General features: G+C 45.4%; 3 protein-coding genes and 2 long non-coding RNA genes across 5 annotated transcripts in view; all 5 read right to left on the reverse strand.

The window, feature by feature from the left end:
* Positions 1-9,099: 9,099 nt before the first annotated feature.
* Positions 9,100-15,928, reverse strand: LOC149327800 (uncharacterized). The gene is made up of 5 exons (XM_089564977.1): positions 15,838-15,928; positions 14,503-14,611; positions 11,303-11,436; positions 10,288-10,408; positions 9,100-9,451 (listed from the first exon to the last, which is right to left on the reverse strand). The coding sequence occupies exons 1-5, from the start codon at positions 15,926-15,928 to the stop codon at positions 9,304-9,306; spliced, it is 603 nt and encodes a 200-aa protein (XP_089421103.1). The 3' UTR covers positions 9,100-9,303.
* A 3,332-nt stretch (positions 15,929-19,260) lies between these two features.
* On the reverse strand, positions 19,261-20,527 carry LOC149327801 (uncharacterized). Its single transcript, XR_016286221.1, has 2 exons — positions 20,348-20,527; positions 19,261-19,536 (listed from the first exon to the last, which is right to left on the reverse strand). It is a non-coding gene; the product is annotated as an uncharacterized LOC149327801 (long non-coding RNA).
* A 12,378-nt stretch (positions 20,528-32,905) lies between these two features.
* On the reverse strand, positions 32,906-36,324 carry LOC149327802 (uncharacterized). The gene is made up of 3 exons (XR_016285958.1): positions 36,003-36,324; positions 33,988-34,108; positions 32,906-33,173 (listed from the first exon to the last, which is right to left on the reverse strand). It is a non-coding gene; the product is annotated as an uncharacterized LOC149327802 (long non-coding RNA).
* Positions 36,325-46,326: 10,002 nt separating this feature from the next.
* LOC149327803 (uncharacterized) lies at positions 46,327-58,231 on the reverse strand. Its single transcript, XM_089564978.1, has 4 exons — positions 58,144-58,231; positions 50,568-50,701; positions 47,233-47,353; positions 46,327-46,429 (listed from the first exon to the last, which is right to left on the reverse strand). The coding sequence occupies exons 1-4, from the start codon at positions 58,182-58,184 to the stop codon at positions 46,327-46,329; spliced, it is 399 nt and encodes a 132-aa protein (XP_089421104.1). The 5' UTR covers positions 58,185-58,231.
* A 6,164-nt stretch (positions 58,232-64,395) lies between these two features.
* LOC149327804 (uncharacterized) overlaps positions 64,396-71,621 on the reverse strand; it is a 12,055-nt gene continuing 4,829 nt past the window's right edge. Inside the window, exons 2-5 of the mRNA XM_089562698.1 lie at positions 71,589-71,621; positions 67,493-67,626; positions 65,478-65,598; positions 64,396-64,663 (exon numbers count right to left, since the gene is read on the reverse strand). The exon at positions 71,589-71,621 is cut by the window's right edge and continues 76 nt beyond it. Coding sequence (XP_089418824.1) covers positions 64,516-64,663; positions 65,478-65,598; positions 67,493-67,626; positions 71,589-71,621 — 436 coding nt within the window. The 3' untranslated portion in view covers positions 64,396-64,515. The remainder of the gene's footprint in view (positions 64,664-65,477; positions 65,599-67,492; positions 67,627-71,588) is intronic.

Consider the following 71,621-nt stretch of genomic DNA (forward strand, 5'->3'; position numbering starts at 1 on the left):
GAGGTTCGTTACATCGAATTTTAACTAATTTATATCGGCTCCATATGCTCCAAACTTGAATCCATATCATACGACAGCCTATTGAGTAATGGGACACGTCATATAGATACTGCATATGCAAAGCTGAAAGTCTAGAAAGATCCATAGAAACATTTTAGCAAGTATACTGCTTCACTGTGAACTGTTTATGAATGGAAGAATTCACCAGGACGTATATCATTCGCGTTCTTGAATTTTTTCTACTATTCAGCAACGTTCCTCCTAAAGCCACCTAGTTTTCATCATCATCAGCATGACTACGCTCACTGCGGGGGATAGGCCTCTCCCATGTCTCTCGAATTAACCCTGTCCTTTGCCAGTTGCGGCAACCGTATCCCAGCAAAATTCTTAATCTCATCCGCCCACATAACTTTCTGCCGCACCCTGCTACGTTTGTCTTCTCTTGGAATCCACTCCATTGCCCTTAAGTACCAGCGGTTATCTTGCCTTCGCATTACATGCGCTGCCCAAGCCCGTTCATTCCTGTTGGTTTCGACTAGAATGTCATTAACCCGCGTTTTTCCTTTACCCACCTTGCTAGCTTCCTGTCTTTTAACGTTACGCCTACCATTTTTCACTCCATAGCTCGCTGCATTGTGCTTAAGATGAACCCACTTCGTTAGCCTCAACGTTTCTGCCGCATTGGTGAGTAGCGGTAAGATAGAGCTGTTGCATACTTTTCTCTTGAGGGATATTGGTAAACTGCAATTCATGACCTGAGAGAACCTGCCAGATGCGCTCCGCCCCATTGTTATTCTTCTAATTATTTCCCTCCCATGAACCGCATCAGCGGTCACTACCTGCCCTAAGTAGACATATTCCCTTACTACATACAGCAGCTCGCTACCATGTGTGAACTGCTGCTTCCTTCTTAGACTTGGTCCCCAAGCCGGTTGGCGCGTTCAGTTTTCTCTTTTCATGCTTTAGCTTTATTTTAAGTACGGCTGCGCTTGCAGATTAAATACATATATGTAATGGCATTTTTTGAAGCGCTTGAAATGTGCTATCCTGGAATGCCGGTAACCTTTGTTGCTCCAATCTACTGTTGCTTTCAGTGGGGTACAGTATAAAGGAGGTTGCAGTTTACAAAGCATAGAACACATTGTGCGTTCGAGGAAGCGATTCACAGCGTACATTATGCACTGCAATTCCAAATGTGCACAGCCGGCAAGATGCAGACCAGCTGTTTTATATTTATGGAATGAATGCTGTATCTGCGGAGAAAATTTGTCTACCTCTGTCTTCGCACCCAGCCTAGAACAGTGCATGCCGCTGAATGCTTTCAAGACGCTGTTCTAGTAACAAGGCTGCAGTGAAACGCTCGCAAGTTACGGTTTCTCCCGCAGTGGATGTAGTCAGGCTGCTACTGCTGATGACAAACACTGTGGTGTTGGCCCGGGCTGGGCCGAGTGAAAGGAGCCGTGACTAAGTGGCTTGAAAATGACAAAAAATGAGTTTACTCGACAAAGAACAGACATTTATAGACTGAATAACCCTTGTGTGTCTTACGAGTGCATGTGCTTGAGAGGTGATTGCAGCTGTGGACGCAGCTGTCCATCGAATTTTTGAGTCTATGTCGAGAGAACACATGGGGTAAGGTATCCCCTGTTTTGCTGCCGAAGGCAAAATCGCAAGCGAGTGGAGTTGCCCGCGCCCCGCCAAATGGAGCTGATATGGGTGCCTGCGCACTCCGGGAATCCCGGAAACGAGGCCGCCAACCTTTTAGCCCGAGGTTCTTTAACCCGGCCTCAGATGGCCTCAGATCGGGGATTCACGAAGGAGCGCATGCACTCATTCAGCGAGCTGACGCAGGCCTTTAAAGCCTCACGCTAGCTCTACCCCCCAACCCACTCCTCCCTAGATAACAAACAAGCAACACTCTGGCGCAGATTACAGACACACACTCTCCCCTCGCCCCTTACCCTAGCCCACTATCATCCATCCTTTCCCACTCCGGCATGCACTCTATGCCCAGAACCCTTCGCCTCTTCCCTCCACATCATTTCCCTCTGCCCGGCGGACCCTCCCCCGCGGGACCTAGAGAACCTCAAGACCTGGGAGGACTGGGAGACCCTGCTGCGCTCGGAGGACCCGGCCGTGCAGACCATCGCCACCGGCCGTGCTGCCAGTCTTATGGACCTTAGGAACATAAACACTTGAGTGCAGTGGGGTCGTGCGGGGACCCTGGGATGTGCCCCGAATTCCTCTTGAAATAAAGTTTTCCTCTCTCTCTCATTGTCGATATCTACTGCTCAAAGTAAAGGAAACTGGGGTATGAGAAATATAGCATTTCATATTATGCTTTGAGCAAATGCAGTGAGAATGAAAATGAAAATGACTAGAGACTTGTCTTATACTGTTTGCACTCCTTACGTTGCACCAGGGGCAAATAAATGTGTGTGCAGTTGCCCTACTGCTTACCACTGTCCTAGAAGAAATGAATCCAGGTCTCAAACAGTCTACAGAGAGAATACTGATGCTGCATGTGCATTTCTCTTTAGACTACCTCCTTTGTCCCTTCTATTATGGCGACGTTCGGGTGTCCACCGAGATAAGTGAGACAGCTACGGCCGCATTTCCTTTCCTCAAAAACAAATTTAATTTCATTTCATTTCTTTGAACTGTTCTGAAGTATGTATAAATTACAAATTTTTTTACTACCTGATTACATACTGTAATGTTTGCAAGGAATATGAGATTGATGGACTGAAAAAAAAGTCTGGAATGGTACCTTTGGTATTGGCACCTGGACAAACAGCTTACCCACTGGACGTCCCCCGGGGCTCTGCTGCCAGGCGCCCCTAGCAACAGTAGCCAATTGTCCTCATCCAAAGGAACCATGCGAATGACTACCGAAAATATAAGTTTAAGTACAGCAGATGCATGAACACAAAACAGCTTTTCAGCACTGTTGCAGTGGGATGAACGGTTCCAAATGTCTAGACTATATCTGGTAATATACAAATTATCAGAAGATGATCTCTTGCGCAGAATCATCTCAAAGCACATTCGACATGCAGTACCAACATGGATGTTTTGTGCTTAACTGAATCCAAAAGTTTACGCTTATCGACCAATGCTACTTCAAATACAGACAGAAAGCTGGTTGGTTTATGGGTTTTAACGTCCCAAAGCAACTGAGGCTATGAGAGACGCCGTAGTGAAGGGCTCCGGAAATTTCGACCAACTGGGTTTCTTTAACGTGCACTGACATCGCACAGCACACGGGCCTCTAGAATTTCCCCTCCATCGAAATTCGACCACCACGACCGGGATCGAACCCGCGTCTTTCGGGTCAGCAGCCGAGCACCATACCACTGAGCCACCGCGGCGGACCAGATAGAAAGCGTATGCACGTTGTACTGATCCCATCGTGAACATAACATTCGACGAGACACAGGGCTACAATACAAACAAAAAACCGCTTTCAAAATTTGGGAGCAAAATGCTCACCTTCTCATAAGTTCACCAAACCGGAGGCGCTGCCGTGTGGCTACCGCCAAAGCCACTCGCGATGCACAGAAACAATCGAAATGCAATGCCGCTGGCTTTCTTGAGCAATTTCAGTCCATTAAACTCCGAACTGCTCGCAACGACCCCCGTTCACCCCACCAAGCACGTGCGCAAGTTACCCGCGCTAAAGCATGTCGCGCAGACACGCGCTTTACAGAACTGCGCGGGAAATTCATAGCGCCATTCGCGTATTCGTGTATTCGTATCCATGCCCACGTCGCTGACATTGAAAAGGCGCACAACGGCAAAAACATATAAGATGTATTTAATTTTACAGTAGCTTTTCTAGCTGACAACCTGAATGGTTTGATATATTAAATTTTTTTTGTTGCATGAACGTTGTTACCACCAGCGGTGCAGTGCAGCTTGACCATGGCGAAGTCAAAGCGCTAGCCAAACCCGCAGTCGGAACCATGCGCGCCGTGTGTGTTGAGTTGAGTAAACAGGTGCCTTGGAACGGTTTGTGTTCTTCAGTGTTCTGTGCGTGCGTGCTGCGCGTTTTATCGTCGTTAGTGCGTATGTTTGCGGCCCGTACGACGCATTGAAACGATCATGCAGAATGTGCGTTACAATGCCAGTGGCCCTGCACGAAAGAGGAGACTTGAAGCCGACGGAAAAGCTGCTCACCCTCGTTGGACTGCAAGAATCTGGCGAGGAGCAGTAGACGCGCGTTTCGGTGGATGGTTCCGTTTATCAAGCCGAAAAATTCAGCACTGGCCACTAGCACTAATGAGGTGCTGCTGCATATGATAAACACCTGTCTAATGTTTTTTACAAGCTTGTTGGATGTGAACGTGGCCGTGAGTGGTATTCGTCGTCAGCGGCCGTTAGGAGGTGGAACCAGTCGATACCTGAAGACGATTACTATTTGCCCGCGCCCTGGCGCCTCGCATCCAACCGAATGTATGGGCGTTGATTATTTATATCTGAATTTCACACGTAGTTGAACTCTCTCAAATATTACAGCCGCATTGTTCTAACGTGCCGTCCGAAGAGCAGCGCCTTTTTCATATTTTTTTGAGGGAGGGGTTGAGGAATAATGAGCGGTTGCTCAAATGTCATTATTTATTATTTTGAGCTTATTTTATAAATATGTACCAAGGTGGCCCATTGTCGCCTCTTGGTTGCAATGTGAGCTATGCATTTATTGGGCAGACTTTTATTTGCTGTTACATTGGCACAGGGTTAATGATTGTCATTGTACTGTGGTGGCATGTTCAAACAAAACACATCATTGTTTACATGCACTCCTTGCAGAATGTCTAATGGGGTAATAAAATACTGAGCAGCGAGTATGCAGTGTGATAAATGCGAGGGACGTTACTGAATTACTTCACTTTTGGTATGTTCTGTTGTCGTTAATGGTTACGTATGCCTTGGTGCCTGCTGCTTTTTAATGTAGGGGCGAGAGGCATGTCAATCCACTTAGCAGATTTTTTCCCTCCACTCTCTACTGGTGAACATGGCAAAAAGAGCTGAACATAATGCTGTTGAGGATTTGCGGGGTCGCAGCGGAGCACCAGAGAGAGACGACCAGCGTGGCCGGCTTCTAGTTCCGGACTGCGTGTGCCGGGCGTGCGCTCCGATACGCGCTTTCGTTATTTATTTTCTTCTCTCGCGGGAACGCCGATCTCAGCGCCTGCGCTTTATAGCGTCGCCAGGCGCTACAGGGCCCCCCGCCTAGACGGAACGTCGGAATGTACGTGCCGACGGGGCAGAGATGGAGAAGCCACGGCAGGCAAGCAGGCATGCAGGTGGGCCGGCAACATCTGAGGGGAGCTCCTGGGGAGGTGTGTCGAGGTACGCTGGTTTGAGTCGGTCGAGGGAGACGACCTCTTGACATACACCACCGCGGCATATGCTGCGGTGGCGGCTTTAACCTCACAGCAAAGGCCTGCAGAGCTGTTGGCGGTAGTGACGAAGTAGAATGAGATGCCGGAAGCCTCGGCACGGCTGATGCTGCAGAGTCGTCCTTGGCTGCAGGAGGCTCTGGCGACAACGCCACTGAAGCGCAAGGAGGCAGAGCCAGAGACGCGTGTCGGATAGTAGTGGGAGCAGGACACGAGGCGAAGCTCGTGCAGATCCCACCTGGTGTGGCGTCGAGAGAGACAGCCGGGCTGGAGACGCTGGACTGAAGTGGCGGCGAGGCGGCGAGGGGCTGCTGAGGCGGGCCGGATTCTGATGAAGGCTGCGTGGGCGCGGGCGAGGCTGGTGCAGAGCCAGAGGCTGGCGGTGGCGAAAACGGGTCCGCTGCGTAGTAGAGCGGTGGCGGAACGTAGTAGGCGCCGAAGTCCGCCAAGACGGCCGCACGCAGCTCATCGTATTTCCGGCCGCCGAAGGCAGTGTAGGTGAGCCGACGCAGGAGGTCGGGCGGGAGGATGTCGCAAAGGACTGCGTGTTTGAACGGCTGGATGGTGATGCCGTTCAGGTACATCGCAGCCTCCAGTTGGGCGAACCACCCGCCGACGCCTGCAGGCCGGAACGCTGGGAGCGGCGGGTCGAAACTTGGGTGCTGCCAGTACGCCATGCTAGGACGCCGCTGGGTAGAAGGCACGGTTCGCCGGGTCACCACTGTTGAGGATTTGCGGGGTCGCAGCGGAGCACCAGAGAGAGACGACCAGCGTGGCAGGCTTCTAGTTCCGGACTGCGTGTGCCGGGCGTGCGCTCCGAGCACGCGCTTTCGTTCTTTATTTTCTTCTCTCGCGGGAACGCCGATCTCAGCGCCTGCGCTTTATAGCGTCGCCGGGCGCTACAATGCGTTCTTGCTGAGACTTAGCTTAGACTACAGTTCATTTATTTACTCTCAGCGCCGATCGGTGTCAAAGAGAGGAGTGGGTTACTAACAAAAATACATGTGTAACAGGCAGATTAGTTAAGACGATTATACACAGCAGGCCTGAAGGCGTCAGATACGGTGATGCACACGACGCAGGCAGAGAAGATGTGACGGTTGGAAACGTAGAAAAGCAGAGATCTGCATGAGTTTGCACACAAGTTAAGATGAACACTGGAAAAAATTAGGAAGGTGCAGAGGACTGAGGCCAGAGTAAAAACTGTAGTTTAACACAGAATAGCACCTCCCAGCAAGCCAAAAGGAGCACATGCAAGCAGTTACGTGAACACAGAACATGAAAAATAAAACTCCTTTTTGGACAGAAGAAAAGCCAAGGCACCTTGCTCATTGTGATGTTGCTTAAAAAGTTGGTGCCTAGTTGCTCCTCTTCATATCTGGTCCTTCCACACCTCGCAACTGAAATTCCATCAGAAAGGAACATCTTCAATCACTCTAATTACATGGGAGGTACATATCTCCAGATGTGAGAGGCTTGGTGTCTCATCTTACAGACTATATTGTTTCGTAGATATAAACATTACCGCATGTAAGAGCCATGTGATAGCCTTATAGGGGAGTATTTCGTAAGTCTTGCATCATATTGTACAGTGCTGGCATGTTTCATTATTTACGTCGCAGTAATATGTTCGCACAGGCTAGACGGCTAGACGGCTAGAAAAAAACAATATTCATATCATGTCTCAGCCACATTTTTAGTACCATAGAAAATATAGTGCAAATAAGGAATTGCTCATTATATTTTTGTCCGCTTTTTCTTTTTGAGCACTGGTCTTGCAAGTTGGTAGAGTTCAACAGTCTTCTGTGCCTGTCGACTGGCCCACATGTTTGTCAAAGCTGCCGAGTACATGATGGGTCGTGTCAGTGCAAGCTAAATAAAAGATGTAAAGGAAATTCATGCTTCCAGAGTACTTTGCAGAAAAAAAGCTGTTATTTCCTACTCAGGATGAGGGAACAGCACCGACGGTGCACATCCTCCTTGTCACTGCAGCAATTATGGCTGCTCGCTCATTTTTGCAGCGTTTCAATTATCTGCAGGATGAGCAGGCATGAAAAGCCGGCAGTAGGTATCTAATAAGTTAAAAAATTGCAATGAGCATTATTTTGTTGCGCATGTTCTTTTTGTTATTCATAAAGGAGTTAGCGTTTTTGATTGATGGTTGTGTAGCAAAGATGTGAGTGCTACATTGCACTGCGTTCGCAGATTTGTATGCCATGCTTTTGGTTTTCTCAATGGTTCGTTTCCTTACCAAACGGCAGATGGAAATTCGGCTTTCAACTTGTGCACTTTCATCATGTTTGCAGTGCATTTTCAGCTTGTATTCCATTTTAATTTGGAGAAGTTGTCTAACCATTGACTATGTCTAAATGTTTTTTTAGCTGTTGACCTCATTACGCCGCATTTCTCACAGAAAGCAAATGTTGCTGAAACATTTTTGTTGAATGCTGCCCTGTTCTGTGGCTAGCAACATGGTGAAAACGTTTTTTTTTTACGAAGTCAACGTTCTTCTTTTAAAGTTATAGCAAGGTAACGCCTTAGCTATTTAACGTTGATCACAATTTTTCGTAATCACTTAGCGTTGAAGCAACATTATGGGTCTAATTCGATTATCACCCCTCCTCGAACCTTCACCTTCGCATTTGGGTTTCATCTCATTAGACATGCTCATGCTCAATCGACATACTACTTTGCGGACATGTTGTATTTGTATGGTATTGTATTTGTTCGTATTTCGTATGTTGTATGGTGTTGGTATGTCTAATGGTGTTGGTATGTTGTATTTGCGGTACACAACGCCTTTGGGGTCAACCATCGTCTCGTGTTAAGTTGTGATGCATAAAATAGAATGTTTAGGTTTAGGTCAGGGCCGTGCTAGCCGCAACCTTCTAGCGCAGCATCACCTCAGGGGAACAGGGTTTGCTCTTTCTCATTCCACTTTATTTTTGCCGTTATTTTGATTTTAGCATGGAATGAGACTCCGACTGGGGCTGAATTACGGTCATTCTCTTCGTTTCGTCCAAAACAGCAATGGTTATATTTTTTTAAAATGCAGAAAGTCTACGTTATAGGTACTGATTTTTTTTTTTGCACTGCAGTGATGTTTCAATCAGCGCATTCTGCCGGGTTCATGGACATCTGACGGGTAGAATTCGACGAAAAGAGAATATTTACGCAGTTTCAGGGTATTGCAAAAACCGAAAGTATCATACATTTTCTGAATTTTGGCTGTTTTCAAGCAGATCCATAGAAAAAAAAACCTGAAATAGGAAGCATTGTGTGTGCCTCACTGAATTTTCGGTTATTTGGAATGAAGCATGACGATTAGATCTGGTGCCTCCTTCGTTACTGCTTCGTAATACAAATGTGAACTTTTTAAATGGGTGTGCCCAGCGCAGTTTTCATTCCCCCTCGCTATAGACTAAAATTGTTTGATTTCAGTTCGATGTGAAGGATCCGTGCAAGCGTAGCGTGTTGTCTCCGTGTCTTGTCCCTGCCAGAAACTGAGTCCTAAATTTTGTTGTCAATTAAAACAATGTCAACCGTATAAATTCTTCCTGCCAGGCAGTTTTATTATCCAGTGGAGTTTACCATGTGTACTTGTTTGAATGAAAACACAATCCTGCGCATCATTTTATGTTTGTAAACTTACAAATGTATTTTCAGAAACCCGCTACTTTCCTATTGATTCCCCGCTCTCTCTTGGTCTACGTACCCTGTGCACGTAAGAAAAAGAAGACTGCCACTAGTCCCACGATGACGCGGTGGGGAACTACAGTGGCTTGAGATGATCGTTGAGAACGACAGTGGCTTCAGATTATCGTTGAGGAACGACAGTGGCTTCAGATGATCGTTGAGAACGACAGTGGCTTCAGATTATCGTTGAGGAACGACAGGGGCTTCAGATGATCATTGAGGGACGTCTACAATCAAGCAGCATATTCAGTGAAGCGTATAGCTTCTTGAAGGATTCTCGGAAAGCCTCGTATCCCGCAGGGCAGCTCTTGTGGGACGTCTGGTTTACACAAGTGTAGTACAATGCATTTCCCCTGCGGCAAAAAAAAAATAAATATTTGGAATAGGCGTTAATCGAGGCTTCTGTGAAGCACAATTTTTACGACCACATTCTTGTTTACTTATGCGCGAAAGTTTTAAAGTTCATGCCCGTCGCCCTTAGGAGAATGGTCTATTGGCACTCTACATACTTCTTATAGACATATTATAGATTCTGTCGCCTTCCTATAGATATTTCTTTTTGTGTATTCTTTGCCTATAGACTGTCTATAGACAAAAGTCTACCAAAAGTGTATGGCCATGAATCTATACACTGTCTATAGCATTTTTATTGCCTATATACAATTCTGTAGAATTTTTCCATAGGGCATCTAATGACTTTATACACAGAAGTTTATAGACAGTCTATAGAGTGTCTAAGAAATTCGTAAGCGTGAGCAGAAGCAGCATGACAATGTCATTGTACGATTGGCAGCACAGCTATGCCTGGATTTTAGTAAATGTGGAATGAGATTTTGATAACATGCACTACGATCACAAGAAAAGAAATGTAAGCCTTACTGCTTTAATATCTCTACCAACCGGTTCTTAATGCAATCACAATTAGCCCACCACACGAGCGCTTCCGAGCTGGCTCAGTGATTATTGTGCTCGAGTGCTCACCCGAAAGACGCGGATCCGATCCTGGCTGCGGCGGTCACATCTCGATGCAGCGAAATGCTAGAAGCTAGTGCAGTGCGCGATGTCAGGGCAAGTTGGAGAAATTCAGGTGGACGGAACTATCCCGAGTTCTCCACTACGGCGTACCTCATATTCTTATTTGCTTTGGGACGCAAAACACCTTAAAAACCAAAAAGCAATACCGCCTCACCAGCACTCGTCGAATTCTCCACTGAATCGTGTGGGAAATCCAGGGAAAGCACTGGGAAAATATCTTCTGGCACACTCTTGAACCAAATAATCGTCAACGCAAGCCAACAAGTTGTGCACGCCTGCAAGAGCCAAATAAGAATCATTTAACGCAAGTATTTTGGACAACCTTTGTCGCGTGGAGGCGACCAGGGAAACATGCCGCCAAACTAAAAACCTGGTAGTAAATTGTCCATTAGGCAAACCCAATCGTGCTCACAAAGCAAACAATGTAAACGTGGGCAGCGCAAGCACACGTACTCAGCGGTCGTCGGGCTCATGACCGCTTCTTTTGGTCGCTTCGCTCGAAAATCATTGAGAAAATTCGAGATAATGTGCCTAAAACACAGTGATCAATGCCAAAAGACGCATATTCTATCGCGCATATTATGGCTATCATTGCCGAGAGATTCGATCGCGTCACGTGTAGCAGTCCACGGTGACTGCAACACGTGACGCACACTTGGCACAAATGGAGAGAACGCCGTAGATGTCACGCAAAATTTCTGAACAATACAAACTGAACGACAGCCAAAGCGATGGCCGCATACTCTCAACATTAAGCGCAGATAAGCATCTTTCTGTGCGTTTTTGAAAACACTTTTCTTTTCGCCCCCTAAAGCAGAAATAATAATTAGACAGTTTTCGTCCCCGCAAGAGCCTTCCTGGGTCACTCCGAAGCGCGGACAGAACATTTTCTTTGATTCCAAAAACTTCAAGGAGCGGACTCAATTTCTATCACTGAATACTTCAGCCGGGTATCCAAACGTTAAAGAAAGATGTTAGAGATAGACGCCGGAAAGAACAGGACGCGGAGAGAACCGAAGATGTTATGTGAAATACTGGTAGAGATCGACCTTAGCAGCTGAAAGCTGGCAGTGGAGACCACCAAGACAGAAAAAAAGCAGAGGACACTTATTGCGGAGTCGTAATTCAGATAATCTGAAAAAAAAATAGATAGCAAGGAGTACACTCACCTTCAACCTCATTTCTGTCGCAAAAGAATTCACGAAGGCGCCTGTAACCTTCCTCGGAAGAGTTGAAGTCCGCCTTCAATTCATCGGGACAAGTCCTCAGTTGAGTGTAGCATCGATTCTGCAACGGAAGTTCTCTGTGTGCGAAGTTCAGTGAAATGCAATTTTTCATCTCTACATAGAACGTTTGCAGAATGTTTGCATAAAAAAGACAACAAACAATAAAGCTCTTCGCCACGAACAAGACCCTTCCAAATCTTCAAATAAATATAGTCGATTTTTAAGTGTATTGGAAGCAACCAATCAGCAATGTCGGCTCCTGAATAGAAGAAAAAAATGCCGCGATTAACTCGACTATCATAATGTGCAGAAAGCAACACGCTTGTTTAACAAAAAAAAACGATTGAACTACTTTTTTTGTTGATAGCGACCGCCTCTTAATAGCCACACAGTTTTGATTTCTGATGTGTCAACGAAAGAACTGGAGGCGCTGAAAAAAAGATGGCTGCCGTTTACAGGTATTTGCCGTTTAAGCGACAGCGTGGTTAATTTATGTGTTTTGAGGCAACCTGAAATAAAATCAATTTCATGGACTGTGAATGCTGTTGTGCACCATGAAAATTAAAAGATAGAACGAATACCTTTGTGTGTGTTCTCGTATTGCTGCTTTCAGAAAGGTTTACGTTCACAGGCGTTCGAATATCAGTCTTCACAAGTGTTTCCTTTCAGCTGACCAATCCCGATTGATTTGCGAATGCGAACGTTTCTAACATAATTAGACAAATATTAACATTAACAAAAAAGGGGTAGGAAGGACAAGTACACTAATAAAACTCAAAATAACTTGAGCTTTGTGGCGCTGTTCTTTTAAAAAGGGTCTATATAGTGTCTTATAGACTTCTTATAGACTCTATTGCCTTCTTGTAGATATCTCTTTTTGTCTATTCATAGTGTATAAGCTGTCTATAGACAAAAGCCTTCTAAACGTGTGTGATCATTAATATATAGACAGTCTATACATTGTCTATAGCATTTGTAGTGACTATAGACTGCTCTCTTTGATTTGTCTATAGACACTCTATAAGCTTTAAAGTCTATAGACTTTTTAAAAAATTTGCAAGGGAGCTTTTTTGAGTAATGGGCGTTCGCGTGAAAAGTTAAGTCACTTTAATTTTTTGTACAAGTGTGACGACTGCACGCGATGCAGCGCTTGTTCTGTGCAATAGAACTGTTACATTTCTTCTATTGGTGTTTTAATCCTAGAATCGCCTCTCGAAGTGCTTGATGCCAATGACATCAGGTGAACGCTTTTGCCTGAAAAGACGGAGAAAAAGCGCAATGACACTATTCTACCATACCAGCCCTGAGTATCAACACGCCACCTCGCCATACGAATATGTGGTGCACCGGTCGTTAGTACTGTTGCCAACTAGACGATCATGGACTAAAACTTTAGTGATCTGTGTTTACGCTTGAAATAAGCTGCTTGTCAGTTATTGGGCCTAAGTTGCATATCGTACGCTCTAACTTTTTTGTCGTTTGTTTAAGCGTCTAGAGCGCAGGCGGACAGCAACAGATCCGTAAAAAATATTTGCTGCTGGGGAAGGGATGAAGCGTGGGGTATGTGAGAAAGGGAAAAAATGGGCGGGCAAAATTATGGCTCTGATGATTACGCAAGGCATGCTCAGAGCTTCCTGCATCATGGAGGTGCAGGCCGGTGAAAAGTTGTGCGTTTCACTGAAAAAATTAAACAGATAGCGCTTCCTGTATTCTATACAAAGCATATTCAGGTGCTGTGAAGCGCACGGGCAGCGTAGGTGCAATGCAAGTCGTATTGAGAGAGCGGCTATACATGCGTGTGAGGATGCCTTCCATAGGCCTTATCTACACTCTGTACGTACCATGAACGGCAGTGAGTTAGAGTGTATCGGCGACATGTGATTGTGATTGCGACCGCGTTTTCAAAACATGACCAAGGCGCACGGCAGAATTAAGCGATTGGGCATACGCACCATACAGGCACGTAATACGAGAGAAAAGAGGGCAGACTACCACTTCCAATAATATATACAGCAACTCGTGCTTTAAGTCTGCTATCGTACTTCGCGTGAACCCAACGACGCTTTCTAGAGCGTTAGCTCCAATACTCGCGTCACTCAAGGATGGGTTAGAATGGAACACAAGGCCATTTATGTGGGACCAGCGGGTGGTACTATTGGTACGGAGATTTTCCATCACCTAATTGGCGCAGAATACTCGGAGTGGTATGAAACGACTCAGAGCGTTACGAAGCATGAGATTACTCGAATCAAAGCGTGGCTCTTCATGGGGATTCGCACCGAGGACCTTTGGTTCCCCAAACCGTGACTCCTCGAGACTTGAACGTCCAATACGGCCAAATTAATTGAAGCAGGGTATTCAATGTGGCGTCAAACAATTTGTATTCTTGCGCTGTAAACGTCTGCATAAAAAAGTAGATATTCGGCTATAACGAAAATTATGTACCGGATATAGCGAAGATACTAATTACGCAAAATTCGTTCGATATTCCTAACGCTAGGTACTCACACACTGCCTCTGCGTTTTACTCTTTTTTTTTTCCCCATCCAGTTACACTAATCGGCAAGGGCATATTTTCTCTAAAACTCTCTTTTGCTTGCGCACCAAAAGGAAATAATGGAGTCAAGGGGGAGGATTTCTACAAGTGCCTAACCGACAAAAATAACTGTAGGAGCCTTCGCCGGTTCCTGCACGAAAACACCTTATATCATGTCCTTTTTGTATACAGCGAACCCAAATTACGCCTCTATGGCAGGTGTGCGAAATAAAAAAAAAACTCTTTCGAAAATTCGTTCTTCCCACGCACAATTGTGAACTGGAATCAGCTAAAAATCTGGTCATCTAGGCGCACACATTAACTTCTTTCTTTTCATGTCTACCATAACATTAGTTTGTATCTCGATCGCAGTGGCAATGTTTTAGTTGTTTAGCGTAACCTAATGTGTGATTTTTTGTTTTTTTTCTTTGTTAAGTCCAAATGCACGCTTTTCATAGATTAAAGTATCAGCTTTATTAAGCTCTCGATTCTTCTGTGCACATCGCTTTATGTATTACGCTTGTACCACCCTGCTAAAATCACCGAATGTAGATTGCAGTATCTTTAGAGTAACAATAAACAATTCCATTAAATGACGGTCTCTCACCTGCACAGCTTGGCGCTCTCCTCTTGAAAATTACCCTCCATCAGCGGGGGTTTAGTTTCAATACAAAGGCTGTCGTAGCAGCCACTCGCCTTGTGCCAGGAACAAAGATCTGCGAGGATTAACATTAAATTACAGCTAATGAAGGCAACATATTAAACGAAAAAATAGCTTCTACTCTTAAACGTGCAAAAGAGGATGTAAAAGTGCTGAAATGATATAATGAGTTCCAAGTTGTTAAGCACAATTCTATACATTGTGTTTCACCTAAGACTTTATACACTTTTAAAAACTGGAATGATTGGTTAGAAGAGCACTTTATCGGCATAGATTTGTCACCGTTGTAGTACATCAGAATACGGCTAAGGTGTCTAACCAGCTGGCTGATTGACCAATATTGAATAGTTAACTTATTGACTATTGCTGTGAGCACACGTAACAATTGAGAGGCGCGTATAATACTGTAAGCAATATCCATATCAGTTTTTCATTTTTCTGAAACACTGTTACCCTCGCCGCGTTGGCCAAACAAAATTTGGCTTTTTCGACAATTACCTATCACTGGAAAGGTTGCCTAAAACCTTCTCGCAAGTGCATGCATTTTGCCTTGATGCAGCAAGAATTTGTTAGCCTACAGCGATATAGGAACCGCGTGTTCCGAAGTCTAAAAACTTATATGGGTATTACTTACGGTGGGCTACTCTTCTCCTCACAGTTAAGGGTACTAACAGTAATAGCTAACAAGTGAACTATTCACCATTAGTTGTTCAGCCTGCTAGTTAACACGTCTTGGCAGCATTATGACGTACTACATCCCTGACACCGCTGTGACAGAAACAATGCTACTGTAACTGAAAAAGCGCAGTTTTAAAATTCGGTAAAGTTTTAGGTTCAACCCCCTTTATGTATATCTGTCTAGCCATTCTTATCCGGAACGTTGTAGAAAATGAGCCCTTTTTCGCTTACTTCATGTTTTCTTCAGAGAAAAGGCACCGTCAACGCGCACATCTTACCACGGGCTGCATACTTCCCATTTATTTTATGTGGCTGTGACGAAAGGCACGGACGCCGTAGAAAACATACAAGCAGGCTGGCGGTGAGCTCAGGATCTTTATAGGGCGAACTGGGGCCCAGTAGCTTTTATTGCAGTCAGTACTCGCGTACTTACTTCTTAACATTTCGAATTACAAGCAGTAGTTGCGTTATATCAAAGCTCCTTAAGCTCCTGAGTGGCCTAATGCAAAGGCAGTTGTGCACTACTCCACACCTGCCAGCCATTAGGAGGTTTAACTAGATTACGTGAAGAACTAGATTACTAGATTAGGATCATGCACTCACCTTCTGCTGAAGCCACAATTTGAAGAATACCAAGCAGTGAGGCCAAGGTGAAGATAGTGCCCGGAAATGTGCTGACAACGTGCGTTGCCATGGCAACTTTCGGACAAAAAAAGTGCGTGGTCCTACACTGCGCACCTCGAAGAGCTCTACTGGGATAGACGCAATAGGCTTCAGTGGCCTAGAGCAGAGCAGGCGTCCATTGCGGATGAAAGAGTCGTTTTCTTATTTGAGATACTTCGGGTGTTAGTGTGCAGAATGGATACGCCACATGACGAGAAAAGACGACTGCCCCTCACGGCCCCCTAGCTTCTGTAATCGGATTGCGCACGAAATATTTTTTGCTTAAAAATAACTTGTTGTACCGGAGACGAAATTTGGCTGATCCTGGCTGACTCTTACCAAACTCGACAACTTTCCTGTGGGCGAGTCGAGTGGAAGGCGAGAAGTCTTCCCTTACTGTAACTTTGTGTTCTTTGAAGTCGATGCAATTCCATAGGATTAGTTCTTTAATTTTGTAGCTGCTGATTTAGCTATTATGGACATCAGCAGTGTAAGGAACCGTATTGAAAGAAAATGGAGAATTTTAATAATTTACAACGCAGTTAAACAAAAATAGAGAAACAAAGCAGAGCATTGTGGCAACTGCCACCATCCCGTTTCAAAGGTGGCCCTCCTATCCGTCCGTCCTTCCCTCCTGCTGAAAATCCTAATTTTAGGGACCAATGAGCGCGTGAGAGAACTGGCTGCTCAAAATTCTGTACTCAGTTAACCTGGTACTCTTGCTTGAACAATCGTTTTCGTTTAGTATAGTTAACAGAACATGGGTCAGTACGCATGCATTCCTGCATTGGAATAATCTAGTCGTAGCACGGATTAGACCGCCCGCTATTTTTTTTTAGCATGCCAACTTTTCACTTCAATTTGTGGTACCGCTTAGACTATGCTAGGATTTTGGGCACATTAAATGGAATGCAGAAAATTATACCGCTTCACTACAAGGAATGCGGAAAAGAAGAAAAGATGACGCTGGCTTGAAGGCTTCGGGAAACCAGCATTGTCAGGAAGAGCAAAGCCACAATCGCTCGTGAATTGACACAGGCGCACCAAATTAGAAAGAATGGGAATGTTTGTGTTAGTATCCGTGTGATCATGATTCATGAGAAAGAATGCAAGTTTTTAGATATGTTTAAGTTTCCGATGATTCACCTCTGTCCCCCCTTTATTCAGCCTTCAAGATCGCGCGCATGAGCAGTCACTTGTTATTTCCACCCTCCCCCCGAGGCTATTTAAGTAGCTATTTATGCAATGCATAAAGTTTTGCTAATAGCGCATGTCCCGTCGTTCTCCTTTCTGAGTGCTGTCATTGTTGCGCTTGTATTCTGGAAGCTATGCACCAACTTGCCCCGCCAAGTGTGTTATTGAAGCCCATTGCAAACAAACGCGCTTAGCTACACATCAGGAACAATAAAAGCGTTTGCAACCGTACGAGAGGCTATCTTTGCAGCTGAGGATGTTCATAGGTACCACCGACTAGAGGAGGAAAGCGAAGTTTACATGCAGTACGAAGGTCTAGTAACAACGGGGAACCAGCGCCTCAGAATCTGCGTTCCTATTGTCTTCATGTGCTACTGAAAGCTGGAGTGAATGCTCTCATGCTCTTAGCACAAGAGGGCGGTGGATGTACCCCAAGGACATATAGAGCATGGCCGCTTGATGAACAATTTCCATGCGGTGCAGAACTGCGCGTGAATAAAACCCGCCACCGACACTGGCCTACACAAACAGCGATCAGCCGAATAGCACGCACGTACACCCCCCGTCAAAAGTATACCGCTCAAGGGGTTTGCTTCGAAGCTATTTAGCGTGGCTCCCTGGCGCACTAAGCTGTCCAAACCCTGGGAGGATTGAGTACGCAATGCGTTTCCTCTTTCGACTGATCACGATTGCTGAGGATGCATAAGGTGCCTTGCTGCAGGCCTCACAATCAAACCCCTTGGGCTGTATGCTTTTGACGGGGGGTGTACCATTGGTGAACGTTTCAGTTGACGCGGACCACAGGGTGACGCCCCTGCGGCGAGCCGCTGTATCTGGAGTAAGTGACGTTCAGCCATTAACGTAACCGTTCGTAAACTTCAAAATATGTTTCATCCAGTGTTATTTGACCGTGTTCTGTCATATATGAACATTTGCTTGTGTGATAGTTCTTGTTTTTTTAACCAGCTGTAGCGCTAGGTCCACAGGAAACCATTTTTTTATTGTGCGTTGCTGACGAAAGAAAATTACTTTTTGGTTTCACTTTGAAGATTTGCTAAAAGGTGTATGTGTTCACTGCCTGTTATTAGTCGCGCAGGTGTCTGCCGGGCAAGTACCTGAAAAGGCTTCGGTTCGTGCAGCTCATCGTCATCAACATAGAGGTACCTTGCTCCCTGTCCAGTCCAACTTACTTAACTAGTTTGTTTCTGTATGTCATTATCCCTGCAAATATTCTGGGTCGACGTCTCTAGAGCTCCATCAACGTGTGACCCCCGAGATAAAGGCCGCCCAAGCACTTCGGGTTCTAATGGGCATGTTCATCAATCTCATTAAAATCCGAGGTTGGGGAAGATGTCTGGGCCATGACGGCGCGTGTAATTGTGGTTTAAGAATCCTTCAAATGGGCAGGACTACGCCAGTGAACATAGCCATCTGCTTTTTATTTCTGTCACCTGCTCTTCGTTTGCTTGTCAAACTACACTTCCTGGTTGCGTTTGATCTGCATAAGTGTCCATAGTTCCTTACTAAATTGCTTAACTTGGGTACATTTCCTTTACTTTTCCCTCTTTTGCGAAAGTCACAAGAAAACAGAATGGGGGGTTTGGCCATGTTTGCCTTGCTTGTGCAGAACAACCAAAAACGTAAAATAAGGATAGCCCAGATCTCGAAGGATTATTAACACATGCAGTGGGCACTTTTGTGGCCTGATTGGGTTCAGTGATGTTTCATTCAGCGAATTTTCCCGTGTTCATGGGCACCTGAGCTGTAAGTTTGGCGAAAAGAGAATATTTGCGCAGTTTCAGAAAATTTTAGCAACCGAATGTGTCTCAAATTTTCTTAATTTTAGAGGTTTCAAGCAGATCCATTGAAAAAAAAAAGGCCTGAAATAGGAAAGACTGTGTTTGTTTGAGTGAATTTTCGGTTATTTAGCATGAAGCATGATGACTGGATGTGCTGCCTCCTTCGTGACTGCCTCATAATATACATGCGAACTTTGTAAATGAGTGTGCGCCGTGCAATTTTATTTCTGCGTCGGTATGCCACTAAATTTGTTTGGTTTCATTTCGATGTTGATCACCCGTGCAACCGTGGCCTGTTCTCTCCTTGTCTTGTCCTTGCCAGAAACAGAGTCCGAAATTTCGATCCCATTTAAAGGAATGTCAACCCTAGAGACTCTTCCTGCCAGGCAGTTTTATTCTCCGGTAGAGTTTACCATGAGCACTTCTTTGAATGAAAACACAATCCTGCGCATCCATATTATGCTTTGTAAACTTCATCATTGAGGAACGACAGTGACTTCAGATTATCGTTGAGGGACGTCTACAATCTAGCAGCATATTCAGTGAGGCGTACAGCTTCCTGAAGGGCACTCGGAAAGGTTCGTATCCCATAGGGCAGCTCTTGAGGGACGTCTGGTTTGCACAATAGTAGTACAGTGCATTTCCCCTGCAGCAAAAAAAAAAGATATTTGGAATCGGCGTTGATCAAGGCTTTTGCGGAGCACAATTTTCTACGAGCACATTCTTGTTCACTTACGCGCGAAAGATTTAAAGCTCATGCCCGTCTTCCCTCGAAGAATGATCTATATGCAGTCTATAGACTTTTTACAGACTCTATTGCCTTCATATAGATATTCTTGTTGTCTATTCTTTGTCTATAGACTATCTACAGACAAAAGACGACCAAAGGTTTATCGCCACAAATCTGTAGATTGTCTATTTCATTGTCTATGCCAATATACAGTTGTCTAGAATTTGTCCATAGAGAATTTATAGATTTTTTATACAGAAGTCTATTGACTCTAAAAAATTTCGTAAGCGTGAGCGCAAGCAGCATGACAATGTGATTGTGCGATTGGCAGCACATCTATGACTGGATGTTAATAAAGGTGGCATGAGATTTTGATAACACGCGCTATGATCGTAAGAAAAGAAATGTAAGCCTTACTGCTTTAATATCTCTACCAACCGGTTCTTAATGCAATCACAATTAGCCCACCTCACGTGCGCTTCCGCGCTGGCTCAGTGATTATTCCGCTCTTCTGCTCACTCGAAATACTCTGATTCGATCCTGGCTGCGGCGTTCGTATCTCGATGGAAGCGGAATGCTAGAAGCTCGTGCGGTGCGCGATGGCAGGGCACCTTAGAGAACTTCAGGTGGTCGGAACAATCCTGTTACTTCCACTGCGGCGTCCCTCATAGTCTTTTTGCTTTGGGACGCTAAACGCCATAAAAACCAAAAAGCAAAACCGCCTCACCTGCACTCGTCGAATTGTCCGCTGGATCGTATGGGAAATCCAGGGGAACCAGTGGGCAAATATTTTCTGACGCACTCTTCAACCAAATAATCGTCAACGCAATCCAATAAGTTCTGCACGCCTGCAAAAGTACAATAAGGATCTTTCAACGCAAATATTTTGTACAACGTTTGTCGCGTCCAGGCGACCAAGGAAACATGCCGGTTATCTAAAAACCTGGTAGTAAATTGTCCATTAGGCAAACCCAACCATGCTCACAAAGCAAAGAAAGTAAACCCGAGCCAGTGCAAGCACACACCTGCTCAGCGGTCGTCGGGCTCATAATGACCGCTTCTTTTGGTCGCAGTTTGCTTAAAAACCATTGCGAAAATTCCAGATTATGTGCCTAAAGCGCACTGATCAATGCCAAAAGTCGCATATTCTGTAGCGCATACGATCGCTATTACTGCCGAGAGGTGCGGTCGCCGCTCGTGTTGTAGTCCGCGGCGATAAAACCAGCAGATAAAAAAATACCCGCCCCTAACCTTTTTCAATGCATACTGTAGAATCTGTGCGATAGTGCCCGCTATATGAAGGTCATTGAGCACACCGTCCCCCCTACCGAAGTGGCCTAGGTGCAGCGGCCATTCCTGGGAGGGAAAGCGGCACTCCTATCTTAGTCTTCAGTGTGAGTCCGGAGATTTCGCCGCTTGAAATGTTCTCTCCAGTTGCCTTATGTGAACGTCGTGAATGACACTATCTAGGTAGACGAGCCAAGTCCGGCACCTAAGCTGGCTAATAATGAGCACATAGTTTGCAGGACCGCTGCTGCATCGGATCAAGTTCTAAACGGAAGCGCCTTGAACTCGAAAGCGTCGTGCAGCGTTAAGAAGGCAGTTTTCTATCAATATCTCTGCGCAGCTTTTAGCTGCCAATAGCCACTTTTGAGATCCATTGACTGGAACCACTTGTCATGGTAGGATCGGTAAGGTATGTCGTCGACTCGTCCGAAGATATGACTCAGGAGAGTAGGTGGTGACGGAAGTTTGCAGATAACTGCGATAAATCCCTAATTCACACAAGCTGCAGGGCGATGTCACAATTTTCCCTGGACGACATGGCCGTGTCTCGCTCGACGGAGAGATCACGCCGTGTGCCAGAGGCCATAACCAATAGATGCGGAAAAGCAAAAATAATATTACTCCAAGGCACTCTGCCCCGTCGTTTCCAGCACCGATTAGGGATCTGTGGCGTTATTGTAATTGATGTCCTGTCCTGTAGATTAATATCAGGCAGTTCGCTAACATTTGCGTCACCTCAGAAAACGCAGACGCGCCATGACGTTGCTTACTGTTATGAGCGCTAAACCTGAATAAAGTGTAAAGCAGTGCGACCTTAAAAAAGGAAAACCTGGTCGAGACCATACCAGCTCTTACTCAGTTGTAAAGATCACTTAATTGTGATGAGCAGAAAAGGATAACGATGTCTAAGATGAAAAGATAAAAAATAAGCCTTCGGTCAGCATGCATCTACTCAAAGCGTGTCGAAGTAAGCTCGAATACTGATATACCGGAATAGTTTGGACAAATATAGAGAACGCCGTAGATGTCACGCAAAGTTACTGGACAATACAAATTGAACGGCAGCCAAAGCGATGGCCGTGTACGCGGAACATTAATCCCTGAAAAGCATTTTTTGGTGCGTTTTTGAAAACACTCTATTTCCGCCCACTAAACAAGAAATAATAATTAGACAGTTTTCGTTCCCGCAAGGGCTTCCCAGATTCACTTCGAAGCGCGGACACAACGTTTTCTTTGATTCCAAAAGCTATCAAAGAGTGTACTGAATATCTATCACACACTATTTCAGCCGTGTAGCCAAACGTTAAAGAAATATGCTGGAGATGGACACAGGAAAGGGCAAGACGAGGAGACGACCGAGGATTATATGGGAAGTGCTGGTAGTGATTGACCTTAGCGACGGGAACCTGTCAGTGGACACCAGCAAAACAGAAAAGATATGAGGGCTCTTATTGTGGAGTAATAATTTGGATAATCTAGAACAAATAACATAGCCAGGAGTACACTCACGCTCAACCTCGTTTCCGTTGCAAGTGAATTTCCGAAGATGCCGGTAACCTGTTTCTTGAAAGCTGACGCCCGCCTTCAGTTCATCGGAGCAGGTCCTCAGCTGAGTGTAGCATCGACTCTGCAGCGGAAGTTCTCTGTGTGCAAAGTCCAGGAAAATGAAACTTTTCACCCTTGTTAAAACGTTTGCATAATGTTTGCATAAAAAAAGACAACAAACAACAAAGCACTTCGCCACTCACAAGAGCGTTCCAATGCTTGAAATGAACGTAGTCGATTTTTAATGTGGATTGGAAATCAACAGTTAGTAATGTCGGCGCCTAAATAGAAAAAAAATGCGATTAACTGGACTATCGTAACGTGCACGAAGCCACACGCTTGTTCTTAAAAAAACGATTGAACTACTTTTTTTGCTGATAGCGACCGCCTCTTAATAGCCACATAGTTTTGTTTTCTGATGTGTCAACGAAGGAACTGAAGGCGCTGAAAAAAAGATGGCTGCCGTTTAAAGGTATTCGCCGTTTAAGCTGAACGGTGGTTAATTTATGTGTATTTCGGCAATCTGAAATGAAATCAGCTCCATGAAGTGTAACGGCTGCTGTGCACAGTGAAACTTAAATGATAGAACGAATAGCTAAGTGTGTGTGCTCGTACTGGTGCTTTCCGAAAGGTTGAAGTTCATGGGCGTTCGAATATCAATTTTCACAACTGTGCCCTTTCAGCCGACCAATCCGATTGATTTGCGAAAACGAACGAGTCTAACCTAGAGAAACATTAACATAAACAGAAATGAGTAGGAAGCACAAGTACACGAATTAAAACTCGAAATGACTGCAGCTTTCTTGGCGTTGCCCTTTTAAAAAGGGTCTATAGAGTGTCTGTAGACTTCATATAGACTATGTTGCCTTCTTATAGATATCTATTTTATGCGAGGCATACTACTTTAGCTACCACTTCAGCCCTTCACCGTGGTTATGCGCCTCCAAATCACCTGATACATGACGTCACACCACGTGACACGATGACGTCACGACAGTAGAGAAACGGGGGCCCACCTCGCGCCGTCGCTGTGGTTGTGCGCCTCCAAATCACGTGATACATGACGTCACATCACGTGACACGATGACGTCACGACACTGGAGAAACGGGGGCCCACCTCGCGCCGTCGCTGCGGTTGTGCGCCTCCAAATCACGTGATACATGACGTCACACCACGTGACACGATGACGTCACGACAGTGTAGAAACGGGGGCCCACCTCGCGCCGTCGCTGTGGTTGTGCGCCTCCAAATTACGCGACACGATGATGCTTCGCATTCTCCAGGCTTAACAAAGTTAAGCCTCAGCCATTTTTTCTCTATCCATAGTGTATAGGCTGTCTATAGACAAAAGCCTACTAAACTTGTATGGCCTACAATATATAGACAGTCTATAGATTGTCTATAGCATTTGTAGTGACTATAGACTGTTCTATATGATTTGTTTATAGATACTGTATAAACTTTAACGACAGAAGTCCATAGACAGTCTATAGACTGAGAAATTTTATAAGGGTGCTTTTTGCGAGTAACGGGGTTTTGCATGAAAAGTCTAGTCACTATTTTCTTGTATAAGTGGAGGACGGCACGCGATGCAGCGCTTGTTCTGTGCAATAGAAGAAGCACATTTCTTCTGAAATGAACGGCGGCGCAACAAGGACACTAACAAGAGAGGGGACACCACATGCGCACACTATCAACTGTTTATTGCATGGAAAGGTGACATATTTAAACATACAGCTCAGGCATGACACTCATCGCATTATCGCTCCGAACCCAACACGTGGAAAAAAGCTGCAACATCAGGATAACAGACAAGAAATCTTTAACCTTTGCAGAAAAAACTAAAAGATTCTGATAATAGAACTTAGAGGAGGCCATCTCGTAGCAAAAGCAGTGTCAAACAATATAGCAAAAGCAGAGTCTAAAATGAGAAGCAAAAGCAGCCAAAAAGAAATTACAATCGTAGCAAAGGCAGAGTCAAACGAATTTAGCAAAAGCAGTCAGAACCCGAAAAAACAACAAAACGGAAAAGTCAAAAACAGTAACAAAATTAACAACCCGACTAAACAAACGACAGGCGGCCGCTAGAAATGCAGGGCTGAAAAGATGCACAGCACATGACGTCACAAAAAACTGTCAAGAAAGGACACTTCATTTCTACGGAGGGATACTGAAGAATCGCTAACACAAGTGCTTCCCTTCTTATTGATCATAAAACCCTCAAGAATTTCACGTGCCACCTGATCGCGACTCCTGCCCAGAATCCTTATTCCGTTAAGCACTGGCTCACACTTGCAATCTTTACAATGTAGGGGCAAATTCGACCCACCTCCGTTTTCTAACGATTTTTCATGTTCCCGTGTCCTGTCGTTAATGCAGCGACCCGTCTGGCCTATATGGCTACGAGGCTACGAGATGGCCTCCTCTAAGTTCTATTATCAGAATCCTTTAGTTTTTCTGAAGAGGTTAAAGATTTCTTGTCTGTTATCCTGATGTTGCTGCTTTTTTCCACGTGTTGGGTTCGGAGCGATAATGCGATGAGTGCCATGCCTGAGCTGTATGTTGAAATATGTCAGCTTTCCATGCAATAAACAGTTGGTAGTGTGTGCGCATGTGGTGTCCCCTATCTTGTTAGTGTCCTTGTTGCGCCACCGTTCATTTCATCATGCACCAACTCGCCCCTCAGGCCATTCTTCTGAAGTACATTTCTTCTATTGCTGTTTTAGTCCTAGAATCTCCTCTCGAAGTGCTTGATCCCAATGCCATCAGGTGAGCGCTTTTGCCTCAGAAGACCGAGAAAAAGCGCAATGACAGTACTCTACCATACCAACCCTGCATATTAACACGCCACCTTGCCATATGAATATGTGGTGCACCGTTAGTGCTGTTACCAACTAGGCGATCATGGATTAAAACTTTAGGGATCTGTGTTTACGCTTGAAATGAGCCGTTTTTCAGTTATTGGCCCTAAGTTGCGTATCGTACGCTATAACTTTTTTTTGTCGTTTGTTTAAGCATCTAGAGCGCAGGCGGACAACAACAGATCCGCAAAAAATATTTGCTGCAGGGGAAGGGATGAAGCGTGGGGTATGTGACAAGGGGAAAGAATGCGCGGGAAAAAGTATGGCTCTGATGATTACGCAAGGCATGCTCAGAGCTTCCAGCAACATGGAGTGGCAGCCCTGTGAAAAGTTGTGCGTTTCGCTGAAAAAATTAAACAGATAGCGCTTCCTGTATTCTATCCAAAGGCATATTCAGGTGCTGTGAAGCGCACGGGAAGCGTAGGTGCAATGCAAGTCGTACTGAGAGAGCGGCTATACATGCGTGTGAGGGTGCCTTCCATAGGCCTAATCTGCACTCCCTACGTACCGTGAACGGCAATGAGCTTGAGTACATCGGCGACATATGATTGGGATTGCGACCGCGTTTTCAAAACTTGACCAAGGCGCACGGCAGATAAGGCGATTGGGCATACGCACCATATAGGCACGAAATACGATAGAAAAGGAGGCAGATTACCACTTCCAATAATATATACCGCAGCTCGTGCTTTAAAGGGAAAGTGAGGAGAGCTCTATTAATAATTTTTTTACAGCAAAATCCGATAGTTCGGCATTTCATAGCTTTGTTGCCACTTGGCCGGCAGCGAAAGATGCATTTATTTCTAGGAAATTTGGATTCAAAGTTCAAAAAGTTTTTCCCGCCCCTCTGATTCAAACTTGGGATTCCCTTATGACGACACAGGACAAAATGACGTGAAACGTGACGTGCACATGACGTAACGCAGACTCCGTGATTTCTGGCTGCTAGCGGTGCGGCCCAGCAGCAGCCGAAATGAAAGCTACCGCCGGCCGCACGTTGAAGGCATCTATCGGCTATTGCGGCCGTCGCTACCCTCGCTTCGTTTACGTTCGCACCGGCGTTTTGCCAGCGTTACGATGGATCCCGTTCTCGAAGTCGTCACCTAAAGACACCTTTAGCATACCGTGTACCTTGTTACCGTTAGTGGAATACCGAGAGCCGGCCTATCGCCGGTGATCAGGCGCAAATTGGTCCCGGTGCTGCAGGAGCGCGCGTAGCTGCTGGGTTCGTGGTGCCATCTGGCGACGTTAAGGAGATTTTCGCATGCATTGGCTGCGCCTCAGTGATTCGTGGCTTCTCGTGTCCCAGTGTTGCTAGAACCATTGGTTCTAGCAACACTGTTTTGTCCTATGACGTCAGCATGCTTGTACTTGCGAGTTTGGCCTGTGGCGGCGATACCTGTATTTTGGTTCTTGCTCTTTTCTACGTTACAAGAGCTATGTTGTCAGTATGAGTGGCGTTTTTGTAATCAGGAGCTGGTATGCTGTCGATACAAGCCAACTTCAATTTCTCCTCAGTGTCCCTTTAAGTCTGCTATCGTACTTCGCGTGAACCCAACGGCGCTTTCTAGAGCGTTAGCTCCAACACTCGCGTCACTCAAGGATGGGTTAGAATGGAACACAAGGCCATTTATGTGGGACCAGCGGGTGGTACTATTGGTAGAGAGATTTTCGAGCACCTAATTGGCGCAGAATACTCGGAGTGGTATGAAACGGCCCAGCGCGTTACGAAGCATGAGATTACTCGAATGAAAGAGTGGCTCCTCATGGGGATTCGCACCAAGGACCTTTGGTTCCCCAAACCGTGACTCCTCGAGACTTGAACGTCCAATACGGCCAAATTAATTGAAGCAGGGTATTCAATGTGGCGTCAAACAATTTGTATTCTTGCGCTGTAAACGTCTGCATAAAAAAGTAGATATTCGGCTATAACGAAAATTCAATTCAATTCAATTCAGTTCATTATTTATTTTTCCAGAAAGTGCCTGGAGGGTCTCCTTGGCTAAAAGCTGCTCACGCAGCTTGACTAAGGCCAAGAAGACCGTTTACATAGCAGTTACAGTGAAAACATATTATAATTAAAACAGACATTTTACCTCTAATTTGCAACAGTGAATTCAAGTTTTGTACAACATTCGGAGCACTGAAATTATATCATGTAAATAACACAAGTCAGACATCAAACAAAACACACAAAAAACACATTTCACCGGATATAGCGAATATACTAATTACGCAATATTCGTTCGATATTCCTAACGCTCGGTACTTACACACTGCCTCTGCGTTTTACTCTTTTTTTTTCCCCCATCCAGTTACACTAATCGGCAAGGGCATATTTTCTCTAAAACTCTCTTTTGCTCGCGCACCAAAAGGAAATAATGGAGTCAAGGGGGAGGATTTCTACAAGTGCCTAACCGACAAAAATAACTGCAGGAGCCTTCGCCGGTTCCTGCACGAAAACACCTTATATCATGTCCTTTTTGTATACAGCGAACCCAAATTACGCCTCTACGGCAGGTGTGCGAAATAAAAAAGAAAACTTTCGAAAATTCGTTCTTCCCACGCACAATTATGAACTGGAATGAGCTAAAAATCAGGTCATCTAGGAGCACTGATTAACTTCTTTCTTTTCATGTCTACCATAACATCAGTTTGTATCGCGATCGCAGTGGCAATGTTTTAGTTCTTTAGCGTAAATTAATGTGCGATTTTTTGTTTTTTCTTGGTTAGGTCCAAATGTACGCTTTTCATATATTAAAGTAGCAGCTTTAAAGCTCTCGATTCTACTGTGCACATCGCTTTATGTATTACGCTTGTACCACCCTGCTAAAATCACCGCATGCAGATTGCAGTATTTTTATAATAACAATAAACAATTCCATTAAATGACGGCATCTCACCTGCACAGCTTGGCGCTCTCCTCTTGAAGATTCCCTTCCATCAGCGGGGGTTTAATTTGAATATAAAGGCTGTCCTAGCAGCCACTCGCCTTGTGCCAGGAACAAAGATCTGTGAGGATTAACATTAAATTACAGCTAATGAAAGCAACATATTAAACGAAAAAATAGATTCTACCCTTAAACGTGCAAAAGAGGATCTAAAAGTGCTGAAATGACATAATGAGTTCCAAGTTCTTAAGCACAATTCTATACATTGTGTTTCACCTAAGACTTTATACACTTTTAAAAACTGGAATGATTGGTTAGAAGAGCACTTTTTCGGCATAGATTTGTCACCGTTGTAGTACATCAGAATACGGCTAAGGTGTCTAACCAGCTGGCTGATTGACCAATATTGAATAGTTAACTTATTGACTATTGCTGTGAGCACCCGTAACCATTGAGAGGCGCGTAGAATACTGTAAGCAATATCCATATCAGTTTTTCATTTTTCTGAAACACTGTTACCCTCGCCGCGTTGGCCAAACAAAATTTGGCTTTTTCGACAATTACCTATCACTGGAAAGGTTGCCTACAACCTTCTCGCAAGTGCATGCATTTTGCCTTGATGCAGCAAGAATTTGTTAGCCTACAGCGATATAGGAACCGCGTGTTCCGAAGTCTAAAAACTTATATGGGTGCTACTTACGGTGGGCTACTCTTCTCCTCGCAGTTAAGGGTACTAACAGTAATAGCTAACAAGTGAACTATTCACCATTAGTTGTTCAGCCTGCTAGTTAACACGTCTTGGCAGCATTATGACGTACTACATCCGTGACACCGCTATGACAGAAACAGTGCTACTGTAACTGAAAAAGCGCAGTTTTAAAATTCGGTAAAGTTTTAGGTTAAACACCCTGTATGTATATCTGTCTAGCCATTCGTATCCGGCACGTTGTAGAAAATGAGCCCTTTTTCGCTTACTTCATATTTTCTTCAGAAAAAAGGCACCGTCAACGCGCACATTTTACCACGGGCTGCATACTTCCCATCTATTTTATGTGGCTGTGACGAAAGGCACGGACGCCGTAGAAAACATACAAGCAGGCCGGCGGTGAGCTCAGGATCTTTATAGGCCGAACTGGGGCCCAGTAGTTTTTATTGCAGTCAGTACTCGCGTACTTACTTCTTAACATTTCGAAATACAAGCAGTAGTTGCGTTATATCAAAACTCCTTAAGCTCCTGAGTGGCCTAATGCAAAGGCAGTTGTGCACTACTCCACACCTGCCAGCCATTAGGAGGTTTAACTAGATTACGTGAAGAACTAGATTACTAGATTAGGATCATGCACTCACCTTCTGCTGAAGCCGCATTTTGAAGAATACAAAGCAGTGAGGCCAAGGTGAAGATAGTGCCCGGAAATGCGCTTACAAGGTGCGTTGCCATGGCAACTTTCGGACCAAAAAAGTGCGTGGTCCTACAGTGCGCACCTCGAAGAGCTCTACTGAGCTAGGCGCACTAGGCTTCAGTGGCCTAGAGCAGAGCAGCTGTCCATAGCGGATGAAAGAGTCGTTTTCTTATTTGACATACTTTGGGTGTTAGTGTGCATAATGGATACGCTATATGACGAGAAAAGACGACTGCCCCTCACGGTCCCCCAGCTTCTCTAATCGGATTGCGCGCGAAATATTTCTTGCTTAAAAATAACTTGTTGTACCGGAGACAAAATATGGCTGATCCTGGTTGACTCTTACCGAACTCGACAACTTTCCTGTGGGCGAGTCGAGTGGAAGGCGAGAAGTCTTCCCTTAGTGTAACTTTGTGTTCTTTGAAGTCGATGCAATTCCATAGGATTAGTTCTTTAATTTTGTAGTTGCTGATTTAGCTATTATGGACATTAGCAGTGTAAGGAACCGTATTGAAACAAAATGGAGAATTTTAATAATTTACAACGCAGTTAAACAAAAATACAGAAACAAAGCAGAGCATTGTGGCAACTTCCACCATCCCGTTTCAAAGGTGACCCTCCCATCCGTCCGTCCGTCCGTCCGTCCGTCCGTCCGTCCGTCCGTCCTTCCCTCCTGCTGAAAATCCTAATTTTAGGGACCAATGAGCTCGTGAGAGAACTGGCTGCTCAAAATTCTGTACTCAACTAACCTGGTACTCTTGCTTGAACAATCGTTTTCGTTTAGTATAGTTAACAGAACATGGGTCAGTACGCATGCATTCCTGCATTGGAATAATCTAGTCGTAGCACGGATTAGACCGCCCGCTGTTTTTTTTTTAGCATGCCAACTTTTTACTTCAATTTGCGGTACCGCTTAGACTATGCTAATATTTTGTGTTCATTAAATGGAACGCAGAAAATTATACCGCTTCACTACAAGGAATGCGGAAAAGAAGAAGAGATGACGCTGGCTTTAAGGCTTCGAGAAACCAGCACTGTCAGGAAGAGCAAAGCCACAATCGCTCGTGAATTGACAGAGGCACACCAAGTTAGAAAGAATAGGAGTGTTTGTGCTAGTATCCGTGTGATCATGATTCATGAGAAAGAATGCAAGTTTTTAGATATGTTTAAGTTTCCGATGATTCACCTGTGTCCCCCCTTTATTCAGCCTTCAAGATCGCGCGCATGAGCAGTCACTTGTTATTTCCACCCTCCCCCCAGGCTATTTAAGCAGCTATTTATACAATGCATAAAGTTTTGCTAATAGCGCATGTCCCGTCGTTCTCCTTTCTGAGTGTTGTCATTGTTGCGCTTGAATTCTGAAAGCTATGGATCAACTTGCCCCGCCAAGTGTGTTATTGAAGCCCATTGCAAACAAACGCGCTTAGCTCCACATCAGGAACAATAAAGGCGTTTGCAACCGTATGAGAGGCTATCTTTGCAGCTGAGGATGTTCATAGGTACCACCGACTAGAGGAGGAAAGCGAAGTTTACATGCAGTACGAAGGTCTAGTAATAACGGGGAACCAGCGCCTCAGAATCTGCGTTCCTATTGTCTTCATTTACTACTGAAAGCTGGAGTGAATGCTCTCACGCTGTTAGCACAAGAGGGCGTTGGATGTACCCCAAGGACATATAGAGCATGGGCGCTTGATTAACAATTTCCATGCAGTGCAGAACTGCGCGTGAATAAAACCCGCCACCGACACTGGCTTGCACAAACAGCGATCAGCCGAATAGCACGCACGTACCATTGGTGAACGTTTGAGTTGACGCTGACCACAGGGTCACGTCCCTGCGGCGAGACGCTGTATCTGGAGTAAGTGACGTTCAGCCATTAGCGTAACCGTTTGTAAACTTCAAAATATGTTTCATCCAGTGTTATTTGTGGCGCTTTGTGGTGTGTGTCTTCTTTCAGTCCTTGTTTCATTCTCGTGCGCTCGTTAAAATTTTTGAGATGTGTAACAAACTAGCCCGCCAGTTCGTCCTGAGTGTTATTTGACCGTGTTCTGTCATATATGAACATTTGCTTGCCTGATAGTTCTTATTTTTTTAACCAGCTGTAGCGTTAGGTCCACAGGAAACCATTTTTTTCTTGTGCGTTGCTGACGAAAGAAAATTACTTTTTGGTTTCACTTGGAAGATTTGCTAAAAGGTGTATGTGTTCACTGCCTGTTATTAGTCGAGGAGGTGTCTGTCGTCCAAGTACCTGAAAAGGCTCCGATTCGTGCAGCTCATCGTCATCAACATAGAGGTACCTTGCTCCCTGTCCAGTCCAACTTACTTAACTAGTTTGTTTCTGTATGTCATTATCCCTGCAAATATTCTGGGTCGACGTCTTTAGAGCTCCATCAACGTGTGACCCCCGAGATAAAGGCAGCCCAAACACTTCGCGTTCTAATGGGCATGTTCATCAATCTCATTAAAATCCGAGGTAGGGGAAGGGGAAGATGTCTGGGCCATGACGGCGCGTGTAATTGTGGTTTAAGGATCCTTCAAATGGGCAGGACTACGCCAGTGAACATAGCCATCTGCTTTTTATTTCATTCCCCTGCTGTTCGTTTGCTTGTCAAACTATACTTCCTGGTTGCGTTTGATCTGCATAAGTGTCCATAGTTCCTTACTAAATTGCTTAACTTGTGTACATTTCCTTTACTTTTCCTTCTTTTGCGAAAGTCACAAGAAAACAGAATGGGGGTTTGGCCATGTTTGCCTAGCTGGTGCAGAACAAACAAAAACGTAAAATAAGGATAGCCCAGATCTCGAAGGATTATTAACATACGCAGTGGGCACTTTTGTGGCCTGATTGGGTTCAGTGATGTTTCATTTAGCGAATTTTCCCGTGTTCATGGGCACCTGAGGTGTAAGTTTGGCGAAAAGAGAATATTTGCGCAGTTTCACAAAATTTTAGGAACCGAATGTGTCTCAAATTTTCTTAATTTTAGAGGTTTCAAGCACATCCATTGAAAAAAAAGGCCTGAAATAGAAAAGACTGTGTTTGACTGAGTGAATTTTCGGTTATTTAGCATGAAGCATGATGACTGGATGTGCTGCCTCCTTCGTGACTGCATGATAATATACATGTGAACTTTGTAAATGAGTGTGCGCCGTGCAATTTTATTTCTGCGTCGCTCTTGTTTGGTTTCATTTCGATATTCATCAACCGTGCAACCGTGGCCTGTTCTCTCCTTGTCTTGTCCTTGCCAGAAACAGAGTCCGAAATTTCGATCCCATTTAAAGGAATGTCAACCGTATAGACTCTACCTGCCAGGCAGTTTTATTCTCCGGTAGAGTTTACCATGAAAACATGTCAATGAAAACACAATCCTGCGCATCCATGTTATGCTTTGTAAACTTCATCATTGAGGAACGACAGTGACTTCAGATTATCGTTGAGGGACGTCTACAATCTAGCAGCATATTCAGTGAGGCGTACAGCTTCCCGAAGGACACCCGGAAAGCTTCGTATCCCATAGGGCAGCTCTTGTGGGACGTCTGGTTTGCACAATAGTAGTACAGTGCATTTCCCCTGCAGCAAAAAAAAAATTATATTTGGAATCGGCGTTAATCGAGGCTTTTGCGGAGCACAATTTTCTACGAGCACATTCTTGTTCACTTATGCACGAAATATTTACAGCTCATGCCCGTCTTCCTTAGAAGAATGATCTATACGCAGTCTATAGACTTTTTACAGACTCTATTGCCTTCATATAGATATTCTTGTTGTCTATTCTTTGTCTATAGACTGTCTACAGACAAAAGACGACCAAAGGTTTATCGCCACAAATCTGTAGATTGTCTCTTCCATTTTTATTGCCTATATACAGTTGTCTAGAATTTGTTCATAGAGAATTTATAGATTTTTTAGACAGAAGTCTATTGACTCTCTAAAAAATTTCGTAAGCGTGAGCACAAGTAGCTTGCCAATGTGATTGTGCGATTGGCAGCACACCTATGACTGGATTTTAATAAAGGTGGCATGAGATTTTGATAACACGCGCTATGATCGTAAGAAAAGAAATGTAAACCTTACGGCTTCAATATCTCTGCCAACGGGTTCTTAATGACATACCAATTAGCCCACCTCACGTGCGCTTCCGCGCTGGCTCAGTGATTATTCCGCTCTTCTGCTCACTCGAAATACTCTGTTTCGATCCTGGCTGCGGCGTTCGTATCTCGATGGAAGCGGAATGCTAGGAGCTCGTGCGGTGCGCGATGGCAGGGCACGTTAGAGAACCTCAGGTGGTCGGAACAATCCTGTTACTTCCACTGCGGCGTCCCACATAGTCTTTTTGCTTTGGGACGCTAAACGCCATAAAAACCAAAAAGCAAAATCGCCTCACCTGCACTCGTCGAATTGTCCGCTGGATCGTATGGGAAATCCAGGGGAACCAGTGGGCAAATATTTTCTGACGCACTCTTCAACCAAATAATCGTCAACGCAATCCAATAAGTTCTGCACGCCTGCAAAAGTACAAGAAGGATCCTTTAACGGAAATATTTTGTACAACGTTTGTCGCGTCCAGGCGACCATAGAAACATGACGGCCAACTAAAAACGTGGTAGTAAATTGTCCATTAGCCAAACCCAACCATGCTCACAAAGCAAAGAAAGTAAACCCGAGCCAGTGCAAGCACACACCTGCTCAGCGGTCGTCGGGCTCATAATGACCGCTTCTTTTGGTCGCAGTTTGCTTAAAAACCATTGCGAAAATTCCAGATTATGTGCCTAAAGCGCAGTGATCAATGCCAAAAGTAGCATATTCTGTAGCGCATACGATCGCTATTACTGCCGAGAGGTGCGGTCGCCGCTCGTGTTGTATTCCGCGGCGATAAAACGAGCAGATAAAAAATATACCCGCCACTAACCTTTTTCAATGCATACTGTAGAATCTGTGCGATAGTGGCTGCTATATGAAGGTCATTGAGCACACCGTCCCCCCTACCAAAGTGGCCTAGGGGCGGCAGCCGTTCCTGGGAGGGAAAGCGGCACTCCTATCTTAGTCTTCAGTGTGCGTCCGGAGATTTCGCCGCTTGAAATGTTTTCTCCAGTTGCCTTATGTGAACGTCGTGAATGTGCCGACACTATCTAGGTAGGCGAGCCAAGTCCGGCACCTAAGCTGGCTAATAATGAGCACATAGTTTGTAGGACCGCTGCTGCATCGGATCAAGATCTAAACGGAAGCGCCTTGATCTCGAAAGCGTCGTGCAGCGCTAAGAAGGCCGTTTTCTATCAATATCTCTGCGCAGCTTTTAGCTGCCAATAGCCACTTTTGAGATCCATTGACTGGAACGACTTGGCATGGTAGGATCGGTAAGGTATGTCGTCGATTCGTCCGAAGATATGACTCAGGAGAGTAGGGGGTGAGGGAACTTTGCAGATAACTGCGATAAATCCCTAATTCATACAAGCTGCAGGGCGATGTCACAATTGTCCCTGGACGACATGACCGTGTCTCGCTCGACGGAGAGATCAAGCCGTGTGCCAGAGGCCATAACCAATAGATGCGGAAAAGCAAAAATAATATTACTCCAATGCACTCTGCCCCGTCGTTTCCAGCACCGATTAGGGATCTGTGGCATTATTGTAATTGATGTCCTGTGCTATAGATTAATATCAGGCAGTTCGCTAACATTTGCGTCACCTCAGAAAACGCAGACGCGCCATGACGTGGCTTACTGTTATGATCGCTATACCTGAATAAAGTATAAACCAGTGCGACCCTAAAAAAGGAAAACCTGGTCGAGACCATACCAGCTCTTCACAGTAGTAAAGATCACTTAATTGTGATGAGCAGAAAAGGATAACCATGTCTAAGATGAAAAGATAAAAAATAAGCCCTCGGTCAGCATGCATTTACTCAAAGCATGTCGAAGTAAGCTCGAATACTAATATACCAGAATAGTTTGGACAAATGGAGAGAACGCCGTAGATGTCATGCAAAGTTACTGGACAATGCAAATTGAACGGCAGCCAAAGCGATGGTCGTGTACGCCCACTAAACAAGAAATAATAATTAGACAGTTTTCGTTCCCGCAAGAGCTTCCCAGGGACACTTCGAAGCGCGTACACAACGCTTTCTCTGATTACAAAAGCTATGAAGCAACGAACTCAACATCTATCACGCAATATTTCAGCCGTGTAGCCAAACGTTAAAGAAATATGCTGGAGATGGACGCAGGAAAGGACAAGATGAAGAGATGACCGAGGATTATATGGGAAGTGCTGGTAGTGATTGACCTTAGCGACAGGAACCTGTCAGTGGAGAGCAGCAAAACAGATAAGATATGAGGGCTCTTATTGCGGAGTAATAATTTGGATAATCTAAAAAAAATAACATAGCAAGGAGTACACTCACGCTCAACCTCGCTTCCGTTACAAGTGAATTCCCGAAGTTGCCGGTAACCTGTTTCTTGAAAGTTGACGCCCGTCTTCAGTTCATCGGAACAGGTCCTCAGCTGAGTGTAGCATCGACTCTGCAGCGGAAGTTCTCTGTGTGCAAAGTCCAGGGAAATGAAACTTTTCACCTTTGTCAAAACGTTTGCATAATGTGTGCCTAAAAAAAGACAACAAACAATAAAGCACTTCGCCACGCACAAGAGCGTTGCAATGCTTGAAATAAACGTAGTCGATTTTTAATGTGTATTGGAAATCAACAGTTAGTAATGTCGGCGCCTAAATAGAAAAAAAATTGCGATTAACTGGACCATCGTAACGTGCACGCAGCCACGCGTTTGTTCTTAAAAAAACGATTGAACTACTTTTTTTGCTGATAGCGACCGCCTCTTAATAACCACATAGTTTTGTTTTCTGATGTGTCAACGAAGGAACTGAAGGTGCTGAAAAAAGATGGCTGCCGTTTACAGGTATTCGCCGTTTAAGCGGAACGGTGGTTAATTTATGTGTATTGCGGCAATCTGAAATGAAATCAGCTCCATGGACGGTAACGGCTGTTGTGCACAGTGAAACTTAAATGATAGAACGAATAGCTAAGTGTGTGTGCTCGTACTGGTGCTTTCCGAAAGGTTGATGTTCATGGGCGTTCGAATATCAATTTTCACAACTGTGCCCTTTTAGCCGGCCAATCCGATTGATTTGCGAAAACGAACGAGTCTAACCTAATTAGAGAAACATTAACATAAACAGAAAATGAGTAGGAAGGACAATTACACAAATTAAAACTCGAAATGACTGCAGCTTTCTTGGCGCTGCCCTTTTAAAAAGGGTCTATAGAGTGTCTGTAGACTTCATATAGACTATGTTGCCTTCTTATAGATGTTGTGTTCGTCGACCAAGCGACGCCAGGCCGCTCCAGCAACCCTTGCCTCTTCCGCGCATACTCGCCGCCCGCTTCCCAGAAAAAAAGCGCGGGCCGGCCGCTCCAACAAAAGCTAGCACCCACAAAAGCTAGCAGGCGTCTCCCCCCACGGCATCTGATCCCCACAGCCCCGTCGACTGACGCATTCCCAATTCCCTTACCGTGACCGTCTGCATTCCTACAGCAGCGAAAGTGCATTCTTGTACACTCGCCCTCTCTCTCTCTCCCTCTAAAGAAATAAACCCCCAGTCTCCATCCAGCAACCGCTTGAGAGGTTCCCCGCATGCGGGGCTCCCGCGCCCCGCACCAACACCGCCATTAACACTGGCGACGAGAAGTGGGATGTAGAGCGTACGCAGTTCGAGGTGTCGCCGATGGCTACTGGAGGACTGCACGGTGTCATCGAGCCTTTTCATGGATCGTGGATTCAGCGCCTCACATTCTACCTCGTGGCAAACGATGTCTCCGACGAGGCAAAGAAGCACGCGCTCCTCCTGACGCTATGCGGACCGACACCTTCAAGACTTCTCGCGTGCTGGTCACACCGAAGACTCCCGGAGAAGTCAGCTATGGATACCTATAGTCACACTTCTCCTGAAGCACGTCGATGGCAGACCATCCGAGCTGTACAGCCGGTACGCTTGACCATCCTAGCTGTACAGCCGTAACGTTTCCAGCGACGTGACCAACTGCCGTAAGTCGATCAGCAGCTACGTCGCAGCCTCAAAAGTTTGACAGCCGACTGCAACCCTGGAGTGCTGACGACAACGCCTGCAACATCGACGACGCCGGCAGAAAGCAAGTCGATCAGCAGCTACGTCGCAGCCTCAAAAGTTTGACAGCCGACTGCAACCCTGGAGTGCTGGCGACAACGCCTGCAACATCGACGACGCCGACAGAAAGCAAGGCGATCAGCAGCTACGTCGCAGCCTCAGAAGTTTGACAGCCGACTGCAACCCGGGAGTGCTGACGACAACGCCTGCAACATCGACGACGCCGGCAGGAAGCAAATCGATCCGCAGCTACGTCGCAGCCCTCAAAAGTTTGACAGCCGACTGCAACCCGGGAGTGCTGACGACAACGCCTGCAACATCGACGATGCCGACAGAAAGCCACTCGATCAGCAGCTACGTCGCAGCCTCAGAAGTTTGACAGCCGACAGCAACCCTAGAGTGCTGACGACAACGCCTGCAACATCGACGACGCTGACAGAAAGCAAGGCGATCAGCAGCTACGTCGCAGCCCTCAAAAGTTTGACAGCCGACTGCAACCCGGGAGTGCTGACGACAACGCCTGCAACATCGACGACGTCGACAGAAAGCCACTCGATCAGCAGCTACGTCGCAGCCTCAGAAGTTTGACAGCCGACTGCAACCCTGGAGTGCTGACGACAACGCCTGCAACATCGACGACGCAGACAGAAAGCCACTCGATCAGGAGCTACGTCGCAGCCTCAGAAGTTTGACAGCCGACTGCAACTCTGGAGTGCTGACGACAACGTCTGCAACATCGACGCCACCAGAAGCGTGCTTTGGACCTGGCCCTGCCATCAAAAAGTGCGTCAAGGCAGCAGCGAGGACTCAAGGGAGTGACGAGCTCCGCAGAAGTCCACGAGACTTCTCAACACAGAAACGGAACGGTTCGTAGGCACCTTGGTCACATTAAACCAGGTGCAGCAGCCTACCCGACGGAAGATCCGCCGCCACGCGATCGGACGAACGGACCAGCAGCAAGTAAACAATACTCTGTGCCAGCTACGTTCGTGATCACGCTACCAGCCGAGGCTTCGCCTGTGCTCGACCTGTCTACAGCGCCCCCCTCCGAACATGGAGAACCTGTGGCAGTCTGGACGACCGTGCGACACAACCTTGCGGAGACCAACCCAACGGGTCCACGCAACAGCAAGTGCTAAGACCCCAGCGGCAAAGGCGCCCGCCCTACCGATACGGTAACCACAGCTAAGGAGGAAGGGATGTTGTGTTCGTCGACCAAGCGACGCCAGGCCGCTCCAGCAACCCTTGCCTCTTCCGCGCATACTCGCCGCCCGCTTCCCAGAAACAAGCGCGGGCCGGCCGCTCCAACAAAAGCTAGCACCCACAAAAGCTAGCAGGCGTCTCCCCCGACGGCATCTGATCCCCACAGCCCCGTCGACTGACGCATTCCCAATTCCCTTACCGTGACCGTCTGCATTCCTACAGCAGCGAAAGTGCATTCTTGTACACTCGCCCTCTCTCTCTCTCCCTCTAAAGAAATAAACCCCCAGTCTCCATCCAGCAACCGCTTGAGAGGTTCCTCGCACGCGGGGCTCCCAAGCCCCGCACCAGCGCCGCCATTAACAATAGATATCTATTTTTCTCTATCCATAGTGTATAGGCTGTCTATAGACAAAAGCCTACTAAACTTGTGTGGCCTACAATATATAGACAGTCTATAGATTGTCTATAGCATTTGTAGTGACTATAGACTGTTCTCTATGATTTGTTTATAGATAGTGTATAAACATTAAAGACCGAAGTCCATAGACAGTCTATAGACGAATAAATTTTGTAAGGGTGCTTTTTGCGAGTAACGGGGTTTCGCATGAAAAGTCTAGTCACTATTTTTTTGTATAAGTGGAGAACGGCACGCCATGCAGCGCTTGTTCTGTGCAATAGAAGAATTACATTTCTTCTGAAATTTACGGCGGCGCAACAAGGACACTAACAAGAGAGGGTACACCACATGCGCACACTACCAACTGTTTATTGCATGGAAAGGTGACATATTTAAACATACAGCTCAGGCATGACACTCATCGCATTATCGCTCCGAACCCAACACGTGGAAAAAAGCTGCAACATCAGGATAACAGACAAGAAATCTTTAACCTCTGCAGAAAAAACTAAAAGATTCTGATAATAGAACTTAGAGGAGGCCATCTCGTAGCAAAAGCAGTGTCAAACAATATAGCAAAAGCAGAGTCTAAAATGAGAAGCAAAAGCAGCCAAAAAGAAATTACAATCGTAGCAAAGGCAGAGTCAAACGAGTTTAGCAAAAGCAGCCAGAACCCGAAAAAACAACAAAACGGAAAAGTCAAAAACAGTAACAAAATTAACAACCCGACTAAACAAACGACAGGCGGCCGCTAGAAATGCAGGGCTGAAAAGATGCACAGTACATGACGTCACAAAAAACAGTCAAGAAAGGACACTTCATTTCTACGGAGGGATACTGAAGAGTCGCTAACACAAGTGCTTCCCTTCTTATTGGTCATAAAAGCCTCAGGAATTTCACGTGCCACCTGATCGCGACTCCTGCCCAGAATCCTTATTCCGTTAAGCACTGGCTCACACTTGCAATCTTTACAATGTAGGGGCAAATTCGACCCACCTCCGTTTTCTAACGATTTTTCATGTTCCCGTGTCCTGTCGTTAATGCAGCGACCCGTCTGGCCTATATGGCTACGAGGCTACGAGATGGCCTCCTCTAAGTTCTATTATCAGACTCTTTTAGTTTTTCTGAAGAGGTTAAAGATTTCTTGTCTGTTATCCTGATGTTGCTGCTTTTTTCCACGTGTTGGGTTCGGAGCGATAATGCGATGAGTGTCATGCCTGAGCTGTATGTTTAAATATGTCACCTTTCCATGCAATAAACAGTTGGTAGTGTGTGCATGTGGTGTCCCCTCTCTTGTTAGCGTCCTTGTTGCGCCGACGTTCATTTCATCATGCAGCAACTCGGCCCTGAGGCCATTCTTCTGAAGTACATTTCTTCCATTGCTGTTTTAGTCCTAGAATCTCCTCTCGAAGTGCCTGATCCCAATGCCATCAGGTGAGCGCTTTTGCTTCAGAAGACCCAGAAAAAGCTCAATGACAGTACTCTACCATACCAACCCTGCATATTAACACGCCACCTTGCCATACGAATATGTGGTGCACCGTTAGTGCTGTTACCAACTAGGCGATCATGGATTAAAACTTTAGTGATCTGTGTTTACGCTTGAAATGAGCTGTTTTTCAGTTATTGGGCCTAAGTTGCGTATCGAACGCTATAACTTTTTTTGTCGTTCGTTTAAGCGTCTAGAGCGCAGGCGGACAGCAACAGATCCGTAAAAAATATTTGCTGCAGGGGAAGGGATGAAGCGTGGGGTATGTGACAAGGGGAAAGAATGCGCGGGAAAAAGTATGGCTCTGATTACGCAAGGCATGCTGAGAGCTTCCAGCACCATGGAGTGGCAGTCCTGTGAAAAGTTGTACGTTTCGCTGAAAAAATTAAACAGATAGCGCTTCCTGTATTCTATGCAAAGGCATATTCAGGTGTTGTGAAGCGCACGGGCAGCGTAGGTGTAATGCAAGTCGTATTGAGAGACCGGCTATACATGCGTGTGAGGGTGCCTTCCATAGGCCTAATCTACACTCCCTACGTACCGTGAACGGCAATGAGCTTGAGTGCATCGGCGACATATGATTGTGATTGCGACCGCGCTTTCAAAACTTGACCAAGACCCACGGCAGATTAGGCGATTGGGCATACCCACCATACATGCACGAAATACGAGAGAAAAGGAGGCAGACTACCACTTCTAATAATATATACAGCAACTCGTGCTTTAAATGGAAAGTGAGGAGAGCTCTATTAATATATTTTTTACAGCAAAATCCGATAGTGCGGCATTTCATACCTTTGTTGCCACTTGGCCGGCAGCGAAAGATGCATTTATTTCTAAGAAATTTGGATTCAAAGTTGAAAAAGTTTTTCCCTCCCCTCTGATTCAAACTTGGGATTCTCTTATGACTACACAGGACAAAATGACGTGAAACGTGACGTGCACATGGCGTAACGCAGACTCCGTGATTTCTGGCCGCCAGCGGTGCGACCCAACAGCAGCCTAAATGAAAGCTACCGCCGGCCGCACGTTGAAGGCATCTATCAGCTATTGCGGCCGTCGCTACCGTCGCTTCGTTTACGTTGGCACCGGCGTTTTGCCAGCGTTACGATGGATCCCGTTCTCGAAGTCGTCACCTAAAGACACCTTTAGCATACCGTGTACCTTGTTACCGTTAGTGGAATACCGAGAGCCGGCCTATCGCCGGTGATCAGGCGCAAATTGGTCCCGATGCTGCAGGAGCGCGCGTAGCTGCTGGGTTCGTGGTGCCATCTGGCGACGTTAAGGAGATTTGCGCATGCATTGGCTGCGCCTCAGTGATTCGTGGCTTCTCGTGTCCCAGTGTTGCTAGAACCATTGGTTCTAGCAACACTGTTTTGTCCTATGACGCCACCATGCTTGTACTTGCGAGTTTGGCCTGTGGCGGCGATACCTGTATTTTGGTTCTTGCTCTTTTCTACGTTACAAGAGCTTTGTTGTCAGTATGAGTGGCGTTTTTGTAATTAGGAGCTGGTATTCTGTCGATACAAGCCAACTTCAATTTCTCCTCAGTGTCCCTTTAAGTCTGCTATCGTACTTCGCGTGAACCCAACGACGCTTTCTAGAGCGTTAGCTCCAATACTCGCGTCACTCAAGGATGGGTTAGAATGAAACACAAGGCCATTTATGTGGGACCAGCGGGTGGTACTATTGGTACGGAGATTTTCGAGCACCTAATTGGCGCAGAATGCTCGGAGTGGTATGAAACCACTCAGCGCGTTACGAAGCATGAGAGTACTCGAATCAAAGCCTGGCTCTTCATGGGGATTCGCACCGAGGACCTTTGGTTCCCCAAACATTGACTCCTCGCAACTTGAACGTCCAATACGGCCAAATTAATTGAAGTAGGGTATTCAATGTGGCGTCAAACAGTTTGTATTCTTGCGCTGTATACGTTGGCATAAAAAAGTAGATATTCGGCTATAACGAAAATCATGTACCGGATATAGCGAAGATACTAATTACGCAATATTCGTTCGATATTCCTAACGCTCGGTACTTATACACTGCCTCTGCGTTTTACTCTTTTTTTTTTCCTCATCCACTTACACTAATCGGCAAGGGCATATTTTCTCTCAAACTCTGTTTTGCTCGCGCACCAAAAGGAAATAATGGAGTCAAGGGGGAGGATTTCTACAAGTGCCTAACCGGCAAAAATAACTGTAGGAGCCTTCGCCGGTTCCTGCACGAAAACACCTTATATCATGTCCTTTTTGTATACAGCGAACCCAAATTACGCCTCTATTGCAGGTGTGCGAAATAAAAAAAAACTGTTTCGAAAATTCGTTGGGAAGAACGAAGAACAATTATGAACTGGAATGAGCTAAAAATCAGGTCATCTAGGAGCACAGATTAACTTCTTTCTTTTCATGTCTACCATAACATCAGTTTGTATCGCGATCGCAGTGGCAATGTTTTAGTTGTTTAGCGTAACCTAATGTGTGATTTTTTGTTTTTTTCTTTGTTAGGTCCAAATGCACGCTTTTCATAGATTAAAGTATCAGCTTTATCAAGCTCTCGATTCTTCTGTGCACATCGCTTTATGTATTACGCTTGTACCACCCTGCTAAAATCACCGAATGTAGATTGCAGTATCTTTAGAGTAACAATAAACAATTCCATTAAATGACGGTCTCTCACCTGCACAACTTGGCGCTCTCCTCTTGAAAGTTACCCTCCATCAGCGGGGGTTTAATTTCAATACAAAGGCTGTCGTAGCAGCCACTCGCCTTGTGCCAGGAACAAAGATCTGCGAGGATTAACATTAAATTACAGATAATGAAAGCAACATATTAAACGAAAAAATAGCTTCTACCCTTAAACGTGCAAAAGAGGATGTAAAAGTGCTGAAATGATATAATGAGTTCCAAGTTGTTAAGCACAATTCTATACATTGTGTTTCACCTAAGACTTTATACACTTTTAAAAACTGGAATGATTGGTTAGAAGAGCACTTTATCGGCATAGATTTGTCACCGTTGTAGTACATCAGAATACGGCTAAGGTGTCTAACCAGCTGGCTGATTGACCAATATTGAATAGTTAACTTATTGACTATTGCTGTGAGCACCCGTAACCATTGAGAGGCGCGTAGAATACTGTAAGCAATATCCATATCAGTTTTTCATTTTTCTGAAACACTGTTACCCTCGGCGCGTTGGCCAAACAAAATTTGGCTTTTTCGACAATTACCTATCACTGGAAAGGTTGCCTAAAACCTTCTCGCAAGTGCATGCATTTTGCCTTGATGCAGCAAGAATTTGTTAGCCTACAGCGATATAGGAACCGCGTGTTCCGAAGTCTAAAAACTTATATGGGTATTACTTACGGTGGGCTACTCTTCTCCTCGCAGTTAAGGGTACTAACAGTAATAGCTAACAAGTGAACTATTCACCATTAGTTGTTCAGCCTGCTAGTTAACACGTCTTGGCAGCATTATGACGTACTACATCCCTGACACCGCTATGACAGAAACAGTGCTACTGTAACTGAAAAAGCGCAGTTTTAAAATTCGGTAAAGTTTTAGGTTAAACCCCCTTTATGTATATCTGTCTAGCCATTCTTATCCGACACGTTGTAGAAAATGAGCCCTTTTTCGCTTACTTCATATTTTCTTCAGAGAAAAGGCACCGTCAACGCGCACATTTTACCACGGGCTGCATACTTCCCATTTATTTTATGTGGCTGTGACGAAAGGCACGGACGCCGTAGAAAACATACAAGCAGGCTGGCGGTGAGCTCAGGATCTTTCTAGGGCGAACTGGGGCCCAGTAGTTTTTACTGCAATCAGTACTCGCGTACTTACTTCTTAACATTTCGAAATACAAGCAGTAGTGGCGTTATATCAAAGCTCCTTAAGCTCCTGAGCGGCCTAATGCAAAGGCAGTTGTGCACCACTCCACACCTGCCAGCCATTAGGAGGTTTAACTAGATTACGTGAAGAACTAGATTACTAGATTAGGATCATGCACTCACTTTCTGCTGAAGCCACAATTTGAAGAATACCAAGCAGTGAGGCCAAGGTGAAGATAGTGCCCGGAAATGTGCTGACAACGTGCGTTGCAATGGCAACTTTCGGACAAAAAAAAGTGCGTGGTCCTACACTGCGCACCTCGAAGAGCTCTACTGGGCTAGACGCAATAGGCTTCAGTGGCCTAGAGCAGAGCAGGCGTCCATTGCGGATGAAAGAGTCGTTTTCTTATATGAGATACTTCGGGTGTTAGTGTGCAGAATGGATACGCCACATGACGAGAAAAGACGACTGCCCCTCACGGCCCCCTAGCTTCTGTAATCGGATTGCGCACGAAATATTTTTTGCTTAAAAATAACTTGTTGTACCGGAGACGAACTTTGGCTGATCCTGGCTGACTCTTACCAAACTCGACAACTTTCCTGTGGGCGAGTCGAGTGGAAGGCGAGTCCCTTACTGTAACTTTGTGTTCTTTGAAGTCGATGCAATTCCATAGGATTAGTTCTTTAATTTCGTAGCTGCTGATTTAGCTATTATGGACATCAGCAGTGTAAGGAACCGTATTGAAAGAAAATGGAGAATTTTAATAATTTACAACGCAGTTAAACAAAAATAGAGAAACAAAGCAGAGCATTGTGGCAACTGCCACCATCCCGTTTCAAAGGTGGCCCTCCTATCCGTCCGTTCTTCCCTCCTGCTGAAAATCCTAATTTTAGGGACCAATGAGCGCGTGAGAGAACTGGCTGCTCAAAATTCTGTACTCAATTAACCTGGTACTCTTGCTTGAACAATCGTTTTCGTTTAGTATAGTTAACAGAACATGGGTCAGTACGCATGCATTCCTGCATTGGAATAATCTAGTCGTAGCACGGATTAGAGCGCCCGCTATTTTTTTTTTTAGCATGCCAACTTTTTACTTCAATTTGCGGTACCGCTTAGACTATGCTAATATTTTGGGCACATTAAATGGAACGCAGAAAATTATACCGCTTCACTACAAGGAATGCGGAAAAGAAGAAAAGATAACGCTGGCTTGAAGGCTTCGAGAAAGCAGCATTGTCAGGAAGAGCAAAGCCAGAATCGCTCGTGAATTGACAGAGGCGCAGCAATTTAGAAAGAATGGGAGTGTTTGTGTTAGTATCCGTGTGATCATGATTCACGAGAAAGAATGGAAGATTTTAGATATGTTTAAGTTTCCGATGGTTCCCCAGGGTCCCCCCTTTTTTCAGCCTTCAAGATCGCGCGCATGAGCAGTCACCTGTTATCTCCACCCTTCCCCCAGGCTATTTAAGCAGCTATTTATGAAATGCATAAAGTTTTGCTAATAGCGCATGTCCCGTCTTTCTCCTTTCTGAGTGTTGTCATTGTTGCGCTTGTATTCTGGAAGCTATGCACCAACTTGCCCCGCCAAGTGTGTTATTGAAGCCCATTGCAAACAAACGCGCTTAGCTACACATCAGGAACAACAAAAGCGTTTGCAACCGTACGAGAGGCTATCTTTGCAGCTTCCTGAAGGACACTAGGAAAGCTTCGTATCCCATAGGGCAGCTCTTGTGGGACGTCTGGTTTGCACAATAGTAGTACAGTGCATTTCCCCTGCAGCAAAAAAAAAATGATATTTGGAATCGGCGTTAATCGAGGCTTTTGCGGAGCACAATTTTCTACGAGCACATTCTTGTTCACTTATGCGCGAAAGATTTAAAGCTCATGCCCGTCTTCCCTGGAAGAATGATCTATACGCAGTCTATAGACTTTTTACAGACTCTATTGCCTTCTTATAGATATTCTTGTTGTCTATTCTTTGTCTATAGACTATCTACAGACAAAAGACGACCAAAGGTTTATCGCCACAAATCTGTAGATTGTCTATTTCATTGTCTATGCCTATATACAGTTGTCTAGAATTTGTCCATTGAGAATTTATAGATTTTTTAGACAGAAGTCTATTGACTCTCTAAAAAATTTCGTAAGCGTGAGCACAAGCAGCACGACAATGTGATTGTGCGATTGGCAGCACACCTATGACTGGATGGTAATAAAGGTGGCATGAGATTTTGATAACATTCGCTATGATCGTAAGAAAAGAAATGTAAGCCTTACTGCTTTAATATCTCTACCAACCGGTTCTTAATGCAATCCCAATTATCCCACCTCACGTGCGCTTCCGCGCTGGCTCAGTGATTATTCCGCTCTTCTGCTCACTCGAAATACTCTGATTCGATCCTGGCGGCGGCGTTCGTATCTCGAATGCTAGAAGCTCGTGCGGTGGCGATGGCAGGGCACGTTAGAGAACCTCAGGTGGTAGGAACAATCCTGTTACTTCCACTGCGGCGTCCCTCATAGTCTTTTTGCTTTGGGACGCTAAACGCCATAAAAACCAAAAAGCAAAACCGCCTCACCTGCACTCGTCGAATTGTCCGCTGGATCGTATGGGAAATCCAGGGGAACCAGTGGGCAAATATTTTCTGACGCACTCTTCAACCAAATAATCGTCAACGCAATCCAATAAGTTCTGCACGCCTGCAAAAGTACAAGAAGGATCTTTCAACGCAAATATTTTGTACAACGTTTGTCGCGTCCAGGCGACCAAGGAAACATGCCGGCCAACTAAAAACCTGGTAGTAAATTGTCCATTAGGCAAACCCAACCATGCTCACAAAGCAAAGAAAGTAAACCCGAGCCAGTGCAAGCACACACCTGCTCAGCGGTCGTCGGGCTCATAATGACCGCTTCTTTTGGTCGCAGTTTGCTTAAAAACCATTGCGAAAATTCCAGATTATGTGCCTAAAGCGCACTGATCAATGCCAAAAGTCGCATATTCTGTAGCGCATACGATCGCTATTACTGCCGAGAGGTGCGGTCGCCGCTCGTGTTGTAGTCCGCGGCGATAAAACGAGCAGATAAAAAAAATACCCGCCCCTAACCTTTTTCAATGCATACTGTAGAATCTGTGCGATAGTGCCCGCTATATGAAGGTCATTGAGCACACCGTCCCCCCTACCAAAGTGGCCTAGGTGCAGCGGCCATTCCTGGGAGGGAAAGCGGCACTCCTATCTTAGTCTTCAGTGTGAGTCCGGAGATTTCGCCGCTTGAAATGTTCTCTCCAGTTGCCTTATGTGAACGTCGTGAATGACACTATCTAGGTAGACGAGCCAAGTCCGGCACCTAAGCTGGCTAATAATGAGCACATAGTTTGCAGGACCGCTGCTGCATCGGATCAAGATCTAAACGGAAGCGCCTTGAACTCGAAAGCGTCGTGCAGCGTTAACTTGCTAAAGTTGCTAAAGTGCTAAAGTGCTAAAGTGCTAAAAAGTTGCTAAAGTGCTTGATTGCGGTGGTCAGGTCGACATGATTTTTTTTAGATTATTCTAAAGCTTTCGATAGAGTACCTCATCATAAACTAGTAATAAAAATGAAATTATTAGGCGTTCCGGATCAAATAATAAATTGGGTCACATCATACTTTTCAAAGCGAAAGCAGTTTGTCGACATCGATGGAGCCACCTCTCGGTTCTTAGAGGTTTACTCAGGTGTGCCTCAGGGATCGGTTCTGGGTCCAGTACTATTCAATATCTATATAAACGATCTCCCAGAAGCTCTCGATCCCTCTGTGTCCGTAAAGCTGTTTGCGGATGATTGTATTATATTTAAGTCTATCAAATTTGTGTCTGACCAGCTTACTTTGAATGCAAATCTACAATATTTAGCTAAATGGTGTAATGAATGGGAAATGGTTATTAACTTTGACAAAACAGTTTCTCTTTGCATCTGTAAAAAGACCACGCAACATAATTTTTTATACAACATTAATAACATTGCAATCAGAGCTGTAAAAGAATATAAGTATCTAGGTGTCACCATAACGTCACGGCTCAAATGGACGAAACACATCGAAAATATATGCTCCTCCACCCGCAAAAAGCTAGGATTTCTGAATCTTCGGATGAGCGGTTGCCCTAGTGCCCTAAGACTGAAAGCATATAAATCTATTGTAAGGCCCAGTCTCGAATATGCCTGCATTGTATGGGACCCCTACACGGTAGATGACATCCAAAAACTAGAAAGAATGCAACGTCTTGCGGCACGATTCATTTACAACCGTTACAGGCGCCTAGACTCTCCTTCCGCCATGTTGAAACTCGCAGACTTAGAACCACTGGCAGATAGAAGGAAGAAAGCCCGTCTCAACTTCCTTCATTCATTATACTTTTCTCGACTTGGTATCCGACCTGAAAATTACATCGTTAATGATTCCACACGAGCCTCGCGCCATAAGCATGCCCTTAGCCTGAAACCTATTTTTGCACGCACAGATGCCTACAAGTTTTCTTTTTTTCCGAGAACAGTTTCTCAATGGAATGCTCTACCGGAGAACTCTCCGTTGTTTTGTAATCATTCTTGATTTTCACTGCTGGTTTAGTAGCTGTGCTGTAACCGCGTTCTCAATTGTACTTTTGCGTTGCTTGTTTTGTTGTATTTATATCGTTCGTTACTATCGCACCTGTTTTGCTTTTCCCTCCTGTATGTATTTCCCTCTCCTGCTTGGACATACAGCATGTCCGCAGTATTCAATAAATAAAATAAATAAATAAAGAAGGCAGTTTTCTATCAATATCTCTGCGCAGCTTTTAGCTGCCAATAGCCACTTTTGAGATCCATTGACTGGAACCACTTGTCATGGTAGGATCGGTAAGGTATGTCGTCGACTCGTCCGAAGATATGACTCAGGAGAGTAGGTGGTGACGGAAGTTTGCAGATAACTGCGATAAATCCCTAATTCATACAAGCTGCAGGGCGATGTCACAATTTTCCCTGGACGACATGGCCGTGTCTCGCTCGACGGAGAGATCAAGCCGTGTGCCAGAGGCCATAACCAATAGATGCGGAAAAGCAAAAATAATATTACTCCAATGCACTCTGCCCCGTCGTTTCCAGCACCGATTAGGGATCTGTGGCGTTATTGTAATTGATGTCCTGTGCTATAGATTAATATCAGGCAGTTCGCTAACATTTGCGTCACCTCAGAAAACGCAGACGCGCCATGACGTGGCTTACTGTCATGAGCGCTATACCTGAATAAAGTATATACCAGTGCGACCCTAAAAAAGGAAAACCTGGTCGAGACCATACCAGCTCTTCACAGTAGTAAAGATCAGTTAATTGTGATGAGCAGAAAAGGATAACCATGTCTAAGATGAAAAGATAAAAAATAAGCCTTCGGTCAGCATGCATTTACTCAAAGCATGTCGAAGTAAGCTCGAATACTAATATACCAGAATAGTTTGGACAAATGGAGAGAACGCCGTAGATGTCATGCAAAGTTACTGGACAATGCAAATTGAACGGCAGCCAAAGCGATGGTCGTGTACGCCCACTAAACAAGAAATAATAATTAGACAGTGTTCGTTCCCGCAAGAGCTTCCCAGGGACACTTCGAAGCGCGTACACAACGCTTTCTCTGATTACAAAAGCTATGAAGCTGCGAACTCAATATCTATCACGCAATATTTCAGCCGTGTAGCCAAACGTTAAGGAAATATGCTGCAGATGGACACAGGAAAGGACAAGATGAGGAGACGACCGAGGATTATATGGGAAGTGCTGGTAGTGATTGACCTTAGCGACAGGAATCTGTCAGTGGAGAGCAGCAAAACAGATAAGATATGAGGGCTCTTATTGCGGAGTAATAATTTGGATAATCTAAAAAAAATAACATAGCAAGGAGTACACTCACGCTCAACCTCGCTTCCGTTACAAGTGAATTCCCGAAGTTGCCGGTAACCTGTTTCTTGAAAGTTGACGCCCGTCTTCAGTTCATCGGAACAGGTCCTCAGCTGAGTGTAGCATCGACTCTGCAGCAGAAGTTCTCTGTGTGCAAAGTCCAGGGAAATGAAACTTTTCACCTTTGTCAAAACGTTTGCATAATGTGTGCCTAAAAAAAGACAACAAACAATAAAGCACTTCTCTACGCACAAGAGCGTTGCAATGCTTGAAATAAACGTAGTCGATTTTTAATGTGTATTGGAAATCAACAGTTAGTAATGTCGGCGCCTAAATAGAAAAAAAATTGCGATTAACTGGACCATCGTAACGTGCACGCAGCCACGCGTTTGTTCTTAAAAAAACGATTGAACTACTTTTTTTGCTGATAGCGACCGCCTCTTAATAACCACATAGTTTTGTTTTCTGATGTGTCAACGAAGGAACTGAAGGCGCTGAAAAAAGATGGCTGCCGTTTACAGGTATTCGCCGTTTAAGCGGAACGGTGGTTAATTTATGTGTATTGCGGCAATCTGAAATGAAATCAGCTCCATGGACGGTAACGGCTGTTGTGCACAGTGAAACTTAAATGATAGAACGAATAGCTAAGTGTGTGTGCTCGTACTGGTGCTTTCCGAAAGGTTGAAGTTCATGGGCGTTCGAATATCAATTTTCACAACTGTGCCCTTTCAGCCGACCAATCCGACTGATTTGCGAAAACGAACGAGTCTAACCTAATTAGAGAAACATTAACATAAACAGAAAATGAGTAGGAAGGACAAGTACACGAATTAAAACTCGAAATGACTGCAGCTTTCTTGGCGCTGCCCTTTTAAAAAGGGTCTATAGAGTGTCTGTAGACTTCATATAGACTATGTTGCCTTCATATAGATGTTGTGTTCGTCGACCAAGCGACGCCAGGCCGCTCCAGCAACCCTTGCCTCTTCCGCGCATACTCGCCGCCCGCTTCCCAGAAACAAGCGCGGGCCGGCCGCTCCAACAAAAGCTAGCACCCACAAAAGCTAGCAGGCGTCTCCCCCGATGGCATCTGATCCCCACAGCCCCGTCGACTGACGGATTCCCAATTCCCTTACCGTGACCGTCTGCATTCCTACAGCAGCGAAAGTGCATTCTTGTACACTCGCCCTCTCTCTCTCTCCCTCTAAAGAAATAAACCCCCAGTCTCCATCCAGCAACCGCTTGAGAGGTTCCCCGCATGCGGGGCTCCCGCGCCCCGCACCAACACCGCCATTAACACTGGCGACGAGAAGTGGGATGTAGAGCGTACGCAGTTCGAGGTGTCGCCGATGGCTACTGGAGGACTGCACGGTGTCATCGAGCCTTTTCGTGGATCGTGGATTCAGCGCCTCACATTCTACCTCGTGGCAAACGATGTCTCCGACGAGGCAAAGAAGCACGCGCTCCTCCTGACGCTATGCGGACCGACACCTTCAAGACTTCTCGCGTGCTGGTCACACCGAAGACTCCCGGAGAAGTCAGCTATGGATACCTATAGTCACACTTCTCCTGAAGCACGTCGATGGCAGACCATCCGAGCTGTACAGCCGTAACGTTTCCAGCGACGTGACCAACTGCCGTAAGTCGATCAGCAGCTACGTCGCAGCTTCAAAAGTTTGACAGCCGACTGCAACCCTGGAGTGCTGACGACAACGCCTGCAACATCGACGACGCCGGCAGAAAGCAAGTCGATCAGCAGCTACGTCGCAGCCTCAAACGTTTGACAGCCGACTGCAACCCTGGAGTGCTGACGACAACGCCTGCAACATCGACGACGCCGGCAGAAAGCAAGTCGATCAGCAGCTACGTCGCAGCCTCAAAAGTTTGACAGCCGACTGCAACCCTGGAGTGCTGGCGACAACGCCTGCAACATCGACGACGCCGACAGAAAGCAAGGCGATCAGCAGCTACGTCGCAGCCTCAGAAGTTTGACAGCCGACTGCAACCCGGGAGTGCTGACGACAACGCCTGCAACATCGACGACGCCGGCAGGAAGCAAATCGATCAGCAGCTACGTCGCAGCCCTCAAAAGTTTGACAGCCGACTGCAACCCGGGAGTGCTGACGACAACGCCTGCAACATCGACGACGCCGACAGAAAGCCACTCGATCAGCAGCTACGTCGCAGCCTCAGAAGTTCGACAGCCGACTGCAACCCTGGAGTGCTGACGACAACGCCTGCAACATCGACGACGCCGACAGAAAGCAAGGCGATCAGCAGCTACGTCGCAGCCCTCAAAAGTTTGACAGCCGACTGCAACCCGGGAGTGCTGACGACAACGCCTGCAACATCGACGACGCCGACAGAAAGCCACTCGATCAGCAGCTACGTCGCAGCCTCAGAAGTTTGACAGCCGACTCCAACCCTGGAGTGCTGACGACAACGCCTGCAACATCGACGACGCAGACAGAAAGCCACTCGATCAGCAGCTACGTCGTAGCCTCAGAAGTTTGACAGCCGACTGCAACTCTGGAGTGCTGACGACAACGTCTGCAACATCGACGCCACCAGAAGCGTGCTTTGGACCTGGCCCTGCCATCAAAAAGTGCGTCAAGGCCGCAGCGAGGACTCAAGGGAGTGACGAGCTCCGCAGAAGTCCACGAGACTTCTCAACACAGAAACGGAACGGTTCGTAGGCACCTTGGTCACATTAAACCAGGTGCAGCAGCCTACCCGACGGAAGATCCGCCGCCACGCGATCGGACGAACGGACCACCAGCAAGTAAACAATACTCTGTGCCAGCTACGTTCGTGATCACGCTACCAGCCGAGGCTTCGCCTGTGCTCGACCTGTCTACAGCGCCCCCCTCCGAACATGGAGAACCTGTGGCAGTCTGGACGACCGTGCGACACAACCTTGCGGAGACCAACCCAACGGGTCCACGCAACAGCAAGTGCTAAGACCCCAGCGGCAAAGGCGCCCGCCCTACCGATACGATGACCACAGCTAAGGAGGAAGGGATGTTGTGTTCGTCGACCAAGCGACGCCAGGCCGCTCCAGCAACCCTTGCCTCTTCCGCGCATACTCGCCGCCCGCTTCCCAGAAACAAGCGCGGGCCGGCCGCTCCAACAAAAGCTAGCACCCACAAAAGCTAGCAGGCGTCTCCCCCGACGGCATCTGATCCCCACAGCCCCGTCGACTGACGGATTCCCAATTCCCTTACCGTGACCGTCTGCATTCCTACAGCAGCGAAAGTGCATTCTTGTACACTCGCCCTCTCTCTCTCTCCCTCTAAAGAAATAAACCCCCAGTCTCCATCCAGCAACCGCTTGAGAGGTTCCTCGCACGCGGGGCTCCCAAGCCCCGCACCAGCGCCGCCATTAACAATAGATATCTATTTTTCTCTATCCATAGTGTATAGGCTGTCTATAGACAAAAGGCTACTAAACTTGTATGGCCTACAATATATAGACAGTCTATAGATTGTCTATAGCATTTGTAGTGACTATAGACTGTTCTCTATGATTTGTTTATAGATAGTGTATAAACATTAAAGACCGAAGTCCATAGACAGTTTATAGACGAAGAAATTTTGTAAGGGTGCTTTTTGCGAGTAACGGGGTTTCGCATGAAAAGTCTAGTCACTATTTTTTTTGTATAAGTGGAGAACGGCACGCCATGCAGCGCTTGTTCTGTGCAATAGAAGAATTACATTTCTTCTGAAATTTACGGCGGCGCAACAAGGACACTAACAAGAGAGGGTACACCACATGCGCACACTACCAACTGTTTATTGCATTGAAAGGTGACATATTTAAACATACAGCTCAGGCATGACACTCATCGCATTATCGCTCCGAACCCAACACGTGGAAAAAAGCTGCAACATCAGGATAACAGACAAGAAATCTTTAACCTCTGCAGAAAAAACTAAAAGATTCTGATAATAGAACTTAGAGATGGCCATCTCGTATCAAAAGCAGTGTCAAACAATATAGCAAAAGCAGTCTAAAATGAGAAGCAAAAGCAGCCAAAAAGAAATTACAATCGTAGCAAAGGCAGAGTCAAACGAATTTAGCAAAAGCAGCCAGAACCCGAAAAAACAACAAAACGGAAAAGTCAAAAACAGTAACAAAATTAACAACCCGACTAAACAAACGACAGGCGGCCGCTAGAAATGCAGGGCTGAAAAGATGCACAGTACATGACGTCACAAAAAACAGTCAAGAAAGGACACTTCATTTCTACGGAGGGATACTGAAGAGTCGCTAACACAAGTGCTTCCCTTCTTATAGGTCATAAAAGCCTCAAGAATTTCACGTGCCACCTGATCGCGACTCCTGCCCAGAATGCTTATTCCGTTAAGCACTGGCTCACACTTGCAATCTTTACAATGTAGGGGCAAATTCGACCCACCTCCGTTTTCTAACGATTTTTCATGTTCCCGTGTCCTGTCGTTAATGCAGCGACGCGTCTGGCCTATATGGCTACGAGGCTACGAGATGGCCTCCGCTAAGTTCTATTATCAGACTCTTTTAGTTTTTCTGAAGAGGTTAAAGATTTCTTGTCTGTTATCCTGATGTTGCTGCTTTTTTCCACATGTTGGGTTCGGAGCGATAATGCGATGAGTGTCATGCCTGAGCTGTATGTTTAAATATGTCACCTTTCCATGCAATAAACAGTTGGTAGTGTGTGCATGTGGTGTCCCCTCTCTTGTTAGCGTCCTTCTTGCGCCGACGTTCATTTCATCATGCAGCAACTCGGCCCTGAGGCCATTCTTCTGAAGTACATTTCTTCTATTGCTGTTTTAGTCCTAGAATCTCCTCTCGAAGTGCCTGATCCCAATGCCATCAGGTGAGCGCTTTTGCTTCAGAAGACCCAGAAAAAGTTCAATGACAGTACTCTACCATACCAACCCTGCATATTAACACGCCACCTTGCCATACGAATATGTGGTGCACCGTTAGTGCTGTTACCAACTAGGCGATCATGGATTAAAACTTTAGTGATCTGTGTTTACGCTTGAAATTAGCTGTTTTTCAGTTATTGGGCCTAAGTTGCGTATCGAACGCTATAACTTTTTTTGTCGTTCGTTTAAGCGTCTAGAGCGCAGGCGGACAGCAACAGATCCGTAAAAAATATTTGCTGCAGGGGAAGGCGTGAAGCGTGGGGTATGTGACAAGGGGAAAAAATGCGCGGGAAAAAGTATGGCTCTGATTACGCAAGGCATGCTGAGAGCTTCCAGCACCATGGAGTGGCAGTCCTGTGAAAAGTTGTACGTTTCGCTGAAAAAATTAAACAGATAGCGCTTCCTGTATTATATGCAAAGGCATATTCAGGTGCTGTGAAGCGCACGGGCAGCGTAGGTGTAATGCAAGTCGTATTGAGAGAGCGGCTATACATGCGTGTGAGGGTGCCTTCCATAGGCCTAATCTGCACTCCCTACGTACCGTGAACGGCAATGAGCTTGAGTGCATCGGCGACATATGATTGTGACTGCGACCGCGCTTTCAAAACTTGACCAAGACGCACGGCAGATTAGGCGATTGGGCATACGCACCATACATGCACGAAATACGAGAGAAAAGGAGGCAGACTACCACTTCTAATAATATATACAGCAACTCGTGCTTTAAAGGGAAAGTGAGGAGAGCCCTATTCATATATTTTTTACAGCAAAATCCGATAGTGCGGCATTTCATACCTTTGTTGCCACTTGGCCGGCAGCGAAACATGCATTTATTTCTAAGAAATTTGGATTCAAACTTGAAAAGGTTTTTCCCTCCCCTCTGATTCAAACTTGGGATTCTCTTATGACTACACAGGACAAAATGACGTGAAACGTGACGTGCACATGGCGTGACGCAGACTCCGTGATTTCTGGCCCTAGCGGTGCGACCCAGCAGCAGCCAAAATGAAAACTACCGCCGGCCGCACGTTGAAGGCATCTATAAGCTATTGCGGCCGTCGCTACCCTCGCATCGTTTACGTTCGCACCGGCGTTTTGCCAGCGTTACGATGGATCCCGTTCTCGAAGTCGTCACCTCAAGACACCTTTAGCATACCGTGTACCTTGTTACCGTTAGTGGAATACCGAGAGCCGGCCTATCGCCGGTGATCAGGCGCAAATTGGTCCCGATGCTGCAGGAGTGCGCGTAGCTGCTGGGTTCGTGGTGCCATCTGGCGACGTTAAGGAGATTTGCGCATGCATTGCCTGCGCCTCAGTGATTCGTGGCTTCTCGTGTTCTAGTGTTGCTAGAACCATTGGTTCTAGCAACACTGTTTTGTCCTATGACGTCAGCATGCTTGTACTTGCGAGTTTGGCCTGTGGCGGCGATACCTTTATTTTGGTTCTTGCTCTTTTCTACGTTACAAGAGCTTTGTTGTCAGTATGAGTGGCGTTTTTGTAATCAGGAGCTGGTATTCTGTCGATACAAGCCAACTTCAATTTCTCCTCAGTGTCCCTTTAAGTCTGCTATCGTACTTCGCGTGAACCCAACGACGCTTTCTAGAGCGTTAGCTCCAATACTCGCGTCACTCAAGGATGGGTTAGAATGGAACACAAGGCCATTTATGTGGGACCAGCGGGTGGTACTATTGGTACGGAGATTTTCGAGCACCTAATTGGCGCAGAATACTCGGAGTGGTATGAGACGACCCAGCGCGTTACGAAGCATGAGATTACTCGAATCAAAGCGTGGCTCTTCATGGGGATTCGCACCGAGGACCTTTGGTTCCCCAAACCGTGACTCCTCGAAACTTGACCGTCCAATACGGCCAAATTAATTGAAGCAGGGTATTCAAAGTGGCGTCAAACAATTTGTATTCTTGCGCTGTAAACGTCTGCATAAAAAAGTAGATATTCGGCTATAACGAAAATTATGTACCGGATATAGCGAAGATACTAATTACGCAATATTCGTTCGATATTCCTAACGCTCGGTACTTACACGCTGCCTCTGCGTTTTACTCCTTTTTTTTTCCTCATCCAGTTACACTAATCGGCAAGGGCATATTTTCTCTAAAACTCCATTTTGCTCGCGCGCCAAAAGGAAATAATGGAGTCAAGGGGGAGGATTTCTGCAAGTGCCTAACCGGCAAAAATAACTGCAGGAGCCTTCGCCGGTTCCTGCACGAAAACACCTTATATCATGTCCTTTTTGTATACAGCGAACCCAAATTACGCCTCTATGGCCGGTGTGCGAAATAAGAAAAAAAGACAGCTGTTTCGAAAATTCGTTCTTCCCACACACAATTGTGAACTGCAATCAGCTAAAAATCAGGTCATCTAGGAGCACACATTAACTTCTTTCTTTTCATGTCTACCATAACATTAGTTTGTATCTCGATCGCAGTGACAATGTTTTAGTTGTTTAACGTAACCTAATGTGTGAGTTTTTTTGTTTTTTTCTTTGTTAGGTCCAAATGCACGCCTTTCATAGATTAAAGTATCAGCTTTATTAAGCTCCCCATTCTTCTGTGCACACCGCGTTATGTATTACACTTGTACCACCCTGCTAAAATCACCGAATGTAGATTGCAGTATCTTTATAGTAACAATAAGCAATTGCATTAAATGACGGTCTCTCACCTGCACAGCTTGGCGCTCTCCTCTTGAAGATTACACTCCATCAGCGGGGGTTTAATTTGAATATAAAGGCTGTCCTAGCAGCCACTCGCCTTGTGCCAGGAACAAAGATCTGTGAGGATTAACATTAAATTACAGCTAATGAAAGCAACAAATTAAACGAAAAAATAGATTCTACCCTTAAACGTGCAAACGAGGATCTAAAAGTGCTGAAATGACATAATGAGTTCCAAGTTGTTAAGCACAATTCTATACATTGTGTTTCACCTAAGACTTTATACACTTTTAAAAACTGGAATGATTTTTTAGAAGAGCACTTTTTCGGCATAGATTTGTCACCGTTGTAGTACATCAGAATACGGCTAAGGTGTCTAACCAGCTGGCTGATTGACCAATATTGAATAGTTAACTTATTGACTATTGTTGTGAGCACCCGTAACCATTGAGAGGCGCGTAGAATACTGTAAGCAATATCCAACTCAGTTTTTCATTTTTCTGAAACACTGTTACCCTCGGCGCGTTGGCCAAACAAAATTTGGCTTTTTCGACAATTACCTATCACTGGAAAGGTTGCCTACAACCTTCTCGCAAGTGCATGCATTTTGCCTTGATGCAGCAAGAATTTGTTAGCCTACAGCGATATAGGAACCGCGTGTTCCGAAGTCTAAAAACTTATATGGGTGCTACTTACGGTGGGCTACTCTTCTCCTCACAGTTAAGGGTACTAACAGTAATAGCTAACAAGTGAACTATTCACCATTAGTTGTTCAGCCTGCTAGTTAACACGTCTTGGCAGCATTATGACGTACTACATCCCTGGCACTGCTATGACAGAAACAGTGCTACTGTAACTGAAAAAGCGCAGTTTTAAAATTCGGTAAAGTTTTAGGTTAAACACCCTGTATGTATATCTGTCTAGCCATTCGTATCCGGCACGTTGTAGAAAATGAGCCCTTTTTCGCTTACTTCATATTTTCTTCAGAGAAAAGGCACCGTCAACGCGCACATCTTACCACGGGCTGCATACTTCCCATTTATTTTATGTGGGTGTGACGAAAGGCACGGACGCCGTAGAAAACATACAAGCAGGCTGGCGGTGAGCTCAGGATCTTTATAGGCCGAACTGGGGCCCAGTAGTTTTTATTGCAGTCAGTACTCGCGTACTTACTTCTTAACATTTCGAAATACAAGCAGTAGTTGCGTTATATCAAAACTCCTTAAGCTCCTGAGTGGCCTAATGCAAAGGCAGTTGTGCACTACTCCACACCTGCCAGCCATTAGGAGGTTTAACTAGATTACGTGAAGAACTAGATTACTAGATTAGGATCATGCACTCACCTTCTGCTGAAGCCGCATTTTGAAGAATACAAAGCAGTGAGGCCAAGGTGAAGATAGTGCCCGGAAATGCGCTTACAAGGTGCGTTGCCATGGCAACTTTCGGACCAAAAAAGTGCGTGGTCCTACAGTGCGCACCTCGAAGAGCTCTACTGAGCTAGGCGCACTAGGCTTCAGTGGCCTAGAGCAGAGCAGGTGTCCATAGCGGATGAAAGAGTCGTTTTCTTATTTGACATACTTTGGGTGTTAGTGTGCATAATGGATACGCTATATGACGAGAAAAGACGACTGCCCCTCACGGTCCCCCAGCTTCTCTAATCGGATTGCGCGCGAAATATTTCTTGCTTAAAAATAACTTGTTGTACCGGAGACAAAATATGGCTGATCCTGGTTGACTCTTAACGAACTCGACAACTTTCCTGTGGGCAAGTCGAGTGGAAGGCGAGAAGTCATCCCTTAGTGTAACTTTGTGTTCTTTGAAGTCGATGCAATTCCATAGGATTAGTTCTTTAATTTACCAGCTGGCTGATTGACCAATATTGAATAGTTAACTTATTGACTATTGTTGTGAGCACCCGTAACCATTGAGAGGCGCGTAGAATACTGTAAGCAATATCCAACTCAGTTTTTCATTTTTCTGAAACACTGTTACCCTCGGCGCGTTGGCCAAACAAAATTTGGCTTTTTCGACAATTACCTATCACTGGAAAGGTTGCCTACAACCTTCTCGCAAGTGCATGCATTTTGCCTTGATGCAGCAAGAATTTGTTAGCCTACAGCGATATAGGAACCGCGTGTTCCGAAGTCTAAAAACTTATATGGGTGCTACTTACGGTGGGCTACTCTTCTCCTCACAGTTAAGGGTACTAACAGTAATAGCTAACAAGTGAACTATTCACCATTAGTTGTTCAGCCTGCTAGTTAACACGTCTTGGCAGCATTATGACGTACTACATCCCTGGCACTGCTATGACAGAAACAGTGCTACTGTAACTGAAAAAGCGCAGTTTTAAAATTCGGTAAAGTTTTAGGTTAAACACCCTGTATGTATATCTTGTGTAGCCATTCTTATCCGGCACGTTGTAGAAAATGAGCCCTTTTTCGCTTACTTCATATTTTCTTCAGAGAAAAGGCACCGTCAACGCGCACATCTTACCACGGGCTGCATACTTCCCATTTATTTTATGTGGGTGTGACGAAAGGCACGGACGCCGTAGAAAACATACAAGCAGGCTGGCGGTGAGCTCAGGATCTTTATAGGCCGAACTGGGGCCCAGTAGTTTTTATTGCAGTCAGTACTCGCGTACTTACTTCTTAACATTTCGAAATACAAGCAGTAGTTGCGTTATATCAAAACTCCTTAAGCTCCTGAGTGGCCTAATGCAAAGGCAGTTGTGCACTACTCCACACCTGCCAGCCATTAGGAGGTTTAACTAGATTACGTGAAGAACTAGATTACTAGATTAGGATCATGCACTCACCTTCTGCTGAAGCCGCATTTTGAAGAATACAAAGCAGTGAGGCCAAGGTGAAGATAGTGCCCGGAAATGCGCTTACAAGGTGCGTTGCCATGGCAACTTTCGGACCAAAAAAGTGCGTGGTCCTACAGTGCGCACTTCGAAGAGCTCTACTGAGCTAGGCGCACTAGGCTTCAGTGGCCTAGAGCAGAGCAGGTGTCCATAGCGGATGAAAGAGTCGTTTTCTTATTTGACATACTTTGGGTGTTAGTGTGCATAATGGATACGCTATATGACGAGAAAAGACGACTGCCCCTCACGGTCCCCCAGCTTCTCTAATCGGATTGCGCGCGAAATATTTCTTGCTTAAAAATAACTTGTTGTACCGGAGACAAAATATGGCTGATCCTGGTTGACTCTTAACGAACTCGACAACTTTCCTGTGGGCAAGTCGAGTGGAAGGCGAGAAGTCATCCCTTAGTGTAACTTTGTGTTCTTTGAAGTCGATGCAATTCCATAGGATTAGTTCTTTAATTTAGTAGTTGCTGATTTAGCTATTATGGACATTAGCAGTGTAAGGAACCGTATTGAAACAAAATGGAGAATTTTAATAATTTACAACGCAGTTAAACAAAAATACAGAAACAAAGCAGAGCATTGTGGCAACTTCCACCATCCCGTTTCAAAGGTGACCCTCCTATCCGTCCGTCCGTCCGTCCGTCCGTCCGTCCGTCCTTCCCTCCTGCTGAAAATCCTTATTTTAGGGACCAATGAGCGCGTGAGAGAACTGGCTGCTCAAAATTCTGTACTCAATTAACCTGGTACTCTTGCTTGCACAATCGTTTTCGTTTAGTATAGTTAACAGAACATGGGTCAGTACGCATGCATTCCTGCATTGGAATAATCTAATCGTAGCACGGATTAGAGCGCCCGCTATTTTTTTTTAGCATGCCAACTTTTTACTTCAATTTGCGGTACCGCTTAGACTATGCTAATATTTTGGGCACATTAAATGGAACGCAGAAAATTATACCGCTTCACTACAAGGAATGCGGAAAAGAAGAAAAGATGACGCTGGCTTGAAGGCTTCGAGAAACCAGCATTGTGAGGAAGAGCAAAGCCACAATCGCTCGTGAATTGACAGAGGCGCACCAAATTAGAAAGAATGGGAGTGTTTGTGTTAGTATCCGTGTGATCATGATTCATGAGAAAGAACGCAAGTTTTAGGTATATTTAAGTTTCCGCTGATTCACCTGTGTCCCCCGTTTTTTCAGCCTTCAGGATCGCGCGCATGAGCAGTCACCTGTTATTTCCACCCTACCCCCAGGCTATTTAAGCAGCTATTTATGAAATGCATAAAGTTTTGCTAATAGCGCATGTCCGGTCGTTCTCCTTTCTGAGTGTTGTCATTGTTGCGCTTGAATTCTGGAAGCTATGCACCAACTTGACCCACTAAGTGTGTTATTAAAGTCCATTGCAAACAAACGCGCTTAGGTCCACATCAGGAACAATAAAAGCGTTTGCAACCCTATGAGAGGCTGTCTTTGCAGCTGAGGATGTTCATAGGTACCACCGACTAGAGGAGGAAAGCGAAGTTTACATGCAGTACGAAGGTCTAGTAATAACGGCGAACCAGCACCTCGAACTCTGCGTTCCTATTGTCTTCATTTACTACTGAAAGCTGGAGTGAATGCTCTCATGCTCTTAGCACAAGAGGGCTGTGGATGTGCCCCAAGGACATATAGAGCATGGGCTCTTGATGAACAATTTCCATGGAGTGCAGAACTGCGCGTGAATAAAACCCGCCACCGACACTGGCTTACACAAACAGCGATCAGCCGAATAGCACGCACGTACCATTGGTGAACGTTTGAGTTGACGCGGACCACAGGGTGACGTTCCTGCGGCGAGCCGCTGTATCTGGAGTAAGTGACGTTCAGCCATTAGCGTAACCGTTCGTAAACTTCAAAATATGTTTCATCCAGTGTTATTTGTGGCGCTTTGTGGTGTGTGTCTTCTTTCAGTCCTTGTTTCATTCTCGTGCGCTCGTTAAAATTTTTGAGATGTGTAACCAACTAGCCCGCCAGTCCGTCCTGAGTGTTATTTGACCGTGTTCTGTCATATATGAACATTTTCTTGCGTGATAGTTCTTATTTTTTTAACCAGCTGTAGCGTAAGGTCCACAGGAAACCATTTTTTTCTTGTGCGTTGCTGACGAAAGAAAATTACTTTTTGGTTTCACTTGGAAGATTTGCTAAAAGGTGTATGTGTTCACTGCCTGTTATTAGTCGCGCAGGTGTCTGCCGGGCAAGTACCTGAAAAGGCTTCGGTTCGTGCAGCTCACCGTCATCAACATAGAGGTACCTTGCTCCCTGTCCAGTCCAACTTACTTAACTAGTTTGTTTCTGTGAGTCATTATCCCTGCACACGCTCACATCAGGTGGCGGCAGTCCACCCAACTGGCTGGAGTTGGGTGGACTTGGGGAGTATATTTAGCAAATAACATTTTGCTAAATATTCTGGGTGGACGTCTTTAGAGCTCCATCAACGTGCGACCCTCGAGTTAAAGGCCACCCAAGCACTTCGCGTTCTAATGGGCATGTTCATCAATCTCATTAAAATCCGAGGTAAGGGAAGATGTCTGGGCCATGACGGCGCGTGTAATTCTCGTTTAAGGATCCTTCAAATGGGCAGGACAACGCCAGTGAACATAGCCATCTGCTTTTTATTTCTGTCACCTGCTCTTCGTTTGCTTGTCAAACTACACTTCCTGGTTGCGTTTGGTCTGCATAAGTGTCCATAGTTCCTTACTAAATTGCTTAACTTGTGTACATTTCCTTTACTTTTCCTTCTTTTGCGAAAGTCACAAGAAAACAGAATGGGGGTTTGGCCTTGTTTGCCTAGCTGGTGCGGAACAACCAAAAACGTAAAATAAGGATAGCCCAGATCTCGAAGGATTATTAACATATGCAGTGGGCACTTTTGTGGCCTGATTGGGTTCAGTGATGTTTCATTCAGCGAATTTTCCCGTGTTCATGGGCACCTGAGGTGTAAGTTTGGCGAAAAGAGAATATTTGCGCAGTTTCACAAAATTTTAGGAACCGAATGTGTCTCAAATTTTCTTAATTTTAGAGGTTTCAAGCACATCCATTGAAAAAAAAAAAACGCCTGAAATAGAAAAGACTGTGTTTGACTGAGTGAATTTTCGGTTATTTAGCATGAAGCATGATGACTGGATGTGCTGCCTCCTTCGTGACTGCATGATAATATACATGTAAACTTTGTAAATGAGTGTGCGCCGTGCAATTTTATTTCTGCGTCGCTATACCACTAAACTTGTTTGGTTTCATTTCGATGTTGATCAACCGTGCAACCGTGGCCTGTTCTCTCCTTGTCTTGTCCTTGCCAGAAACAGAGTCCGAAATTTCGATCCCATTTAAAGGAATGTCAACCGTATAGACTCTACCTGCCAGGCTGTTTTATTCTCCGGTAGAGTTTACCATGAAAACATGTCAATGAAAACACAATCCTGCGCATCCATGTTATGCTTTGTAAACTTCATCATTGAGGAACGACAGTGACTTCAGATTATCGTTGAGGGACGTCTACAATCAAGCAGCATATTCAGTGAGGCGTACAGCTTCCCGAAGGACACCCGGAAAGCTTCGTATCCCATAGGGCAGCTCTTGTGGGACGTCTGGTTTGCACAATAGTAGTACAGTGCATTTCCCCTGCAGCAAAAAAAAAAATGATATTTGGAATCGGCGTTAATCGAGGCTTTTGCGGAGCACAATTTTCTACGAGCACATTCTTGTTCACTTATGCGCGAAAGATTTAAAGCTCATGCCCGTCTTCCTTAGAAGAATAATCTATACGTAGTCTATAGACTTTTTACAGACCCTATTGCCTTCATATAGATATTCTTGTTGTCTATTCTTTGTCTATAGACTGTCTACAGACAAAAGACGACCAAAGGTTTATCGCCACAAATCTGTAGATTGTCTATTCCATTTTTATTGCCTATATACAGTTGTCTAGAATTTGTCCATAGAGAATTTATAGATTTTTAGACAGAAGTCTATAGACTCTCTAAGAAATTTCGTAAGCGTGAGCACAAGTAGCATGACAATGTGATTGTGCGATTGGCAGCACACTTATGACTGGATGTTATAAAGGTGGCATGAGATTTTGATAACACGTGCTATGATCGTAAGAAAAGAAATGTAAACCTTACTGCTTTAATATCTCTACCGACCGGTTCTTAATGCAATCCCAATTAGCCCACCTCACGTGCGCTTCCGCGCTGGCTCAGTGATTATTCCGCTCTTCTGCTCACTCGAAATACTCTGACTCGATCCTGGCTTCGGCGTTCGTATCTCGATGGAAGCGGAATGATAGAAGCTCGTGCGCTGCGCGATGGCAGGGCACGTTAGAGAACCTCAGGTGGTCGGAACAATCCTGTTACTTCCACTGCGGCGTCCCTCATATTCTTATTTGCTTTGGGACGCTAAACGCCATAAAAACCAAAAAGCAAAACCGCCTCACCTGCACTCGTCGAATTGTCCGCTGGATCGTATGGGAAATCCAGGGGAACCAGTGGGCAAATATTTTCTGACGCACTCTTCAACCAAATAATCGTCAACGCAATCCAATAAGTTCTGCACGCCTGCAAAAGTACAAGAAGGATCTTTTAACGCAAATATTTTGTACAACGTTTGTCGCGTCCAGGCGACCAAGGAAACACGCCGGCCAACTAAAAACCTGGTAGTAAATTGTCCATTAGGCAAACCCAACCATGCTCACAAAGCAAAGAAAGTAAACCCGAGCCAGTGCAAGCACACACCTGCTCAGCGGACGTCGGGCTCATAATGACCGCTTCTTTTGGTCGCAGTTTGCTTAAAATCAATTGCGAAAATTCCAGATTATGTGCCTAAAGCGCAGTGATCAATGCCAAAAGTAGCATATTCTGTAGCGCATACGATCGCTATTACTGCCGAGAGCTGCGGTCGCCGCTCGTGTTGTATTCCGCGGCGATAAAACGAGCAGATAAAAAATATACCCGCCACTAACCTTTTTCAATGCATACTGTAGAATCTGTGCGATAGTGGCTGCTATATGAAGGTCATTGAGCACACCGTCCCCCCTACCAAAGTGGCCTAGGGGCGGCAGCCGTTCCTGGGAGGGAAAGCGGCACTCCTATCTTAGTCTTCAGTGTGAGTCCGGAGATTTCGCCGCTTGAAATGTTCTCTCCAGTTGCCTTATGTGAACGTCGTGAATGTGCCGACACTATCTAGGTAGGCGAGCCAAGTCCGGCACCTAAGCTGGCTAATAATGAGCACATAGTTTGCAGGACCGCTGCTGCATCGGATCAAGATCTAAACGGAAGCACCTTGAACTCGAAAGCGTCGTGCAGCGCTAAGAAGGCAGTTTTCTATCAATATCTCTGCGCAGCTTTTAGCTGCCAATAGCCACTTTTGAGATCCATTGACTGGAACGACTTGGCATGGTAGGATCGGTAAGGTATGTCGTCGACTCGTCCGAAGATATGACTCAGGAGAGTAGGGGGTGAGGGAACTTTGCAGATAACTGCGATAAATCCCTAATTCATACAAGCTGCAGGGCGATGTCACAATTTTCCCTGGACGACATGACCGTGTCTCGCTCGACGGAGAGATCAAGCCGTGTGCCAGAGGCCATAACCAATAGATGCGGAAAAGCAAAAATAATATTACTCCAATGCACTCTGCCCCGTCGTTTCCAGCACCGATTAGGGATCTGTGGCGTTATTGTAATTGATGTCCTGTGCTATAGATTAATATCAGGCAGTTCGCTAACATTTGCGTCACCTCAGAAAACGCAGACGCGCCATGACGTGGCTTACCGTTATGAGCGCTATACCTGAATAAAGTATAAACCAGTGCGACCCTAAAAAAGGAAAACCTGGTCGAGACCATACCAGCTCTTCACAGTAGTAAAGATCAGTTAATTGTGATGAGCAGAAAAGGATAACCATGTCTAAGATGAAAAGATAAAAAATAAGCCTTCGGTCAGCATGCATTTACTCAAAGCATGTCGAAGTAAGCTCGAATACTAATATACCAGAATAGTTTGGACAAATGGAGAGAACGCCGTAGATGTCATGCAAAGTTACTGGACAATGCAAATTGAACGGCAGCCAAAGCGATGGTCGTGTACGCCCACTAAACAAGAAATAATAATTAGACAGTTTTCGTTCCCGCAAGAGCTTCCCAGGGACACTTCGAAGCGCGTACACAATGCTTTCTCTGATTACAAAAGCTATGAAGCAGCGAACTCAATATCTATCACGCAATATTTCAGCCGTGTAGCCAAACGTTAAAGAAATATGCTGGAGATGGACACAGGAAAGGACAAGATGAGGAGACGACCGAGGATTATATGGGAAGTGCTGGTAGTGATTGACCTTAGCGACGGGAACCTGTCAGTGGAGAGCAGCAAAACAGAAAAGATATGAGGGCTCTTATTGTGGAGTATTAATTTGGATAATCTAAAAAAAATAACATAGCCAGGAGTACACTCACGCTCAACCTCGCTTCCGTTGCAAGTGAATTTCCGAAGCTGCCGGTAACCTGTTTCTTGGAAGCTGACGCCCGCCTTCAGTTCATCGGAGCAGGTCCTCAGCTGAGTGTAGCATCGACTCTGCAGCGGAAGTTCTCTGTGTGCAAAGTCCAGGAAAATGAAACTTTTCACCTTTGTTAAAACGTTTGCATAATGTTTGCATAAAAAAAGACAACAAACAACAAAGCACTTCGCCACTCACAATAGCGTTCCAATGCTTGAAATAAACGTAGTCGATTTTTAATGTGGATTGGAAATCAAGAGTTAGTAATGTCGGCGCCTAAATAGAAAAACAAATGCGATTAACTGGACTATCGTAACGTGCACGAAGCCACACGCTTGTTCTTAAAAAAACGATTGAACTACTTTTTTTGCTGATAGCGACCGCCTCTTAATAACCACATAGTTTTGTTTTCTGATGTGTCAACGAAGGAACTGAAGGCGCTGAAAAAAAGATGGCTGCCGTTTAAAGGTATTCGCCGTTTAAGCGGAACGGTGGTTAATTTATGTGTATTTCGGCAATCTGAAATGAAATCAGCTCCATGAAGTGTAAAGGCTGCTGTGCACAGTGAAACTTAAATGATAGAACGAATAGCTAAGTGTGTGTGCTCGTACTGGTGCTTTCCGAAAGGTTGAAGTTCATGGGCGTTCGAATATCAATTTTCACAACTGTGCCCTTTCAGCCGACCAATCCGATTGATTTGCGAAAACGAACGAGTCTAACCTAATTAGAGAAACATTAACATAAACAGAAATGAGTAGGAAGCACAAGTACACGAATTAAAACTCGAAATGACTGCAGCTTTCTTGGCGCTGCCCTTTTAAAAAGGGTCTATAGAGTGTCTGTAGACTTCATATAGACTATGTTGCCTTCTTATAGATATCTATTTTATGCGAAGCATACTACTTTAGCTACCACTTCAGCCCTTCACCATGGTTATGCGCCTCCAAATCACGTGATACATGACGTCACACCACGTGACACGATGACGTCACGACAGTAGAGAAACGAGGGCCCACCTCGCGCCGTCGCTGTGGTTGTGCGCCTCCAAATCACGTGATACATGACGTCACATCACGTGACACGATGACGTCACGACACTGGAGAAACGGGGGCCCACCTCGCGCCGTCGCTGTGGTTGTGCGCCTCCAAATCACGTGATACATGACGTCACACCACGTGACACGATGACGTCACGACAGTGTAGAAACGGGGCCCACCTCGCGCCGTCGCTCTGGTTGTGCGCCTCCAAATTACGCGACACGATGATGCTTCGCATTCTCCAGGCTTAACAAAGTTAAGCCTCAGCCATTTTTTCTCTATCCATAGTGTATAGGCTGTCTATAGACAAAAGCCTACTAAACTTGTATGGCCTACAATATATAGACAGTCTATAGATTGTCTATAGCATTTGTAGTGACTATAGACTGTTCTCTATGATTTGTTTATAGATACTGTATAAACTTTAAAGACAGAAGTCCATAGACAGTCTATAGACTGAGAAATTTTATAAGGGTGCTTTTTGCGAGTAACGGGGTTTTGCATGAAAAGTGTAGTCACTATTTTTTTGTATAAGTGGAGGACGGCACGCGATGCAGCGCTTGTTCTGTGCAATAGAAGAAGCACATTTCTTCTGAAATGAACGGCGGCGCAACAAGGACACTAACAAGAGAGGGGACACCACATGCGCACACTACCAACTGTTTATTGCATGGAAAGGTGACATATTTAAACATACAGCTCAGGCATGACACTCATCGCATTATCGCTCCGAACCCAACACGTGGAAAAAAGCTGCAACATCAGGATAACAGACAAGAAATCTTTAACCTCTGCAGAAAAAACTAAAAGATTCTGATAATAGAACTTAGAGGAGGCCATCTCGTAGCAAAAGCAGTGTCAAACAATATAGCAAAAGCAGAGTCTAAAATGAGAAGCAAAAGCAGCCAAAAAGAAATTACAATCGTAGCAAAGGCAGAGTCAAACGAATTTAGCAAAAGCAGTCAGAACCAGTAAAAACAACAAAACGGAAAAGTCAAAAACAGTAACAAAATTAACAACCCGACTAAACAAACGACAGCCGGCCGCTAGAAATGCAGGGCTGAAAAGATGCACAGCACATGACGTCACAAAAAACTGTCAAGAAAGGACACTTCATTTCTACGGAGGGATACTGAAGAATAGCTAACACAAGTGCTTCCCTTCTTATTGATCATAAAACCCTCAAGAATTTCACGTGCCACCTGATCGTGACTGCTGCCAAGAATACTTATTCCGTTAAGCACTGGCTCACACTTGCAATCTTTACAATGTAGGGGCAAATTCGACCCACCTCCGTTTTCTAACGATTTTTCATGTTCCCGTGTCCTGTCGTTAATGCAGCGACCCGTCTGGCCTATATTGCTACGAGGCTACGAGATGGCCTCCTCTAAGTTCTATTATCAGAATCTTTTAGTTTTTCTGAAGAGGTTAAAGATTTCTTGTCTGTTATCCTGATGTTGCTGCTTTTTTTCCACCTAAAGTCGTCACCTAAAGACACCTCTAGCATACCGTGTACCTTGTTACCGTTAGTGGAATACCGAGAGCCGGCCTATCGCCGGTGATCACGCGCAAATTGGTCCCGGTGCTGCAGGAGCGCGCGTAGCTGCTGGGTTCGTGGTGCCATCTGGCGGCGTTAAGGAGATTTGCGCATGCATTGGCTGCGCCTCAGTGATTCGTGGCTTCTCGTGTCCCAGTGTTGCTAGAACCAATGCCACTGTTGTGTCCTATGACGTCAGCATGCTTGTACTTGCGAGTTTGGCCTGTGGCGGCGATACCTGTATTTTGGTTCTTGCTCTTTTCTACGTTACAAGAGCTATGTTGTCAGTATGAGTGGCGTTTTTGTAATCAGGAGCTGGTATTCTGTCGATACAAGCCAACTTCAATTTCTCCTCAGTGTCCCTTTAAGTCTGCTATCGTACTTCGCGTGAACCCAACGGCGCTTTCTAGAGCGTTAGCTCCAACACTCGCGTCACTCAAGGATGGGTTAGAATTGAACACAAGGTCATTTATGTGGGACCAGCGGGTGGTACTATTGGTACGGAGATTTTCGAGCACCTAATTGGCGCAGAATACTCGGAGTGGTATGAAACGACTCAGCGCGTTACGAAGCAGGAGATTACTCGAATCAAAGCCTGGCTCTTCATGGGGATTCGCACCGAGGACCTTTGGTTCCCCAAACATTGACTCCTCGAAACTTGAACGTCCAATAAGGCCAAATTAATTGAAGTAGGGTATTCAAAGTGGCGTCAAACAATTTGTATTCTTGCGCTGTAAACGTCTGCATAAAAAAGTAGATATTCGGCTATAACGAAAATTATGTACCGGATATAGCGAAGATACTAATTACGCAAAATTCGTTCGATATTCCTAACGCTCGGTACTGATACGCTGTCTCAGCGTTTTACTCTTTTTTTTTCCCCATCCAGTTACACTAATCGGCAAGGGCATATTCTCTCTATAACTCTCTTTTGCTCGCGCACCAAATGGAAATAATGGAGACAAGGGGGAGGATTTCTACAAGTGCCTAACCGACAAAAATAACTGTAGCGGCCTTCGCCGGTTCCTGCACGAAAACACCTTATATCATGTCCTTTTGTATACAGCTTACCCAAATTACGCCTCTATGGCAGGTGTGCGAAATAAGAAAAAAAGACAACTCTTTCGAAAATTCGTTCTTCCCACGCACAATTGTGAACTGGAATCAGCTAAAAATCTGGTCATCTAGGCGCACACATTAACTTCTTTCTTTTAATGTCTACCATAACATTAGTTTGTATCTCGATCGCAGTGGCAACGTTTTAGTTGTTTAGTTGTTTAGTTGTTTTTTGTTTTTTTTCTTTGTTAGGTCCAAATGCACGCTTTTCATAGATTAAAGTATCAGCTTTATTAACCTCTCGATTCTTCTGTGCACATCGCTTTATGTATTACGCTTGTACCACCCTGCTAAAATCACCGAATGTAGATTGCAGTATCTTTAGTGCAACAATAAACAATTCCATTAAATGACGGTCTCTCACCTGCACAGCTTGGCGCTCTCCTCTTGAATATTC

The sequence above is a fragment of the Amblyomma mixtum genome, chromosome 10, assembly GCF_055824585.1.
Source record: "Amblyomma mixtum isolate Tamu chromosome 10, ASM5582458v1, whole genome shotgun sequence".
NCBI classification, from domain to species: Eukaryota; Metazoa; Arthropoda; class Arachnida; order Ixodida; family Ixodidae; genus Amblyomma; species Amblyomma mixtum.

Bases quoted from the DNA above. Each gene is read 5' to 3' on its own strand.
- LOC149327803 (XM_089564978.1), bottom strand. From the start codon at position 58,184: ATGGAGTGTAATCTTCAAGAGGAGAGCGCCAAGCTGTGCAG. The intron at 47,354-50,567 runs GTGAGTGTACTC...GTACTTTTGCAG, and splicing joins TAACGGAAGCGAGGTTGAGC to GCGTGCAGAACTTATTGGAT. The intron at 46,430-47,232 runs GTGAGGCGGTTT...TTTTTGCTGCAG, and splicing joins GGACAATTCGACGAGTGCAG to GGGAAATGCACTGTACTACT.
- LOC149327800 (XM_089564977.1), bottom strand. From the start codon at position 15,928: ATGGCAACGCACGTTGTCAGCACATTTCCGGGCACTATCTTCACCTTG. The intron at 14,612-15,837 runs GTGAGTGCATGA...TAATCCTCGCAG, and splicing joins AATTGTGGCTTCAGCAGAAG to ATCTTTGTTCCTGGCACAAG. The intron at 11,437-14,502 runs GTGAGAGACCGT...CTTCGCACACAG, and splicing joins GAGAGCGCCAAGCTGTGCAG to AGAACTTCCGTTGCAGAATC.